The sequence below is a fragment of the Spermophilus citellus genome, assembly GCF_964194105.1.
Source record: "Spermophilus citellus genome assembly, chromosome: 7".
NCBI classification, from domain to species: Eukaryota; Metazoa; Chordata; class Mammalia; order Rodentia; family Sciuridae; genus Spermophilus; species Spermophilus citellus.
Genome location: NC_138188.1, coordinates 112,022,143 through 112,093,823, shown reverse-complemented (window position 1 = coordinate 112,093,823; position 71,681 = coordinate 112,022,143). Strand labels below are relative to the sequence as shown.

Genomic DNA, 71,681 nt, shown 5'->3' with positions numbered 1-71,681 from the left:
GCCCTAGCTCCATCCCCAAGGCACTAGGTGGATTAAAGCTATAGGCTCCCTTTCCATCCTTGTCTCCTTTCTACCTGTCCTACCTCAAGTTTGATGTCTTTTTTTTGTTGTTGTTGCTCAACAACTGAGCTAATTCCCAGACCTTTATTAATATTTACTTTGAGACAGGGTCTCAAAATTACTGAGGCTAGCCTTGAACTTGTGATCTTCCTGCATTTACTTTTTTTTAAAGCATTTTTTAAAATTTATTTTTTAGTTGTAGTCGGACACAATATATTTATTTATTTATTTATTTATGGTGCTGAGGATCGAACCCAGGGCCTCACAGGAGCTAGGCGAGCTCTCTACCACTGAGCCACAATCCCAGCCCCTTCCTACATTTACTTCTTTGGAATCAATTTGCCAAGTTTTCCTCTTTAACCTCCTCAAGCTATACTAAATTCTAGATGAACACAGAGGGGGAAAAAAAGTCCATCTTTTACAATGTTGTTTTTCTATCTAACCTGATACATCTTCTTTAAGTCATCTTTCATGTCTTTCAGTAACAATAGTTTTCTCGATAATTACTCTACATCTTTTGTTCTCTAGATACCTTTATTTTGTTGTTATTGTGATATGTATGTTTTTTTTTTTTTTACTATTGTAAAACTATTGCAACTTTTTTATTTTTATTTTTTGCAGTTCTGAGAATCCAACCTAAGGCCTTGCACATGCTAAGCAAGCGCCCTACTGATAGGTCACACACAGATGTGAGCAGAGGGAACTTGAGATTAAGGGGATAATTCTATAAAGTGGGCCTACTATGCTGATCCCTACATGATTTCTTTTTAAAAGCAATTTATCTGTGGGCCTATCCTGTTTTAAGTCAATACAATATGAAACATTCCTCAGCAAACAACCTGTTATCTGCAATAGAAATGCAGACCTGAATGGCTTTTCCCTGATGAATACAAGAACAACACAGGTTACCCTGAAGAAAGGAACTTTTGTGACCTTTAAGCAGACCAGACTTCAAGACTCAGACAGATAGGATAATTAAAAGCAAAGCCTCCCCACCATCCATAAAATCTGTAAGAACAAGTTCCAGTGGGGACCAAGCTGACTCAGCCTTGGATCTTTAGCATGTTAATATAATGATAAAATCTTCCCTCCATGGGGTAAGACCAAGAGCAGTTTGGACTTGAAAGTCTGATGCAATCCTGCTGTCAGAAGTCGAGAAGTCAACCTGGGCAGGACTCTCTGGAAACTTCCCTGGGACCCCCAGTAAAACAGAAGGCCAAGAGGTAGACATTGTCCCTCTCCTCTCTGGGGGGACCCACTTTGTCCCTTGAAAGACTCTCCTTTTCCTATCTCTTCTAATAAACTCATGCCTGTTACTATGTGCAACTCACCTGAAACCTTCTGGCATTTCTGCAAGAATCAGTAACTGAGAATATACGCAGTCTTTTAGGCTCCGTGAAAGGCCTTGCTCTGCAACACCCTCACTGAGCTCCATCCTCAGCCCCTACCACTATATATAGTTCCTGAACAGAAAGGCTATTAATTTTCTCCCCAAATGTGTCTTGTATGCAACCAACTTGCTGAACTCTATTATTCTTTTGATCATTTTATGTAATCATCCCAACTAATCTAGGTTAATAATGAGTATGCCTGCAGCAGTAGCAGTTTAAAGTTTTTAAAATTAATTCTTCATTTCTTTTCTTGCCTTTTGGCCTCACCATTGCATTGTCTGGATGCAGTGTCCATGGTACCCTGGTGGACATGACTTTGGTCACTGCCTTCCAGCTTCATGCCTCCCAACATGGTGAAGCTCTGTTATTTTGTGTAGGGGCACATTCCCTGAGGCAGCCTCACATCTTCTCACGCTGCCAGTTCTGCCTTTTCTTCTACTTTGGTCAGGGCTGGAAGACTAGGTTGGTCAACTTGGTGGTCTTCTGTTTCCAGCTCACCCCTCCTCCTATGGTACATACCCTCGTGACCTTTCCTTTCCTTGTCTCTTCTCTAATTGACCTACCAGGATCTCATCCTGTGCCCTGTGTCCTTCAACACACTAGATCTAACCTGGAGATTGGAGAGGAAATAGAGTGTTGTGACAGGTAAGACAAATTCCTCCTGCCCTGGAGGCTGGCTTCAGACTCTGGGATAGAGAGCAAGAAGAGCTTCTAGGAACCCAGGCCACATGTGGCCCGCGGGCCAGTCTGTGGAGTCTTAGGATAAACTCTTCCTACAACTGACCTTGTTTTCATGAGAACATACCAAACTACTCACACCAAATTCTAAAATTCTATGAAGTGAGAAAGCCAATCACTTTTTACAGGTGTTGGAATCACAAGTCCCTTTGAGGACTAGAAACCTTTAGTCCATCTCAGGAAGTCACCAGCTCCAAGGCACTATTAGACAGGGTAACCCAAAGATGCTCTGGCTTGCCAGGGCTTCCAAACAAAGAAATGCATGGTTTCCTGACCTTAAGCCCACACACATCACCCCCCGTAAATCTGAGGTGACTTGAGAGCAGGGAGGACACCACTAAGGACAAATTCAGGAGACAACTCCCCAGCCTCAGCCCTTCAGACTCTCTTTGTTTCAACACTCTCTGACGGTCCACTTGGGCTTTTGACTTGGGCTAGGCTTACCTCCTGTTCACAGTGTGTGTCTCTGACTACATCAGAGTCTTCTCAAGTGATTTGCTCTTTTGCAGGACCTGGAGCCCCACATGAGCTGCCCCAACAGTGTGGTCCTTCCTCCAGGCTGGCCTGCAATGCTGGCTACTGAGGTCTGGACCAGGCAGCTCGATGCCCATGTGAGGAGTGAAAAGGAGGTTATTTGAGTGATTGGGAAGCAGAGAAGGGAGGGGAAGGGATGTCAGTAGCTAAAGGAAACACCTCTAAAGAAAATGGCTAATGACAAAGCTGACAGACAATAATGAAAGACAAAGGGGTGATGCTAAAAAACAATCATACTCCCTTTGATTTAATTGAGAATTTCTTTCCCTCTTTTCCCCAATTAACCAAACATCACAGTCTGGGGATGCCTGGAAAGGCCCCATCATTTAAAACATCTCTTCTAAGGACCAGGAATTCTGCCATTTGAAATCTTTTCCTTGGGTCATGAAGACTTTTTGATCTTTGAGATTCTTTAAAGTGTTGATATGCATCCAGTGCCCTCTTGAACAAAGACCAAGAAACTTGGATAAAACTTCCATATTCTCATGTCCTGCTGCTCACCGGCCTCCTGCCCCATCCCCAGTACCCAAGACTCACTTGGCTCCCTTGGACCACACCTATTTCCTGATCCTCTGGGCCTTTTCACACCTAAGGAACATAATTTTGCTATTTCCTATGTCTAGGTCACTTATTTTAACCTGTCTAAATTCTACCTCCACACCACCTAGGAATTATTTCTACCAAAAATATTTAATTTGAATCCATTCATGAGGAAATTATCAGACAAATCCAAATTTGGGGATATTTTACAAAACAATGGTTTGAACTCAGTAAACTATCAATGTCATGGAAGACCCTCCTATACACCCTGGAGGAGTCAGGGTACTGTTTAGATGATAGAAAACTGAAGAGGCATAGTAATTAAGTGCAGTCCTGATCTTTGATTCCCTGTAAAGGGCATTATTTCCTATGTCTAGGTCACTTATTTTAACCTGTCTAAATTCTACCTCCACACCACCTAGGAATTATTTCTACCAAAAATATTTAATTTGAATCCATTCATGAGGAAATTATCAGACAAATCCAAATTTGGGGATATTTTACAAAACAATGGTTTGAACTCAGTAAACTATCAATGTCATGGAAGACCCTCCTATACACCCTGGAGGAGTCAGGGTACTGTTTAGATGATAGAAAACTGAAGAGGCATAGTAATTAAGTGCAGTCCTGATCTTTGATTCCCTGTAAAGGGCATTATGTGAACAATTGAAGGAATTTGAATAACATTAATTAAATAATATTGTTATAAAAATTAAATTTCTTGAATATGACAATAGCATCTAATAGTATCATGGTTATGTAGGAGAACTGCCTTGAGAGATATGTGCAGAAACAAATACTTGGAAATGATGAGTCATGTTTACAGCTAATTATCTTTGTTTTTTCCCCCAGTACTGGGGATCAATCCAGGGGTATTTTACCACTGAGGTACATCCCCAGCCCTTTTTATTTTTATTCTGAAACAGGGACCCGCTAAGTTTCCCAGGCTGGCCTTGAACTTGTGATCCTCTTGCCTCAGCCTCCTGAGTTGCTAGGATTACAAGTGTGCACCAACACACCTAGTGTCTCCAACTACTTCCAACTGATTTGGCAATATATACATACATATATATTTACATACATACATATATACAAACATGTGTATTTACTGTATATATGTATGTACATATATATTCAGGAGAGAAAGCAAGTATGACAAATTTATAAATTGGTAAATCTTGACTATGGATGTTTGAATGTTCATTATATGCTTCCTTCATTTTTTCTGCAAGTTGAAACTTTTTTTTTTTTCTGTTCATTGCTAGGAAATCAGATCCAGGGTCCTGCATGTGCTAGGCAGCTGCTTTACCACTGACCTATGTCCTCAGCCCCCAATATTTTCCAAATAAAAAGTTGGAAGAAAAATATTCTGCCTATCCTGAATCTGAGATGCAAGGCAGTCATTAGGTCCATTAAATCTGCTCCTTGGCCCCAACCTGAAGGAATAGTTCTCTCTTCCATCCTTCCAGGGCCCCATCTTGCCTAACTTGTATCACCTGATCCAAGCTGCCTTGGAAAACAGTGAGCTGCTGTTATGTAGCCCCTCCTCGGGCTGTGAGCACCTGGAAGGCAGGAACTACAGAGACCTCAGGGGTTGGAACTACAGAGACCTCAGGGGTTGGAGAGGGGAAAAGTCTTGCCACGTCCCAGCTTGGCCTGAGATCAATCCTCCTGCCTCTGACCTGTGCTCCAGGTCCAGGGTCAGAGCATTTTCTGCCACTGTTAGGTCCTGACTTACAAAAAAAAAAAAAAAAAAAAAAAAAAAAAGGGCGGGGGTGGGGGGAGGGACAATTCCAGAGGAGAGGAATCTGTTTCAATGTGGTGTTATCAGGGTCCAATCAGGAAGCAGACTCCTCTGAGTGGGTGCATTAATCAGGGTTCTGCAGACAGAATATCTCCATGGATTCCTATCCAGCCAGCTATCTATTATCTATCTATCTATCTATCTATCTATCTATCTATCTATCTATCTATCCATCTATCCCCAGCACCACAGGTTTTAAGGAGTTGGCTGTTGTAACTGTGGAGGTTTGGCAAGTTTAAACTCTACAGGAGAGGCTGACAGGCTGAAGACTCACATAAGAGCTTCAGCTTGAGTCTGAAGACAGCCCACTGGCCAATTTCTCTTTCTAGAGACTTCAGTCTTTTTATACTAAGGCTTTTTTTTTTCTTTCTTTCTTTTTCTTTTTGTTTTTTTGTTACCTGGGATTAAACCTATGGGTGCTTAACCACTGAGCCACATCCCCAGCCCTTTTATCTATTTTTTAATTTGAGACAGATTCTGGTTAAGTTCTTTAGGGCCTTGCTAAATTGCTGAGGCTGGCTTTAAACTCACGATCCTCCTGCTTCAGCCTCCCACGCTGCTGAGATTACAGGCATGTATCACCATGCCTGGCTTATATTAAGGCCTTTGGTTGACTGGACAAGGCTCACCTACATTGTGTAGGACAATCTGCTTTATTCAAAGTGCATTTATTTAAATACTACTCTCCTCCAAAAAGGACCCCTTCACAGGAACATCCAGAATGGATACCTGTAGCTTGGTAAAAAATAACCATCACAAGTCCATGCCTCATCAATTTGGTATACATGTATATAGGTATACATGTCTCCTTAAATTATCAATGTGTAATCTTCAAATAAAAATAAGAAGGTTCTACTTGGGCTGGGGATGCAGCTCAGTGATACTAGCATGTTGATGCCTTAGGTTCAATCCCTAGTACTGCAAAATCATCATCATCATCATCATCATCATCATCATCATCATCAATTTAAAAATATCCGCCTAACATGATACAACTATATGGACTACAACTTTTCTCCAGGAGATACAAAGTCTTTAGGTGCTGTTTAAACTCTTCTCCTTGACATTCTGTAACTTATAATCATACTATGATGGAAAGTTAAGGATACTTAAATAATACAAGATGAAGTCAATACATCTTATGTTATATGGTAAAAGAGAAAGAAACAGAAGAAAATAAAGATATTTGCTGTATATATACAAACATTCATAACAAGATAAGGAAGAAATATCCACGACAACCACAGCCCTTGCTGCTGTGACTGGTCACATGGTTGTAGCTGGTATTTACTACCTGCTACTACCCATTCTGTACTCCCTTTGTCCTCAGCAAGCATTTCAGCTGTTGTGGTTCTTTACCTGATGAGGTGACCCAAACCATTCCTGAAGAGACTGGTCTGGATTATTATAATCCTGACTAAATTGGGTTCTTGTAATTTTCCACTGACTTTAATTACAGGGCATGGTAGATGCTAAAAGATGCCCTAAGAACTCTCCTTTGTTTTAGCCACACTCTTCCTTTCTTCCACTATAATATTCAAGGATGTAGTTTTGACCCTGTACCAAGCCTCTTGGCTATTTTGATTTTTTTTTTTTCAGGTCCTGATTCCAGGTCATCCTCAGGGAACTCTAGATTTTTCTCATTATGTTCAGGCCAGTTCCCATCTTAAGTTCTGCCCCATGTACCTGGTGGGTTCAGCCCAAGACAGGGTCAGGAGAGCTGCCCTTTTTTTTTTTTTTTTTTTTAATCTACCCCTAAGCATCAACATCTATCTTTGACACTGTTTGTCAGAGGATCAAAGTTACAGTTTAAGTTTAAAACAAACAGTAACATAGCTGAACTTTGACTGTTCAATGAGAAATACACACAAACAGCCAGAACTCTTAATATTGTATTTTATCATTAGGTAGCTTTGCTTATCACATGTGGGAGAGAATTTCTCTTCCCAGTTAAAGGCAAGCATTGCAAGAATACACACAAAGCCTGAAAGAGATTTCCAGGGGTGTCTCTTGTACACCATTAACTGAGGACTAAGAGGACCCCAGGGTATCCGACTAGTCGACTGCCTGAAGAGGACCCTGCATGCTGATACTGCCAAAGGAAACTTGCTGTACCAGCTGACGCAGGTGAGAGAAGGCTGACCCTGATAGTTGTCAGCAAAAGGAAAAGCTTTGAGCCTTGGGTAGGACCTAGGAGAGGGGAGCTTCCTGGGGAGGAGAGAGTAGGTTTTTGGAAAGAGGCCCTGGCAACCCCTAAACAGAAAGGCAACAGCTTTGCAATTTGATTTCCTTTTTGAAAAAAACTAAGGTTCTGTCCTAGTAGCAATAAGCAGAAACAAAAATAGCATGCATTCATTGGGAGGAAAATTGGGAAAAAATGAAATAAAATAACCATATGAATTCATGCCTTGTTTTAAAAACTAGTCTACTGTAATATATTAAATATTCTTTGAAAAAAAAATAGAACTTGAAAATTAGTAAATTAGATCAGAATTTAAGCATGGTAAATGTCATCTCATATTTTTGTCATTCAGTTTATATGGTTAATTAGAACCTATAACTACTTCCATAACTAGTAGAGAGGGTATAAGAAATTAGCAATGGTAATTTCTTATGATAATTGTAATCATTGAAAGAAATTTCCATGTGACAAAGCAATTCCAGCTTCTGTTGGATTGTCAAAGAAACAATGCCCTATTATTTATAAATAATTCTGAATTCCAAATAGCCTTAAAAACCGGGTTTTTAGGGCTGGGAATATAGATCAGTGGTAAAGCCTGTGCTTAGCATGCATGAGACCCTGGGTTCATTCCAGCATCATAAAAAAAAAAGACTAAGCTGTGAAAATATATTTCTTTGAATAAATATACATTTCTTCAAAAAAAGAACTTTGGAACAACTGGTGATGTACTTCAAGTGAACTCTTTGGAGTAGGACAGACTTGGGCAGGATCTGTGTTTGTTGCCTGCTAGTCGTGTTGCTGTGGACAAGTTGTTTGGGATCTTTAGGACTTGGCTTCCTTAACTGTAAAATGGAAATCTTAGGTTGCTTTCAGGGTTAGGTGCAATAATACATAGAAGACACTTGATATGTGGCTGGTACAGCAGTGATCAGCCATTGTTTGCCAAGTTGTATTACTGAAAACAGGGCCTCCTCACTGGTCTATCACTGGATTCCAAGAACATAGCACAATGCCTGGAATGTAATAAAGGCCTAGTCAATGCACACTGAAGGAAGGAAGAAAATTTATACGTTGTTGTAACTTAGGGAAGAGGTAGGATCAGTTGTTTTTCTCATCTCCTCAACTCCTCATACTTTTTCCTCTTCAAAGATACCAATGACCTTAAAAGAACTTTGCTTACATTTCTAGACTACTCACCCCGCACACCCACACAAATACACAAGCCATTGTGGCAACTGGGTGTAGTGGCACACACCTGTAATCTCATGACTCTGGAAGGTTGGAATAGGAGGATGGCAATTTAGAGGCCAGCCTCTGCAATTTAGTGAGATGGTGCCTAAAAAAAAAAAAAAGGTTGGGGTGGGGGTGGGGGTACTGGGGATAACAAAAACCAGTGTGACATAAACAAAAATTCACCTTCATGAAACACATTATTCAAGAGACAGAAATGGGTGGGAAGTGGGGATGTGTGTGCCTGATCCTGTCCCTTTTCCCTTCATGCTCTGCACTTGTTTTTCTTGCCAATTCACTGCAGGGAAAAGGCAGCCCCTTCAGTTCTCATTCATCTGCAGAATTCAGTATTACAGTCACGTTAAGATCAACTGTCAAGGTCTTTTTCCAACACACAAGCTTTTGCTTTAGAAACAGCACAGAATAATACACTGGCTTCTTTCCTCCACTATCAATTAGAGAAAAAGCTACTTGATATTTGTAAATATCAGTAGATTAAGGGTATTGTTTCTAGCAAAAAAAAAAAAAAAAAAGAAAAGGTGTTTTTTTTTTAAGAAAATTTATTTGCATCAAAACAAACAGAAACCCTGTGGTATTATGGTTCTCTATCTTCCACAGAACACCTCTTGGGCTCTTTGAGGGTTTGGAGGTGAATGGCTGAGTTCAGGATTTAACCTGCACTGACAGCATTCCATACTCAACCTAAAGGTAGAAAAGAAGGGGACCTATAGGGGGATGGGGCAGGACCAGATGGAAGGAGAGCTAATGATTGACTGACTTGAGCTGGTATTTGAGAAGGATATGAGGTAGGTGGCAATGACAAACTGATCCAGAGGTGGGAGTAAATACCTTCGACCCCTCTGGACCAGGGCTATCTGGAGATGCTCTCTTATTGAGATTTTCAGGATGCTCCCCTTCTGTGAAGCCTGTCCTGAGCTCCTGTCAGAATTCAGAGTGCACCTCTATGTGCCTCTCTTTAGGAAACTTGCTGGACTTCTCATGGGTCAATTAGCTTTCACACATGGCTCATTTCACTCTCTGGCAACAGAGACTGTTTCATTCCTTCCTCCCCTTTGGTAATTTGCAACAGCGCCCTCTGAGTGTGGAGATGAAATGTGCAGAATGCTGAAGAGCCTGTCCTGAGGGCTCCTATCTGGGTAGAGGAGCTGTGTACAGTTCAAAGGAGACAGAACCTTGGCACATGCTGGGTATGGTTAAAATAAGGAGATGATGAAAGCATGGTTCTACAAATCACATGGTTTGTTTCGCAGGAGATTTTTTTTCCCCCACAATGCTTAAAAAGGAGAATAACAAGAGCAAATCTCAAAGGGAATACACTTGATAGACAAAGTACATTAACCACATAGTGATTTCTGATTTCATTTAGAATCCAATTATAAAAGTCCAGTTGCTCAATCAGATGGTGACAGGCCTCTGTGGACATACATCTAATCAGTTTGAGGTACCTTCTTAAAAGAGGTTCTCAGGAGAGACTGTGAAGACATGCCAGAGCCCTCCCCAAGAGGGTGGCCCAGGTATTGGTGGGTAAAATTTCTAAGAATAGCTTGAAGGTTGGATAGAGGGTAGCTCTGCCCTAGGCATCTCTCTCAAATTGTGCCAAACTCTTGCAGGTTTTATCTGGTTTAGAATCTCATGGTTGAGGTCAATAACTCATATATGTGGTCTGATAAGGTGTGACAGAACATTCTCACAAGGACGGGGATTACACTCCATGGAAAACCTAAGTCATTCATGTAGGTAATTATGTAAGTGTTGGGAATCATTTCAAAGCTACATAATGAATCACAAGGCATAGAAACAGAAGACTGGGAAGTGTCAAATAAGGAAGGAGGTATCCAGAACAACAATCCAATGGTACATTATTTGAGTGATCTAGTTGGTTAATACTAAGGGCCCCCTGGGCACTATCATTTTAAGAAGTTTATAGAATTTACCTCAGAATTGCTAGGCAGAGTCAGGCATGGTGGTGTATGCTTGTAATCCCAATGACTTGGGAGGCTGAAGCAGGAGGATTGCAAGTTCAAGGCCAGCCTTAGCAATTGAGCAAGACCCTCTGCAACTTAGAGAGACCCTGCCTCAAAATAAACAACAACAACAACAAAAGGACTGTGGATGTAGCTCTGGGTTTAATTCCAGCACGCATGGGTGTGGGCGTGCGCGCGCACACACACACACACACACACACACACAAAATGTTGGGCAGAAGAATGGAATAGAGTGGAGTATTTCTCCACCACCCATCCGCCATTGGTCAAAGATCATCCAGGAAGTGTTAGCTTCCTTGCACTTCCAGGTTTACTCAGGTGTCAAATGGGCAATGGGCTGTTGCAAGGGTCCCTGGCTGCAGTGATACAGAAGCCCTGAAACAGGGAAATATGAGGTAAAACTGAAGCAAACCACTTAAGTTGTCTAATATAACCTCAGGCAGGTCAAATGTCCTTTGTCTCCCATTAACAGAACTATATTTTCACTTAATTCTCAATCCAAAGTTAGGATTTAATGGTTTTCCTAGGTGAAAAGGATTAATGCTTCCTTTAACTGCTCTTCTTCATGCACAATCCTCAAAGTGTAACCTGGTGAGTCAGTACAGATATTTGCTCTTATCATTGTGGCACCGGGTAAAGAGTGACTATTCTGAAACACATCACTAAAGCAAGTACTCTTAGCCTGTCTGTACAGAGAATCAACTGCTTCCTCCTTTCAAGACTCTCCTAGTGTTGGAGGCTCTTTGTGCCAGGAGCTGGGCTTAGAGGAGGAAGGCAGCCTCCGCCTTCAAGAAGCTCCTGAGACAGAGCTGACATAATTTGAAGGCCCCCCGACCGCCTCCCACACCACCGCCAGGCGCCCCGCCCGGTTGTTCCTCCCTCTAGTTTTCATCTGCCCTGTCCCTCTCCATTCCGCCTGTAATTTACCTAAACATAGCTTTGCCATCAATCTGCCCTTACTTCGCTTCTCAGCCTTTTTCCTGGAAACAGATGTCTTGAGGTACTGGGTTGGAAGGCGAACTTGATCTGTGACCGATTGCACTCCCATGTCCCATTGTTGAAGCGCTGGGAAGCTTCGCTATATTCTTATTTTAAGACCCTTAAAAACAAATCTTTAAATAAATTGCACCGATCAAGAGAAATTTAAAAGCCAACCAACTACCAACCCTGATAAGCCCTAAAGACAGCATACGAAGGATAAGGAAGGAGTTTCCTCCTCATCAGGGTTTCCTCGTTTTCTGGAGTTGCACCTTCTTCCCGCCGGCAGCCGTGGGGCTGAAACCTTCCAGCACCCTCCACCTTTCCCCATCTCCCTCTCCGGTCCTGGAAGGAGGTGCTGGTGATTTACACCCGGCTTAGGGTCGAGATGGAGGGAGTGGTAGTAGGTCAACCTCGGGCTGGGTGCCTAGCAATTCCGATCACCCCAAACTGGAGCAGGGCCAGGCCCAGCGACCGAGAATGAAGGAGGCGGCGCAGGAGCGCTCCCCGCCCCTGCGTTGCCCGCCGTCGGGCCCCGCCCGGCGCAGCCCTAACGCACGCACCCAGTGGGTAGACGTACCCTGGTGCCAGAGCTGGAGGCCACAGGAGGGGCCCTGTAGACCGGATTTGAGAAGGAAACGGCGGCAGCGCCCTCACTCGGTTCTCCAGGCCAGGAACTTGAAGTTAAGGCTAGCCCACCAGCCGAGCCCTCCGCAGCCGAGCCCCCTGTCCATTTGGTTTGGGGTAAGAGGAAGGTCTGCATCTCTGTAGCGATGTGCCAGCGCCCTCTGCTCAATTTGGTTTGGCCTTGGGCGGCCACTGAGCCGGTCCGCGGGATGAGGGTGGGGAAGGGACATCTCGTCCTACAGGCCTGCCCTGCGGCCGCGGCGTAACGAGAGTGGGAAGTTGGGCCCGTCTATGCAGACGCATCTCACCCGTCACCTTCCTGGTTTCTCTGTCCGCACCTCAGGGAGCAAGGTCGGGCCTTTATTATTTGGAATATTGTGCCCAGGGCTGAACACGCGGCCCTGCGACCCCCAGGTGAAACCCTCCGGCCTCAAGGTTCCCAGTCGGCGTATTTTACAGAAGGGAACTTGAGTCTTTAAAAGGGAAGGCACTGGCCCAAGGTCACACCATAGTCAAAGGCCCTGCCAGGATCGAAGCCAGTAGTCCTGCCTTGCATCCTCGAATTCTAGACGCTGCTCCCTTCCTGACCCATCTCCCGGATTGCCCGGTGCCAGGGTCCTTCACTAGACTCTGTTCTCGGGGTTTTGGAGAGTGCCTCCTCCCGCTCGCCGCACTCTCTGGAAGGATGCTGAACAGCGGTCAGACCGCGGGTCCAGCTGCTTGAGCTCAAGCCTGGCCAGCGGTTGCTGGAAGCCGGATGGGCTGCAGGACTGAGAAAGAAGAGGGACCGGGAAGGTGGAGGCGCTGCGGAGGCAGGTTGGGGATCCCGGGGTGATCTGCCCGGGCTGGGCCGGCAGCCTCCGCGGCGCTGCGGTGAGCGGACAGTGGGGCTTTCTCTGGGTGGTGCCTCCCCAACCAATGGGAGCGTGGCTCTGGCCGAGCCCCCTGGGCTCCCCGCCCTCTGGCCGGCAGGAAGGGACCGCGGCGCTGGGATTGGCTGAGCTCCCCATGGCGCCGAGCGAGGAGGCGCCTGCGCAGGTCGGGTGCCCGGTTTTCAGTGAGTGCTGGAGCGCTCGGGAGACCGCGTGAGTCAGGGCTTCCGAATGGGTTCCCGGGAAAGGACCCAGTTGTCTTTGCCTTCCAGCGCGCAGCCGCCTCGGGCTGCATCCTGCGCGGGGAGGCGGCTTTGAACCCTGCGCGTGTTTTTCCAGACAGTCAGCCAAAGCCTGCCCATAGTCAGCTGGTGCAGAGTCACTGTCTAACTGCCGGTACTCCTTTGAGGGGTTGCAGAGACGTACGTTTCATTCCCGGCCTGCAGGGTCTCTCCGGTCCGGAACCTCTGTGATACGGCAGATGCCCTTCTTTCTATAAGGCCCATCCTATAAGGGCCACGAATACCCCTGGCAGGCTAGGAAGCTGAATTTTGAAATTTGTGTAGGTTTGATAGTCTCCCAATACACATTTACAGAGCATCCATTTTGAGGAGCCATAAGTCAGTAAGTCAACACGTGGCTCCAGTCTCAGTTCAGGGGTAGACTCGTGGTTGAATGGGGGCTTGTGAGTGGTTATGAACAGCAATACCTCTAATATACCCTGACACGGTGAGTGCTGTTAAAGGGGTGCAGAGAGAAGGGAGGGGTTGATTTAGTGGTTTAGAAAGGCAGCTTGGAGGAGGTGCTATTTGTATGGATTAGGTCTTGGTCAGATGAAGGAAAAGTCAGATTTGGTATAAGGATGAGCAAGACATTGAAACTGGAGATATGATTTAGAGGGGCCAGGTGAGAAGGAAGAGGCTCAACTTGTGTGCTCTTTTTTGAAGTACGGTAAGCACTTAGGAAAAGAAAGCTCCTTAATCTTTTTTTTTTTTTTTTTTTTTTTTTTTTTGTCATTTTTTACATGTAGGCCAAAAGTGTTGGTAGAGTTTTCTTTCATATCCCACATCCAATCTCAGTAATTGGGAGTATGCTCTTCAAATTAATGCCACACTGGCCCATTCACATCACCTCCATGGTTCCCATCTGAGCCCACAATCTTTTTTATCCATCTCCAGTGAGCACTTGTTAACCTTTCATTGGTGTTGTATAGAATTCAAGCTGTGTGGCTGTTATGTCATGGCCCTAGATTACTGCCAGAGCAGTAATCTAGTAGTAACTGGTCTCCCTGTTACTGCTTTTGTCCATCCTCAATTTACTTTTAACCCAATAAGAGTTATTTATTAAAATGTAAGTCTGATCATGGCACTCCTGCTTAAGACTTTCTTTGTTCATTTAAATAGTATGTGCCTACTGTGCCTAGGTGTTGGGGATAAAACAGTGAACAAAATAGTCAAAATTCTCATTCTCAAAGAGCTTATGTTTTAATGGGACAGAAAGATACAGCAAATAAAGTAGATATTATATGTAGAATGTTATAATGTGTTAAGTGCCAAGAATAGGGAAAATGAAAGAGAGGAAGGGGAATAGAAAATGTCAGGATGAAGACTGGGGCTGTAACTCAGTGGCAGAGTGCTTGCCTTGCATGTGTGAGGCACTGGGTTTGATCCTCAGCACCACATAAAAATAAATAAAATAGAGGCATAGTGTCCATGTACAACTACAAAAAAAAAAAAATTTGAAAAAGAAAATGTAAAGATGAAGTAAAGAGGGGATTGTTGGAATGGGCAGGGGATGTCTTACTTAGTAAAGGACTAAGTGAGTAAGGAATAAAGGACTAAAGTGAGAGAATGGACCCTATGAATGTCCCCAAAGAATGTTCCAGGTAGAGGGAACAGTAAGGGCAATGACCCTGAAGTTAGAGATTGCTTGGAAAGTTCCAAGGATAGTAAGAAGGTCGCTGTAACTGAATGAGATATGAGGTCAGAGGCTCATCATCTGATGGACTTAGATCACTTAGGGCTTTGTAGGCAATCTGTATTTTGTCACTTTGACAAAAGTTTGGTGCAGGAGTAACATAGTATGATGTATATTTAAAGGATTATGCAGGATATGTTGAGTGACCTGGGTGGAGACTTTGGTGGAAGTAAATTGAAATGCTAGTTGAAATGCTATTGTAATAGTCTGGGCAAGAATTGTTGAAAGTTTACACTGCTGCTACTAAGTGGTAGCAGAGGATCCTAGATATATTGAAAAGGTGGGGTCTAGGATATGCTGGTAGCCAAGCTGCAGAGTGTGCAAGAAGAGAGAAGTCAAGAACAAGGAGAATTTAGAGGAACAGGTCTGCAAGGTGGTAGCACAAACTCTGTTTGGACAGGTTAAATTTGAGATACCTATTAAACCTTCAAGGGGACAGTTGTATACTTAAGTCTGGAGTTTTGGGAGAGGATGGATTGGAGAAAACATTTGGGATTGGCAGCAGGTAAACTGTATTAAAAGGTATATATGAGCTCTTATCACTCTTTACCCAGAATGGGAATGGAGGCCTGGTCTCATTTGACTTTGGTAGGCTAGCTATCCTCCTAAGTGTGGAGTATGTGCTTGATCTTTCAGTTGTAAACATGGCAAACTTGACAGCTCTGGTAATTCCATCTTTTGGTGAAAGAAGTGAAGTGGGAGAGGTATATATCCTTTTTTCATTATTAGCTCTGTAGTGTGGTACTCTCAGAATATGGGGCAAGATTAAGAATTAATTATAATACTTGGCAGAAAGAAACCATCTTCAATGAGTTTAGCCAATATTGTTTTGGTTGCAAGTAACAGAAGCTTCAAGCTTGCTTTAAAAACATAGGGAATAAAGACAGAGCATGCATTTTAGAATTGGAGGACAGAACAGCAGCTATTGTTATAGTTTAAAAAAATTTTTTTTAATTTGTTCTTTTTTATTTGTACATGAAAGGAGAAATGTATTTTGATATATACATACATAAAGTGTAACTTTCCATTCTTGCGGAGTTACACTGGTTGTGTATTCATATATGAACATAGGGAAGTTTTGTTCGACTCATTCTTCTGTCTTTCCTATCCCCATCCTCCATCCCCTACCCCTTCCTTTCATTCCCCTCTGCTAATCCAATGAATTTCTATTCTCTCCCAACCCCCACCGCACCTTATTGTATGTTCACACCCGCATATCAGAGAGAATATTCAGCTGCAGGGTTTCTGTTCTCACGACTAAAAGGCTCAGGGGTCACTCTAGTTAAACTGGGCTAACTGGGCTGCACGAAATAACCACACAAGAGACACAAATACCTTTTTCTTTGGGGTTGCTGTGACGGCTTCTTTGACCTTAAGGGTCTGTAGAGAGAGAGAGAGAGAGAGAGAGAGAACACACACACACACACACACACACACACACACAGGCTGACCCCTTTTATTGAGGAGAAGCTATTCAAATGAGGCAAGGGGTCAGGTTTCAGGGGGCTGAGTATCTTCATGATGTCCACTGTCAGCAGGTTGACTGACACCTGGGTAGGCCACACCCAAGAGAAGGGGACACACTCAAGGCACTTCCATGGAAGATTCTATCCTGAACACCGACCACATTTCTGTGACTGAGCGCCTCAGTACCCAGCCGGGGAGTGTGACTCAGTCATGTGTAAGGTTGGCCTCCCACATTCAGCCTTTGGATTTTTAGGATTGGCTTATTTCACTTAGAATGATAGTCCCCGGTTTCATCCATTTACCAGTAAATGCCATAATTTCATTCTTCTTTATGGTTGACTAATACTCCGTTGTGTATATGTACCGCATTTTCTTTATCCATTCATCTGTTGAAGGGTACCTAAGTTGGTTCCATAGCTTGTTATTGTAAATTGAATTGAGCTGCTAGAAACATTGATGTGGCCGTGTCACGATAGTATCCTGATTTTAAGTTCTTTGGGTATATGCCAAAGAGTGGTCAAATGCTGGTTTCATTCCAGGTTTTCTGAGGAATCTCCATAGTGCTTTCCAGAGTGGTTGCACCAATTTGCAGTCCCATCAGCAATGTATGAGTGTGCCTTTTCCTCCACATCCTTGTCAACATTGATTGTTACTTGTATTCTTGATAACTGTCATTCTGACTGGAGTGAGATGAAAGTGTAGTTTTAATTTGCATCTAATTGCTAGAGGGTTCTTTTTCTTGTTCTCTTCACCTCCATCTCTGCTTCTTTCTACACACACGTGTTCTCTCTCTCTCTCTCTCTCTCTCTCTCTCTCTCTCTCTCTCTCTCTCTCTCATTCTGTCTCCCTCCTGGCCTCTCCCTGGCTAGTGAGGTAGTGTAGCTGCCTCTTCCAGCCCACAGAGACTGATTTGCATCTTTCACAGTGACAGGGGACAGAGTGATGGGTTCACCTTGAGTTTAGTATCTCTTGATGGCCAAGGTCCTCCATGGTCAAGGGGCGAGTCTCACTGCCCAACTATAGCTGCAGAGGCTGATGCTATGGATGAAGGGCAGAACTGAGGGGAAGGGGATTAAATAAGCAGAACAGATGCCAACTGCAGTGACTAGTATAGACAGTGTGATATGAGAAGTGGCTGTTACTCAAATCTAATCTGCAACCTGAGTGTCTTTCAGACTAATCAAGGTATGCCTTTGCAGAACTGGGCTATACACTTAAACATTTAGTTTTTACTGAAGTCACCATGAAATAAGCTACATGATTGTCACCTCAACCTTTATGATAAAATGGTGGTGAGAAAACTGAATACTGTATTTGAAAGGAAAGTGAGGAACCCGGAGACGGGAGCTAGAAATGAAAGATGGAGAGCGGGGTTGGGTTGGTATGAGGGAGTGGTGAGCCTTTCTCAGAAACGCCCTTGGGCTGGAAAGTGAAATTTTTCTTAAAATGGTGGCTGTCACTTAAGATGGCCATCCAGATGCTAAGTAAGGACCTTACAGTAACATTTGATGTTTCTATATAATTCTTTTAGATTTTTCTTCCAGAATGATTATCTCTCAAAGGAATGGTATGCATTTTTTTTGTTTTGATGTGGTAGTGGTACTGGAGCTCAGACCCAGGATTGCTCTACCACTGAGCTATGTGTCCAGTCCTTTTTATTTTTTATTTTGACACAGAGTTTCCGCTAAATTGCTGAGGCTGGCCTTGAACTTTTGATCCTCCTGCCTCAGCCTCCTAAGTGGCTGGGATTATAGGCATGCGCCACTGCACCTGGTGGTATGTGTCTTTTGAATGATGGCTTTAAAACTTATCAGGTTCCCTTTTGCTTTACCTCAAAGAAACTCTCATTAGCTGTGCAGTTAGCATGCTGAACTGAGCCGGAGCTTTTAAGCAACACCGTACTAAATAACCAGAAGGGAAATGCCCAAAGGCTGATATACATCTATCTGGTTGGGATCTCTGAACTCAATCAGATGCCTAGTTTCCAGGCAGTTAACAAAGGTGATGTGGCAGTTTAAGATGTAGGTACAAACCGAACTGAGTTCAAGCATAATGGAGCTGCCTTATTATGTTGCCTCTTACAACACTAGGCTGGGCTGGGGGTGCAGCTCAGTGGCAGAGCACATGCTTAGCACATGCAAGGTCCTGAGTTCTATCCCAGCACCAAAACTTAATTAATTAATTAATTAAAATAATAGGCTCAAGCAACTAATAAAAATGAAAAAATAAATAAAACACTAGACTGGCCAAACAAGAGCCAAGTAGAACATGCTGGAGGCAGCTGTCATTGTCGGACTTCCAATCTGACATTGAAGTTCATCGTCTTAAGCTCATCCCTGCGTGGGATGTTTCCCTGCCTACACCCAGCTTGCCCTCCTCTGTGGGACAGGGCCTTCGTCTCCCACTTGGTGGTGCCAAGGGCCCATCTAGGCTTCCTGTTCTCCTCTCTGCCAAAGGCTTGCCTCCTGTGTCCTGGTTTCCTGCAGATGTCCTGTCTCTCTGTCTCCGTTAGGGAGATCCTCCACTGACCCACAGGAAAGCAGCCAGCTGTGTCCTCTGCCAGAATGTGACATAGTGAGCCCAGTGCCAAGACAAGAGCACACACATACTTATAGCTGCTTATAGCTGCCTCCCCTTGCAGCTAGATCACATGTACCCCCTCCACGGAGGCTAACTGCATTCTTTTCCAGTGCAAGGGGACAGAATGAAGGGCTCATCCTGGGTTTTCCTTGGGTTAGGCATTGACCTTGAAGAGGGGATGCCCTTGAAAGGTGACAGTTCCTAGCACTGGAAACATTTTTCTGAGATTACAGATTTTCTGAGATTACATTTATTCTGTGACAGTATTTTATGAATGTGGTCCTTGGAGCTAAATCTTTCATCCAGTCTGTATGGAGCAACTACTTACATGAGTTTCAAGGCTAAGGATATTGTCCCCCACTCCTATGGGGACTGTGCCTTTCTCCTTGTACCCACCTCCACATTTCTGTTGTGTTTCCAAACCAAAAGACAAGTAGGTAGCTTTTCAAGTTTGAGAACTTATTATTCTTTAACAAAGACTAAAGCCCAGCACAAAACATCAAGATGACAAACAACAATGGCTGAGTCCTTGGGTATAACAGTGGCTATAGCAGCATGGCTATAGCAAGGTGTTTCAGAAACTTAAAAAAGAAGAGGTTGGGGTGTGGAAGCTCTGTGGTAGAGCATGTGCTCAGCATGTGCAAAGCCCTGAGTTCAGCATGTGCATACCCCATACCTCCCCCCTCCCACACACACAAAGGAAGAAAAAGAAAAGAAAAAAAAAATCTAAATTTCTACCATTCCTCATATAAGAGACTACTTTGCAAATAGTGTGTTACTCAAGAGACTGAGTTTTTATGCTCTTCAGGAAAACAAAATTGAAAGCAGTCCTCTACCTGGATATTATATTGAGGTATTTTTTGCCACAGGCATTGAGCCAAACGGATGGAAAGGACTCTAATTATAGACAACTGTATTTGACATCACCCTGAGGTGGTAACCCCAACTTTTGGTTCTGGTGGGAGGCGATAGGGATGTATATGCTTAACCAGCTGGTCAGTATGTGGCACCTAGGTAAAGAATTGGAGCAAGCCAGGTGTGGTGGTGAATGCCTATACTCAGGAGGCCAAGGCAGGAGGATCACAAGTTCAAGGCCAGGCTAGGCAACTTAGCAAGACTCTGTCTCAAAATAAAAAGTGGGTCATGGTGGGGATGTAGCTCAGTAGTAGAGCACTTGCCTAGTATGTGCAAAGCCCTGGGTTTAATCCCCAGCATCAAAAACAAACAAAAAAGTCAGAGCCAACCCAGGCCTGGGCTTCCCACAAAGGACCAGTGTCATGTCTATTCTGCCCCTGCCTGCAAGGTACTTACCATGAGAACTTCAGTTTGGGTCAAAGGCTGAATTTCTAACCCAAGAGTGCCCTGGAAGACTCTCCCCAGAGGCTCCCAAGTGTCTCCTTTGTTCCCTGCTTGTTTGGGGCACTAAGGATTCAGTGGTGAGCAAGATGGGCAAGGCTCCTGTCTCACTGAGCTTATGATCTAGTAGGGGAAGCTAAAGTTAAATAAGCAAGATAATTTTTGGATTAAAACAGATGCTACAAAGAGTGATCTTGCAGAAAGCCATGTGTGTGTTTCACAGGTGGATAATTTGGTGGGGGTCTTAGTCTGTTTTCTGTGGTATCACAAAATACATAAGACTGAGTAATTTATGAAGAAAAGGTCCACTTTGGCTTAGAGTTGTGGAGGCTGGGAAGTCCAAGGTATTTGCTCAGTTTCTGAGAAGGGCTTTGTGCTCCTTTGTAGCCTGGCAGAAAAAGCAGAGGTCATTCAGGCATGTGTTGAAGAGTAAAAACATGAGGGGTTTAGAACAACCAACTCTTTTTTTTTTAAATTAATTAATTAATTTATTTATTTATTTTTATTGGTTGTTCACAACATTACAAAGCTCTTGACATATCATACTTCATACATTAGATTGAAGTGGGTTATGAACCCCCAATTTTACCCCAAATGCAGATTGCAGAATCACGTCGGTTACACATCCACAATTTTGCATAATGCCCTATTAGTAATTGTTGTATTCTGCTACCTTTCCTATCCCCTACTATCCCCCCTCCCCTCCCCTCCCTTCTTCTCTCCCTATCCCATCTACTGTAATTCATTTCTCTCCTTGTTTATTTTCCCATTCCCCTCACAACCTCTTATATGTAATTTTGTATAGCTATGAGGGTCTCCCTTCATTTCCATGCAATTTTCCTCTTCTCTCCCTTTCCCTCCCATCTCATGTCACTGATTAATGTTACTCTTTTCTTCCTACTCTTCCTCCCTGCTCTGTTCATATTTGCTCTCATTATATCAAAGAAGACATTTGGTATTTGTTTTTTAGGGATTGGCTAGCTTCACTAAGCATAATCTGCTCTAGTGCCGTCCATTTCCCTGCAAATTCTATGATTTTGTCATTTTTTATTGCTGCATAGTACTCCATTGTGTATAGATGCCACATTTTTTTTATCCATTCATCTATTGAGGGGCATCTGGGTTGGTTCCACAGTCTAGCAATTGTGAATTGTGCTGCTATGAACATCGATGTGGCAGTATCCCTGTAGCATGCTCTTTTAAGGTCTTCAGGGAATAGTCCGAGAAGGGCAATAGCAGGGTCAAATGGTGGTTCCATTCCCATCTTTCCCAGGAATCTCCAAACTGCTTTCCAAATTGGCCGCACCAATTTGCAGTCCCACCAGCAATGTACAAGTGTACCCTTTTCTCCACATCCTCGCCAGCACTTGTTGTTGTTTGACTTCATAGTGGCTGCCAATCTTACTGGAGTGAAATGGTATCTTAGGGTGGTTTTGATTTGCATTTCTCTGACTGCTAGAGATGGTGAGCATTTTTTCATGTACTTGTTGATTGATTGTATATCCTCCTCTGAGAAGTGTCTGTTCAGGTCCTTGGCCCATTTGTTGATTGGGTTATTTGTTATCTTATTGTCTAATTTTTTGAGTTCTTTATATACTCTGGATATTAGGGCTCTATCTGAAGTGTGAGGAGTAAAAATTTGTTCCCAGGATGTAGGCTCCCTATTTACCTCTCTTATTGTTTCTCTTGCTGAGAAAAAACTTTTAAGTTTAATTAAGTTCCATTTGTTGATTCTTGTTGTTAACTCTTGTACTATGGGTGTCCTATTAAGGAATTTGGAGCCCGACCCCACAATATGTAGATCGGAGCCAACTTTTTCTTCTATCAGACGCAGAGTCTCTGGTTTGATATCAAGCTCCTTGATCCATTTTGAGTTAACTTTTGTGCATGGCGAGAGAAAGGGATTCAGTTTCATTCTATTGCATATGGATTTCCAGTTTTCCCAACACCATTTGTTGAAGATGCTATCCTTCCTCCATTGCATGCTTTTAGCCCCTTTATCAAATATAAGATAGTTGTAACTTTGTGGATTAGTCTCTGTGTCCTCTATTCTATACCATTGGTCCACCCGCCTGTTTTGGTACCAGTACCATGCTGTTTTTGTCACTATTGCTCTGTAATATAGTTTGAAATCTGGTATTGCTATACCACCAGATTCACAATTCCTGTTTAGAATTGCTTTTGCTATTCTGGGTCTTTTATTTTTCCATATGAATTTCATGATTGCTTTATCAATTTCTACAAGAAATGCCGTTGGGATTTTGATTGGCATTGCATTAAACCTATAGAGAACTTTTGGTAATATCGCCATTTTGATGATGTTAGTTCTGCCTATCCATGAACAGGGTATATTTTTCCATCTTCTAAGATCTTCATCTACTTCTCTCTTTAGGGTTCTGTAGTTTTCCTTGTATAAATCTTTCACCTCTTTTGTTAGGTTGATTCCCACGTATTTTATTTTTTTTGAGGATATTGTGAATGGAGTGTTTTTCCTCATTTCCGTTTCAGAAGTTTTGTCGCTGATATACAGAAATGCTTTTGATTTATGCGTGTTGATTTTATATCCTGCCACTTTGCTGACTTCATTTATTAGTTCTAGTAGTTTCTTTGTAGACCCTTTTGGGTCTTCTAGGTATAGAATCATGTCTTCCTCAAATAGTGATAATTTAAGTTCTTCTTTTCCAATTTTTATGCCTTTAATTTCTTTTGTCTGTCTAATTGCTCTGGCCAGTGTTTCGAGAACTATATTGAATAGAAGTGGAGATAGAGGGCATCCCTGTCCCGGATTTTAGAGGGAATGCCTTCAACTTTTGTCCATTCAGAATGATGCTAGCCTGAGGCTTAGCATAGATAGCTTTTACAATGTCAAGGTAAGTTCCTGTTATCCCTAGTTTTTCTAATGTTTTGAACATAAAGGGATGCTGTACTTTGTCAAATGCTTTCTCTGCATCTATCGAGATGATCATATGGTTCTTATCTTTAAGTCTATTGATGTGGTGAATAACATTTATTGATTTCCGTATGTTGAACCATCCTTGCATCCCAGGGATGAATCCTACTTGATCATGGTGCACAATTTTTTTGATGTGTTTTTGTATTCGATTCGCCAGAATTTTATTGAGGATTTTTGCATCTAGGTTCATTAGAGATATTAGTCTGTAGTTTTCTTTCTTTGAGGTGTCTTTGTCTGGTTTCGGAATCAGGGTGATGTTGGCCTCATAGAATGAATTTGGAAGAGCTCCCTCTTTTTCTATTTCCTGAAATAACTTGAAAAGTATTGGTATTAATTCTTCTTTAAAGGTTTTGTAAAACTCCGCTGTATACCCATCTGGTCCTGGGCTTTTCTTGGTTGGTAGTCTTTTGATGGCTTCTTCAATTTCATCCATTGATATTGGTCTGTTCAAATTGTGTGTATCCTCCTGACTCAGTCTGGGCAAATCATATGACTTGAGAAATTTATCGATGTCTTCACTATCTTCTATTTTGTTGGAATATAGGTTTTCAAAATAATTTCTAATTGTCTTCTGTATTTCTGTAGCATCTGTTGTGATATTGCCTTTTTCATCCCGTATGTTAGTAATTTGAGTTCTCTCTCTTCTTCTCTTCATTAGCATGGCTAAAGGTCTGTCGATCTTATTTATTTTTTCAAAGAACCAACTTTTAGTTTTGTTAATTTTTTCAATAGTTTCTTTTGTTTCAATTTCATTGATTTCCGCTCTGATTTTAATTATTTCTCGCCTTCTGCTACATTTGCTGTTGTTTTGCTCTTCCTTTTCTAGGGCTTTGAGATGAAGTGTGAGCTCATTTATTTGTTGTTTTTTTCTTTTTTTGAGGAATGACCACCAGGCGATGAATTTTCCTCTTAAAACTGCTTTCATTGTGTCCCATAGATTCCGATATGTTGTGTCTGTATTTTCATTTATCTCTAAGAATTTTTTGATTTCCTCCCTTATGTCTTCTGTAACCCATTGATCATTCAGTAACATATTGTTCATTTTCCATGTGATGTAGGATTTTTCCTTCCTTCTTTTATCATTGATTTCCAGTTTCATTCCATTATGATCAGATAAAATGCATGGTATTATCTCCACCCCTTTATATTTACTGAGGGTTGCCCTATGGCATAATATATGGTCTATTTTTGAGAAGGATCCATGTGCTGCTGAGAAAAAACTATATCCATTTGATGATGGTTGATATATTCTATATATGTCAGTTAAGTCTAGGTTATTGATTGTGATATTGAGGTCTATAGTTTCTTTATTCAACTTTTGTTTGGAAGATCTGTCCAATGGTGAGAGAGGTGTGTTGAAGTCACCCATAATTATTGTGTTGTGGTCTATTTGATTCTTGAACTTGAGGAGAATTTGTTTTATGAATGTCGCAGCACCATTATTTGGTGCATAAATATTGATAATTGTTATGTCTTGTTGGTGAATGGTTCCTTTTAACAGTATATAATGACCTTCTTTATCCCTTTTGATTAACTTGGTCTTGAAGTCGATTTTATTCGATATGAGGATGGCCACCCCTGCTTGCTTACGAGAACTGTGTGCGTGGTATATTTTTTCCCATCCTTTCACCTTCAGCCTGTGTATGTCTTTTCCAATCAGATGTGTCTCCTGGAGGCAGCATATTGTTGGATTTGTTTTTTTAATCCATGATACCAGCCTATGTCACTTTATTGGAGAGTTTAAGCCATTAACATTCAGAGTTACTATTGATATATGGTTTGAACTTCCATCCATGTTTGATTGTTTATCCTTTTTTAAAAAAAAATTTATTTTGTTTCTCCGTGATTATCTTTCCCCTCACCCTCTGTCTTTACTGAGGCACTTCCCACTGATGGTTTTGGTTATTGTTTTTCATTTCTTCCTCGTGTAGTGTTTTGCTCAAAATGCTTTGCAATGCTGGTTTTTCTGGCTGCAAATTCTTTTAACTTTTGTTTATCATGAAAGATCTTTATTTCGTTGTCATACCTGAAGCTTAATTTTGCTGGATACAGAATTCTTGGTTGGCATCCATTGTCTTTCAGTGTTTGAAGTACATTGTTCCATGACCCTCTTGCTTTCAATGTCTGTGATGAAAAATCCGTTGTTAACCTTATTGGTTTACCCCTGAATGTAATCTGTCTCCTTTCTCTTGTAGCTTTTAATATTTTCTCTTTGCTCTGTATATTGGATATCTTCATAACAATGTGTCTTGGCGTTGGTCTACTGTGATTTTGTGTGCTCAGTGTCCTGTATGCATCTTCAATTTGTATATCTGTTTCCTTTTTTATCTCTGGAAAGTTTTCTGTAATTATTTCATTCAGCAGGTTTCTCATTCCCTTGGTTTGAATCTCTGTACGTTCTTCTATCCTGATGACTCGTAAGTTTGGTTTTTTTATGTTATCCCATAACTCTTGGATGTTTTTCTCGTGATTTTTTACCAGCCTTTCTGAGTTGGCTAGACTCTTTTCAAGATGGTATATTTTGTCTTCATTATCTGACGTTCTGGCTTCTACTTTCTCCACTCTGTTAGTGATACTCTCAATTGAGTTTTTAATTTGGTTTATCGTTTCCTTCATTTCTAGAATTATTGTTTGATTATTTTTTATAATCTCTATCTCCTGATAAAGATGCTTAACTTCTTCTTTTAGCTGTTTATGTAATTCATTCTCAATGTGTTCTTTTGCTGCTTGAATTTGCTGTCTTGTATCCTCTTTAAGGTTCCATTCCATCTGTCTAAGGTGTTCCTTGAGTTCTTTATATGACCATTTTTCTGATGACTCTAGGTCCTCCTGAATATTTAGGCTGTCCTGCATTGTTTGTACTCCTTTTCTTCCTTGCTTCTTGAAGCTGCTCATGTTGCTTCTTGTTCTGTTTGACTGCTGAGTTACTGTTTACTCCTATAAATTTATTTGATGCTTGGGAGGAAAGGTATTAGAAGGGAAGGGAAGAAGTCACTGAAGAGAATGAGAGTAAGCAGGTAGAATTCAAGGAAGGGGGGATAAGAAAAATGAAAAGACAAAAGAATAAAGAAATAGGAACTAGAAAAAGAAAAAAATTTAAAAAAATAATAATAATAATTAAAAAAATTAAAATTAAAATTAGAAGAGAAAAAAGAAAAAGAAAGAAAAAAAATAAAAAAAAATAAAAAAAAGAGAATTGAACAACAGCAGGGGAGGTAGAGAGGGAAGATGGGAGGGGAGGGGAGGGGAGGGGGGATAGTAGGGGATAGGAAAGGTAGCAGAATACAACAGTCACTAATATGGCATTATGTAAAAATGTGAATATGTAACAGATGTGATTCTGCAATCTGTATTTGGGGTGAAAATGGGAGTTCAAAACACAATTTGAGTCAAATGTATGAAAGATGATATATCATGAGCTATGTAATGCTTTAAATAATCAATAAAAAAAGAAACAAAACAAAAAAATAAATAAATAAAAAACAAAAAAACCAATGAGATAGAAAAATGAAGATGAAAGAAAAACCCAAATCAAAAAAAAAAAAAAAACTAATAAATGCCGTCTTAGAGTTTGATTAACTTCTCTTCCAGTAGGTGGCGCTGTGCCCACCAGGTCATGTTTCTCCTGTCAATACGCGGGAACCAATCACTGTGCAGCAGCTCCTCCCAGACTGGGCAAGTCTCCAATCCTGAGTGCCTAGGGCCTCCTCTTGTGTCTAGTCACTTCCCACTTTTCCTCTAGCCAGGCCCCTGTCACCACAACACTGGCTACACGCCAGGTCTGCTGTTCCCGGGAGCCCTGTTTTCATGAACGACTGGGCTCACTCTTCCAGTTTGCCATTCCCTCAGACCTTAAGTTTGTAGAGCTTGGGGCTGAGAATCCTCAGCGAATTTTACTTGCACTCCGGTAGCCACTCCCCCGTAGCTGGTGCAAGAGACCTCAGCAGTCAGCCCTGGTGGGAGCGGTAGTCCCGCGCCGCGAGTCCTGAACCACCTCTGATTCCCTCAGGCTGGCTGTAGCACTCACGGGAGAACTGGGAGGGGCCCTTAAGGTTTCCCCAATGTGTGGAGAGGGAAGGCTAGGAGGATTACACACCTGTAGCAGCAGGTTTCAATGAAGTTATCTCCTCCGCCGCAGTCTGGTGACGTCAGTTCTCTGCCATAATGGTGTCTCTTGCAAATGGCGACAGTTCGTTTCCCTTTGCCGGGCGACCAATGCAACGGGTGGGTCCTTACTGTCTCTCTCAAGCCCCGTTTGGAACCTGTGGCCACTACTTATGAAGGCTCGGTAGGCATTTACCTCCGTATGATGAGAAGGGCTAATCAGTTGTTTCAGCCGGATGGATTAATGCTGATTCACAGCTGTTTGTCTCATCTTTTCAGACGCGGCGGCGCGGGGCTCGGAGCATGGAGCGGCTTACTCACTTCCCGCAGCCATCTTCCTCTTCTCGCTATTTCGGGATGATGGCGGGGTGCTCACTCCGCTCCCTCCGGTGTGTCTCAGCCTTGGGCTCCCACGCCTCGCTCCGCCGCGGCCTCCACAGCCAGCGCCGCCCCGCCACTCTCTCCGCCCCCAGCGTTCCCGGCTTCTCGAACAACCAACTCTTACAGTAACTTACAGCAACAGAGACTAATGCTGTTCCAAGAGAACTCACTCAGAGAGGCATTAATCCCTCTGAACGACCTGATCACCTCTTAAAGGACCCATCTCCCAGCACCACCACAATGGCAATCAAGTTTCAAAGGGGGAAAACAAAGCAAAACCAAGTTTCAACATGAGTTTTGAAGGGGACAAACCATATTTAAGCAGGAAGTCAAAGATAGCCACACTGAAGCCATTTAGCCTTATCAGCCATTTAGAAAGAGTCTATGCAGGAAAGAGCTGGCACAGGTGAGTGTTGGCTGCAGTATGGTGAGCAAAGCAGAGGGAGGCTGGGCAAGGTTAGGAAAGGAGCTAGAGGTCAGCACCAACATGTATGGGAAGGAGGCTCTGAGCAAGGGAGGAACACAGTCACTCTGGTGTTAAAAATATATCTCTGGCTGCAGTGCTCAGAGTGGAGTGTGGTGAGTAGTGGCAGGAGGAGAAGCAAGAGTCCACTGCACAGTTTAGGAGAGATCAACCAAGGAGACCCCAGCTTGTTTTCCTTTCCTAAGGATTAAACACATCGAACACCTTCACCTGCCTCCTACAGGGAGCTTGCTGTGGTGGTTAGTTAACTTATTACTGACTACTATGGTTTGGTATGGTCTGAATGTGAACCCTAGGGTTCATGTGTTGAAATTTAATCCCCATTGTGAGATATTAATAGGGTGAACATTTAATCCATCCATGCTGTTTAGAGGTAGAGCTATGGGAAGCAATTAGGATTAAACAAGTTCATCATGATTGAATCGCGGTGGCTTTATAAGAAGCGAGAGAAGAGAAAGACCAGAACACACACACACACACACACACACACACACACACACACACTCACACACATCTATTGCCATGTGATGTTCTGACCTATCTTGTGACTGACAGCAAGAAGGCATTACCAGATGTGGCCACATGTCCTTGGACTGGATCCATGAGCCAAAATAAACCTCTTTTATTTATAAGTCACCCAATCTCAGATATTTCATTATAGTAACAGAAAAAGAACTGATGTACTGACCTGTTGCCCTAGGTTATCAGTTAGGTTTGGGCTGGACTGGGGAGGCGCTGCTTCCTAGGCAGTGCCTTATTATAAGTAAGTATAGTATAACAAACTACAGCCAGTCATACAGAAGTGAGGCTAGAACTTATTGACCTTGAAAAGAGCAACAGCTCCTTCAGGCCCTGGTTGCCTTGTTAACCTCTCTCCCAAGCTCCCCTTCCCTCTCCTTTGGCAGAAGGAACCAGTGGTAAACTGAACAGGAAGGCAACTAGTGTGCCTCTTGATCAACAGTTAATAATGCACAACTAGTCAAGGTGCTAAGTAGCCTTAAAGTGACACTAAATGATATGACTTTGTTGCAATAGTTTGATTTAACATTGAATGGAAGAGATGGGGAAGTTTGTATATGTGTGTGTTTTGTGGTTTGGGTTTTTTGTTTGTTTCTGTTTTTCTGTATTACTGGGGATTGAACCCAGGGCCTGGTGCATGCCAGGCACACACTGTACTACTGACGTACACCCTAGCCCTTTTCATTTGATTTTGAGACAGGGTCTTGCTAAGTTGCCCAGGCTGGCCTCAAATTTGTGAACCTCTTGCCTCAAATTTGTGAACCTCTTGCCTCAAATTTGTGATCCTCTTGCCTCAGATTCCCAGTAGCTGGGATTGCAGGTTTGCACTACTGTTCCCAGTGTGTATATGTTTTAATATAAAGAGTCTGTCATTTTGTAGCTTCAGACTCCGTGCTATAATGAATTTCTGATGATTTAGACTCAGAGCCAGATCCCCATATTAGCTGGGGTGGGGAGGGAGGTGGAGAGCTAAGGTCAATGGTAAGTGGTGTGGGGCTGCAAAAGCTGCAGTAGAGGCACATGGGCACATTGGAAGTGAAGCCTGATGTCCCGGTCACCACAGATGGATGTTTTACTAAGTGTCAGAAACCTGGACAAGGGAACAGGCTTCATTGAGTCGGCATCCCCAAGGCACTAGTCCCTGACTCTACCAGTGGTTGCTACATAGCCTGATTTGAGGGTCACTGGCTGGCCCAACCTCTTCAAGTTACAAGTGGGTGATTACTCATTCAGGGCTTCCCAGTGGGTTGGTGGCATAGCCAGGGCCAGACCCCAGGTTTCCAGACCCCCTGGCTCCTGACATGCCATCACCTGAGGCTGTAGCTTGAGAGGGAGGTGGAGGAGGGGCCTGCCTGGTACCAGGACTGGGCCTGGGTCAGATAGACCCAGCCCTGTTTGACTTTAACAACCCGGAAATAAAATAAAACAGCCTTTCCTGCTTAAACCCCCGAATGCAGTGAGGTGATGCTGAAGGTGTGTCTTGTGTTTCAGAACCACAGGAAGGAAGCAGACCATTGTATCACTTGTTGCCACCATGTTGGCCGCCCGCCTCTCCAGGACCCTGTCACAGCTCCCAGGAAAGACTCTAAGTGTCTATGATGGAGAACATGGAACAAGGTAAGCAACGAAGGGTGGAGTGACCTTGAGGGTCTCGCTTTCCCCACCTGGGTGATGCTGGTGGTGATGAGTCCCGCTCTCAGCGATGTCTCCATGCCAGCTCCCAGCAAAGGAAACCAAGAGGTGTCCTCAGAGGGAGCCCTTCCCAGGCTCACAGGGCAAAGAATAGCTCTCATAATGCTCTCTAAAGCCATTTTTCTTTGAAATAACCTTAGAATTATACAAAAGTTGCAAAAAATATTATAAAAGCTCCCAAATTCCCTTCACATCACTTTCCCAAAGGAAATAAACCATATTACAATGATCAAAATGAGGAAATTGCCATTGATACAATACTATTAACCCAGTTACAGAATGTTTTCAAATTTTACCAGAAAGGGCCAACTGATAGATCTTTCTGTGGTCTCAGAATACAACCCAGAATCCCATATTGCATTAAATGTCATGTCTCATTGGTCTCTTCCTATTGTGGCAGTTCCTTGGTCTTTTTCGTTCAGGACCTAAGCATTCTAGAAGACTATCAGTCTGTAGAATCTCTCTGTCTGGGTTTGCATATTACCTTGTGTTTAGAGTCAGATATGCATGGTTAGCAAGGAGCCTGCAGAAGGAGGTGTACCTTTCTCAGCACATCACATTGGAGGCACACAGTATTCATGTGGCTCATTTCTTTTGTCTTTTTAAAAATTTTACACATAAAGTCAGTTTGTTAAAATGTCCAGAGACTTCACTGAACTGTTGGTGTGATTTAAAAGAAGTATTAAATAAGTGAAGGGTTTTTTGTTGTTGTTGCTTTTGTTTTTGAGGCATGTTGCCCTGGATGATCTTGAACTCCAAGGCTCAAATGATCCTCCTGTCATGGGCTCCTGATTGCTCAGATTGTAGGCATGTGCCACCATTCCCTGCTGAATCTTCTTAGAGAACTTCTGGAATTGCCTTCTTCCAGGGAATTCAGTGGGCTCAGCTGCATTTTCCTCTTTTGCAGCCTGAAAAAGGAAAAAATAAGTGATACCTTTCTGTTATATTTGAGGAAAGTGAGACTGGATGTCAGGTTAAATTCAAGTTCCAGTAGCTAGAAAGCTGAGTGTCTTTAGAAGCACATATATAGAGAAGCTTTCTGCAGAATCTTTTTTTGTGTGTGTGTGTGTGTGTGTGTATGGTGCTAAGGATTGAATCTAGGGCCTCAGGCATGCTAGGCAAGCAGTCTCCCACTGAGCCATATCCCCAGCACATCTTGCAGCATTTTCTTAAAAAGCATTTGCCTGAGATCCAGAGCAGAGATTCAGCTTGGAGATGGGCTTCAGCTATCAGAGGTCACTCTGAACAGGGAACCATTGAATTTGAGAGAGCACAGAACCTTGTTCCTTTAAAGGACTTTTTCAAAAGATGATTTTCTGCATTATTATTATTATTTTGTTTTTTGGTATCCAGAATTGAATCCAGGGGGGCTTAACCATTGAGCCACATCCCCAGCCCTTTTAATTTTTTATTTTTTTTTTACAATATCTTTATTTTGTTTATTTATTTTTATGTGGTGCTGAGGATCAAACCCAGTGCCTCACACACGTGCAAGGCAGCCGCTCTGCCACTGAGCTACAGCCCCAGCCTTATTTTTTATTTTTGCCAAGTTACTTAGGGCCTCACTTGTGATCCTTCTCCCTTAGCCTCCCAAGTCACTGGGATTACAGGAATGTGCCACTGTGTCCAACTTCAATTTTTTTTTTCCAAGTGATTCATAAAAAAAAAATGGCAAAATCTGTCTCACAGGTTGTTTTTAGAGATTTATGGTAATTGTTTTATATAGAAGATAAAATAATCCCAAAGGACATTAAACTACTTTTACAAAGGTTTTGATCTCATAGGAAAGTTAATTAAGCTTCTTGTTCATTTGAAGGGAGAGAAAAGCTGTCACAGGGTCATTCTGAATCTTCTGGGTGGATTGAAAAGTAGCCTAGTTAGGTCAAGGGCCATGGGGTGGGTGGCCAGGGACAGAGCTGAGTCAGAATACATTAAATATCCTCAGGCTGGGCTGGGGATGTGGCTCAAGCGGTAGCGCGCTCGCCTGGCATGCGTGCGGCCCGGGTTCGATCCTCAGCACCACATACCAACAAAGATGTTGTGTCCGCCGAGAACTAAAAAATAAATATTAAAAATTCTCTCTCTCTCTCTCCTCTCTCACTCTCTCTTTAAAAAATAAATAAATAAATAAATATCCTCAGGCATTAGCAGAGACCAGGAGGGAGACTCAGGTGCAGAAAGAGGCTGGCACAGTGGGTGATGACAGTATCAAGGAAAAAAACCGGAAAAACTGGCCTGATCGTCTGCTTCAATCTCAGTTGGAAAGGGCTCATACTCCAGACCCTACCTGTAGGTGAATCTTCCTGCTCTGATAGCATTTTCATAGTGACCTTACAAAGTTTGCATGCATTTGAATGTGTCGAGCAATGGGGAAGTCAGTACCTACCCCAGCAGGCCTCCCATATTTGGACAGCTCTGTGTACAGTCCTTCATATTGGAGGAGCCCAGGGGACAGATATAACACCAAGGGCACACCCCTAATGTCCCAATCTTCAGCCACACCCCACTCAGCTACACTTACCATCTAGTAAAGCAGTCCTTTCAAATTATTAATCCATCAACTGGATTAATCCAATGATTAGGTTACAGTTCTCATAATCTAATCACTTCACCTGTGAACATTGACACAGGAGCTTTTGAGGGATGCCTCATATCCACATTACAACAGGTGGCTTACCCATACATTCTCCACCCGTACTCTACTTTCTGGATCTTGTTACATGCACCAGTGCTTAGCTCTGTCAGTCCAGGTGTGACACATAGTACTCCAGGGGTACTTGCCCCAGAGAGAGTGGAAAAGGACTCTTCTAGCCTCATCCTGGGTTCCTTCCTGTCCAGCCTGGGCTCACATGGCTTCTTGTGGCAGCCACATCATACTTGTGATTCATGACTGAATTTTTTCATGGATGCTGCTGTAAGACCACATTCCTCCTAAGCTGTCCTTGTACCACTGTCTGTTTCTTCTGAACTCCATCTTGTTGGGTTTAGTCTGTCAAATTCACTCAGTGGCTATTCTCAACAAAAATCTGGATTACTGGTTATTATTACTAATTTGTGATGGGAGCAATGAAAAAGATAGAAACACGGACTGGTAAGATAGGGAAAAAAGCCGGAACAATAGCCAGGCACAGTAGTGCACACCTGTTATCCCTACTCGGGAGGTTGAGACAGGAGGATAGCAAGTTTGAGATTAGCCTCAGCAACTTAGTGAGACCCTGTCTCACAACAGAAAATCAAAAGATTGGGGATGTAGCCCAGTGATAAAATGCCCTGGGGTTCAGTCCCCAGAATGAATGGATAGATAGATTTTTTTAAAAAGAAGTCTAAGCTAATGCCCTGGTCAGCAGGAGATGGAGGTGGGGGCACCTCTTAAATGCAGCCAGGCAAGCCCCTGGATATCAGGGCTCAGAGGGGCAGCAGGATCCTCCATAGACCCTTGAGGAAGCACTAGATGCACTTCTTCCACCCCTCTCATTCTGGTTTAGGCAGAAATAAGGAAGCGTTTGTTCTCAGAATCTAATGACACCCCTCCCACCCCCAGCCCTGTCCCCAGATTATCAAAAAGGGCACTGACTGTCTGGAAATGTAATTTATCTCACCTTCTGGCCTAGTATAGCTGTCAGTGCTTGTCCAGCAGAGGGGACCCTCCAGGGAAATACACAATCTTCTCCCACGGGCTTTGGGCTAAAACCTTGGGGCCCTCTCGGCCCTGGTAGGCCAGTGTATCAGTTAAGACTGCAGCACACTAACAGTAGTAGTAGAAGCACTCAGAAATCTAGGACTGGTATGACTATTGAGGACCCAGGTTACTTATTTTTTCCCCTAGGGAAAAAAGTGGTTTTTGCCCTTTTAAGGAACTAGGCTTTTGCTTTTTCAATTATTTTTGTGGTACTGTGGATTGAACTCAGGGCTTCACACAGACTCAGGTTCTCTACCACTGAGCTACCTCCTCATCCCTTTTTATTGTTTTATTTTGAGACAGAGTCTTGCCAAGTTAGCCAGTTGCTATGTTGAACTTGTAATCTCCCACCTTAGCTTCCAGAGAAGCTGGGTTATAGGCATGCACCACTAGGCCTGGATTATATTTTTAATTTTTGTGGTGCTGTGGCTCAAACCCAGAACCTCAAGTGTGCTAAGTCTGCAATTCACCACTGAGCTACACCCAGAGCCAAAGTAGTTTTTGACTTCTGGTTGCAGGTTAGTCTCACTTAGAGCACTGTGGGGAGAAGAATGCTTGTGTGCCTCACCCCTGGGGATTCTGACTTAACTTGTCAGAAGGGCAGGCATGGGAATAGTTTAAAAAGCTTCCTTGTAATTTCTTTTTTCTTTTTTTTTTTTTTTTTTTTTTGGTGATGCTGGGGATTGAACCCAGGACCTCACGGGTACAAAGCATAAGCTCTACCACTGATCTATATCTTCCCTGTTAGTTTTGAAAATTGTCTTATGGAGAACCTAAACATATACAAAAGTAGGAAATTGTATACTGATCCTTTATGTACATATCACCTGGGCTTCCATAACTACACTGCCAGTGCTCTCTGAGTCACATCCGCAGCCCTGACTTGAATGGCACATTTTTATAAATTTTTAAAAAATGGACTATTTTGAATAGGTACGATATCACATGACACAAAGTTCAATGGCACAAAATGGTAGGCAGAAAAAACAAATCTTTCTCCCATCTCTTCTCCCCTATTGCCAGCTACTCACTTGCCCCTACTTCCTTCACTTATTATTATTAGTTTAATATTAATTTTAAAACTAACAGAGGGGCTGAGGGTGTGGCTCAGTGGTAAAGCATGTGCTTAGTGTGCTCGAGGCCATGGGTTTCATCCCCAACACTGCATATAATAAAAAATAAACTAAAGGAATTTTCACTTCTAGAAAGATAGAGTAGATGTACTTTTCTCTATTCCTCCTGCTTAGTACAGCTAAAAACCTTGGATGTTATATGAAATGAGCATAAAAAGGCTCTAAAAGATGGAAAGAAGGCAGACCAGCTAGGGTCCTTAGGATCCAGGGAATGAAATAGTCATTTTCTAGGTTTTCTTTCTATTTCACATATGCCAGACATCGAGCTGAAGCAGCTGGCAGCCCTGAAACACCAATGAGCTCAGACACAAAAAGACCCAACAAAAGCTTGCTCTCTCTCTAGCCAAGGAACCAGCCTAGCAAGACACAGAACTGTTAGTCAATGATGGCTCTATTCCAGTCAAACACAGAAAAAGCTGTGGCCTCACCCGTTTCTCTCCAGCAAAGGTCAGTGAGGAGCCTAGACTTCCACCTCACCAGGCTGTGGAGAGGGACCCCAACCCCCAACTAGGGGCAGCATCAGAGAAAACCAAGGAGGGACCAGGACCACCAAGCCCACTCAGCAGGAATAGGCACCTCTGTTTTGCTCTTCAGGAGGGGGAGTGTCGGAGGAGACCTTGTGGAGGGTAGGACGTTCTCCATCACTCTCAGTGATGAGACACACTCTCCTGTAAACTCTGGAAGCAGAAACAGGACACTGTGACTCTACCTGGCCAGGGAGGTATCAGTGGAGGCCTGGTTGGGGAGCCAGAACTCTCACCTCCACCCAGAAGTAACTCCCAGCTCATTCTATGCAACTGGTATATCCTGATTCCAAAACCAAACACAGTACCAATAAAAAGATTAAAGAAGGCTACAGACCCAAATTCCTCATGAATATAGGTGTAAAAAAAATCCTTAAAATATGAGCAAATAGAATTCAGCATTGTTTAGAAAGAATTATAAACCATGAGCAAATGTGTTTGTTCCAGGGATGTCAGAACAGCTCATTATTTGAAAATCAAATTAGTGAACTAAAGAAGAAAAATGGCCTGATCCTATCTATCAATGAAGCAAAAGCAAAATTATCAATCACTTATGATGCAAATGCTCAGAAAAATAAACAGGAACTCCCTGACTACAGTAAAAAGCATTTACAATAGACCTGCAGCTAAGATCCACACTTTGCCCTGAGGTGGAGACGTTTATTCACACCACTTGTCCAACAGAGTGTTCAAGTTCCAGCCAGGGCAATAAGACAAAAAACAGAAATAAAGTCATACAGATCAGAAAAGAAGAAATAAAAATGTCCCTATTTGCACATTACATAATTATTTACATAGGAAATCCCAAGGAATCTACCCGCCCCCCCCCCCCCACACACACACAAAGGCAAACAAACTCTCAGAACTAATAAGTGAGTTTGGTGAGGTTTTAACATACAAGATAACACAAAAATCAATTGTATTTGTGCCAGGTGCAGTGGCTCACACCTCTAATCCCAAAGGCAAACAAACTCTCAGAACTAATAAGTGAGTTTGGTGAGGTTTTAACATACAAGATAACACAAAAATCAATTGTATTTGTGCCAGGTGCAGTGGCTCACACCTCTAATCCCAGTGGCTTGGGAGGCTGAGGCAGGAGGATTGCCAGTTCAAAGTCAGACTCAGCAAAAACAAGATGCTAAGTAACTCAGTGACAGCCTATCTCTAAATAAAATACAAAATAGGGCTGGGGATGTGGCTCAGTAATTGAATGCTCCTGAGTTCAATCCCTGGTACCTGCCTCCAAAAAAGAAATCAGTTGTATTTGTATATACTAGCAACAAACATGTGGATACCAAAATTTAAAACAATACCATTTATGATTACTCAAAAAAAGCAGGGGTGGGGGCAATGTGTGTTTGCAGTTTGAAGCTCAGTGGTATAGCACTTGCCTATGTGTGAAGCCCTGGCTTAAATCCCCAGCATTGCAAACAACAGAGAGAAGTACTTAGGTATAAATAAAACAAAAACATTCCCAGAGTTTGCTAAAAACTACACAACACTGATGAAAGAAGTCAAAGACTTAAATAAATGGAGTATTCAGAGGCATCTTCAACAAAGTGAGGATGTCAGTTCTGTCCAACTGATTATACAGGTTTAGCACCATTTCTATCAAAATCCCAGTCACATTTTTTTTTGTAGATAAAAACAAGATTATTCTATCACTGATATGGAAAGCAAAAAAAATGGAATTCTAGAACAACTTTCAAAAAGGCAAATAAGGTAGGAGCACAGAACAGATAATCCAGAAGTAGACCCACACAAATATATTCAACTGGTTTTTGACAAAAGTTCAAAAGTGATTCAATGGAGGAAAGATAACATTTTTCAAAACATGATGCAGGGGCAACTGGAAATTCATAGGCAAAAACTATCCTTTGACCTAAGTCTCATGAGAATAAACTCAAAATTGTTCATGGACTAAAATGCAAAACATAAAACTATAAAAGTTTTAGGAAAAAACATGGAAGAAAATCTTCGGGTTCTAGAAATAGGTCAAGTGCTGCAAGACCCATAAAAGGAAAAGTTAATCAATCAGACTACCAAAATGAAATAGTAGGCAGGTGCAATGGCACAGGCCAGTAATCCCAGTGACTTGGGAGGCTGAGGCAGGAAGATTGCAAGTTCAAGGCCAGTCTCAACAAGTTAGTGACATCCTGTCTCAAAATAAAAAAGGACTGGGGGTTTAGCTCAGTGGTAAAAAGTACCCCAGAGTTCAATCCCTAGTACCACAAAAAATAAAAAAATAAAAAATTTTTAAAAAGGAAAAAGAAAAAGGAAGAGAAACAGTTTTTTCCTGTATTTGATCCTGTTATCCTCATAACAGGATCAAATAACAAGTTACAGACTAGAAGAAAACATTTGTATATCACATATGTAACCAAGGTATCTAGAACATCTTAAGGATTCTCAAGATTCAATAGCAAAAGGCTAAATAATCCATTTAAAATATAGACAGAACACATGAAGAGAGGGCATGCAGGTGGTGCTGTGGTCTTAGTGTTTGTATTCCACCTAGATTCATATGTTCAAACTCTTATCCCCCAGCTGTTGGTATTAGGAGTCAGGGCCTTTGGAGGTGACTAGATCATGGACGTGGAACCCTTGGCATGGCATTAGTGTCCTTCTAAAAGAGGTCTAAGACCTCCCCTTCTGCCATGTGAAGTTATAGTGAAAAAGTCATCAGTGTATCTAGGAAATGGCCTCTTACAAGATATAGTCTGCTGATACTTTGATCTTGTTCTTTCTGACCACCAGAACTGTGAAAAATGTTTGCTACTTTATAAGCCACTTTGTTGTTTGAGCAGCCCAAACTGATATTTTGTTTCAGTTGCCCAAACTAAGACAGATGGCAAATGAACACAGAGATGTTCCACATCATTAGCTATTAAAGAAATGCAAATTAAAACCGCAGTGAAATCATCATTACACAGGTTTCAGCATGGCTAAAACAAAAATTAGCGGCACTATTGAATGCTGGCAAGGATATGGGTTACTACATTTCTACTGGGAATGTCGTATGTGCGCTCCAGCCACTCTGTAGCTATAAACAATTGAGCAGTTTCTTTAAAAACTGAACATACAACTATCACATGACTGAACAATTGTACTCCTGGGCATTTATCCAAGAGAAATAAAAAATGTAATGTTTGTACAAAAACCTGTCTTAGAATGTTCATAGCAATTTTACTCATAATAACTCCAAACTGGAAACAACCCAGAAGTCCTTCAGTAGGTAAATAGTCAAACAAATGCCCAAGCCACAGAGCACTACTTAGCAATAAAAAGAGAAAGCTCCATATATACAACAATCTGCGTGGATCTCCAGAGAATTAGTTGAATGAAAAAAGCCAAACCCCAAAGATGACTTACTGTTTTCTGCTGTTAGTATAACATTCTTAAAATGACAAAATTATAGAGAACAGATTAGTGGTTGAGGAGGGTAGGGTGGGAAGGAGTAGGAGTGGCTCTAATAGGGTCATAGGAACCATGTAGTGGTGTTGGAATTGTTCTGTATTTTTACTGTTTCAATGTCAATATCTTGGTTGTGATATTGTTGTATGATTAGTTGTTTGGTTTGTAATATTAGGGATTGAATCCAGAGGCACTCTACCACTGAGTTATATTTCCAGCCCTTTTAAAATTTTTTTTTATTTTGAGACAGGGTCTCACCAAGTTGTGCAGGCTGGTCTCAAACTTGCAATCCTCCTGCCTCAGCCTTTTGAGTCACTGGGATTACAGGGGTGCACTATGACACCCTGACTTTTAGTATAGTTTTGCAAGATGTTATCATTAAGGGAAATTGGGCAAAAGGTGCCTAACATCTTCCTGTTTTCTCTCTTTTTTTCTTCCTTTCTTTCTTTTTATTACATAAAATAATTTTTTATTTCTTCATAATTATACATGACAGTGGAATGTATTTTGATATACTATATGTACATGGAGTATAATTTCCCATTCTTGTGGTTGTATACAATGTGGAGTTACACCCTGTATTATTTCTTAACTGCATATGAATTTACAATTATTTTAAAATAAAATGGTTAATTAAAATAACTATGAAGAAGCAGCATTAAATTCAGCAGACACTGAATTTGTAGAAGGCTTTAACAAAGATATATCTCTGAAAGAACATTTCACACTTGAATTGGTCTGAAACACTGCCTGTCTGTGTCACCTTGAAAAACAGGAAGTAGAACTTTATTGGAGTGGGACACCAGACAGTCAGGTTTTGGCAGGGCCTCCCAGCAAAAGTGCTTCCGGGTTGGCTTTATTCTCAGGATGACTTTTCCTGTACAGTAGTTGCAGTGGCTACTGCAAATGCTGGCTCACTCTCTACCAGCCTAGCCACCTGGTGGAAACAGGGCTTCTCCCTCAGCTTTACTAGCAAGTTGTCCCCAGAGCCTGGAGTGGGGGACATGGGGCTTTAGGCTAGGCTGGCTGAGCATGTCCTAGTTACTTCTTCTGCAGGAATGAGGTCTAGGGTGGGAGCTTAGCCTCATGCTCATGACTTTTTTTTTCCTTGCAGACGCACACTGTTGTTTTGCTCTACCTCCTTCACCTGTATCAGGCGCCGGGCTTACGCCAGTGAGGTGGACCCGGTGAGTGGAAGTCCAATTCCCTGGGAACCAGCCAGATGGTCAGAGCCCTTCCTTCTGGACCCCAGCCCCTGAGCCATCCTCACAGTAGGGTCTTAGTATGTTAGGATACTGTGAACCACTTTCTCATTTATCCTTACCCTTAAGCCCCACATCAGTAGTGAGACCAAAACTCCCAGACCTGCAAGGAGCTGTGATGAGGTACTCCCGCCCCTCTCAGCCAGGGAGATATCATGGAGACCTGCTGGGGAGCCAGAACTCCCCCCGACCCAGCAGGTTGGGGCTTAAGAGGTAGACTCTGAAATCTCTCTGCCCTGGTTTCCATTCTAGCTAACTACATAGGTCATTGAAAACATGTCTTTTTTCTCACTGGTAACAGGGTGCAGTAATCATGCTTTCTATGTGGGTAATTGTGAGATAAGAAGGACACTGAGCCTTTCACACAGTCAGTATTGCACTTGAGAAGCAGAGCTCTGATGATGAAGATGATGACAATGATGATAATAGTGATTGTAACTGAGGGAACTGAGATCCTGAAACCAGAGGTCATTTCCCCAAGCAGCCTTGATAGTTGGCGGCAGAGTCTGGGTGGAACCTGGTCTCCTGATTCTGACTCCAGGCTTTTGCAGTACATGTTGTAGTTTACTGTTTCTCCAGATAGCCCAGCCAAGAGTGGAGGGCCAGGCCTGGGCTACTCAGCACTAACTGTTACGATCCAGAGGGTAGGGGACCTGGTCACTCTGCCTTGGGACCCTGCATTCCTAATTTGGGGTCTGACCTTCTAAAATAGGTTGGCAGCAAAGCTGTCCTGATCACAGGCTGCGACTCTGGATTTGGGTTCTCCTTGGCCAAGCATCTGCATTCGAAAGGCTTCCTTGTATTTGCTGGCTGTTTGTTAAAGGTAAGAGAAGACCATTTTCTTTACCTTTATCCTTTATATGTAGTTACTCTTTGTAGCTTTTTTTTTTTAAATTGCTTTTCTAATCACTGGTTCATCTTTTCCTTAAAATAACCTGTACCTTTCCCTTCTGGCTTCTCATTGTTCTTCATAGCTTTTCCATCCATCCATTCAGCCAGCCAGCCAGCCATCTCTCCATCCATCCATCCATCCATCCATCCATCCATCCATCCATTCCTTCATTTATTTATTTGCCAAGTGTTAATGATGTGCCTGACACTTTGCTAGGTGCAGTAAAAGAATAAGACGTGGTCTCTGCCCCAAGGAACTCACTGTCTGGTGGTGAGAGGACACCATGCATAGTCACAGCTGAAGAATTAGAATGAAGAGCATTCTCAGGGACGTGCAAGAATGTTCAAGAGAGTACAGAGAAGGAAGGGACTGATTCTGGCAAGATAGAGGAGGTGACATTTGTCCTGGGCTGTGGAGAATAAATAATGCTTTCATCAGTGGAAACTGGGAAGAATGACCTGTCAGACAGAAGGACTAACCCAAGCAAAGTCTTGGAACCATGAAGCTCCTTTGGGACATCAAGAGAGATTTAGGGTGTATAAAGGGAAGCACTGGGACATGAGGCTACAAAAGTAATTAAGGGACTGTTCCCCTGATGTAGAGATTAGTTTAACTATCGTTACAATCTAGTTTTGTTTTTTTGAGCACTATAGTTATATATAATAGTTGGTTTCATTTTAGACAAAAATCATACATTCATGGAATTTGATTTAGTCCATTTCAGTCCCCATTTCCCCTGCAATCCAGTTTTTTTTTTGGGGGGGGGGGGTACTGGGGATTGAACCAGGGATACTTAACACTGAGCCACATCCCCAGCCCTTTTTATATTTTATTTTGAGACAGGGTCTCACTAAGTTGCTTAGATCCTTGCTAAGTTGCTGTGGCTACCTTTGAACTGGCGATCCTCCTGACTCAGCCTCCTGTGCAATCTAGTTTTAAAGCATGCCCTTCATTTAGTATTTTCCCTCTTGACCATTTATAGTTAAATCCACATCTACCTCAAGCCCTCAGGTTACCATTATTATCTCTTTAGATTTGTTTTTTCTGGACATTTTACATACACACAATTATATAATCCATAGTCTTACACCAGGCTTCTTTTACTTAGCATAATATTTTTGAGATTCGTCCATGTCATAACATGTATCAGTAGTTCATTCCTTTTCATTGCTGAAAAATACTCTACCATATGGATATGCTGCACTTTTAAAACTTCCATTCAGTAGTTGATGAATATTTGGATTAAGATATTTAGATTTTTGGTCATTTTGAACAATGTTTCTATGAACACTCACATATGTGTCTCTGTGTAGACATGTGTTTGTACCTGGTTCCTTTTACACACCACAATCTGGGGATTAGGTGTGCTCATTGCTAAGAAGCACAGGGCATTGCTGCTCCTTGTTCTTCTCAGTGGACAGAGCTCAAAGATGTCATATCTAATCATATACATATATACAAACTATGTCTATTTACATAGGTTTCTCTAGAGTGTTTTTGGTTACTGATTGAAGGTATACAAAGTAATATGTTTAAAAGTTAGTTGGATTGATTTTTGGTTTTTCTTTATCTTTGTATTATTAATTTAAAACACAGTATGGTTCACTTTTTCATTTGTATTTTGTTTTCCCCCATTCTTGTTGGCTTAATTCAGTTTTTTTAAAAATATTTTTTAGTTGTAATTGAACACAATAACTTTATTTTATTTATTTGTTTTTATGTGGTGCTGAAGATCGAACCCAGTGCCTCACATGTGCTAGGTGAGCACTGTATCGCTGAGCCACAACCCCAGCCCCGACTTAATTCAATTTTTGAATATGTGAAACATTAACCATAAAGTCAAAACTATACAAAAAATACAAAAACAAAAACAAACAAACAAAAAAAAAAAAACCCAGGTAACTAGAGTAGTTACTTGTCTCATTATCTTTTCTACCCCATTCTTTCATTACCCTCTTCTTACACAAATTGGAATGTTTGCATAGTGCCTAGATCTTTTGTGCTCTTTTTTTTTTTTAACCTAACAATACATATTGGAAGTCCCACTGTGTGACTTCACAGAGCTCTTCTTCACTTTTTTAGGGTCTTCACAGTACTGCATTATGTGGATGGATTATAATTTACTCCACTAGTCTCTTATGGAGGCACACTTAGGTTGTTTTCTCTATTTTGCAATTACAAATAATGCCACAATGAATAACCTTGTACATATGTAGTTTTATATTGTTGGGAGTTTATCTTTAGGGTAAACTTCTAGGAATGAGATTGCCCTTAGGTTAGAAGGTAAATAAAATATGCTGTCATTTTTAAAAGATATTTCCAAAATTTGTAGGGCTTATATAATTTTATATTACTATCAGTACTGTAAGTCAGTGCCTATTTACACACAATGTTACCAACAGCTTACATTTGTGCTTTAGATTTTTGCCAATCTGACAAATGAGAACTGTATTTCAGTATCGTTTTGATATGTATATCTTTTTTGAGTGCCCCACTCCTGTTCTTCAAGGGCAGAATGTAGACACTGTACATATATATCACCTGTGCTCTTATTCTGTTGGACAGAAATTAGTCACACAACCTTACCTGGCTGTGAGAGAGGCTGTTGAATGGAGTAGGTATTCTAAGATAATATGTACCCTGCTTAAAAAGTCACGGTTTGCCTGCTATAGAAAGGAAGAATGGGTGTTTGGGATAACTTGTTGTCTCTGCTCAGTGGGTGAGACATTTTCTATTTTGAAAACTAGAAATCCAGATGTTAGTCAGCTTTCTGTCACTATAATAAAAAACCAGAGGTAATCAACTTATAAAGGGAAAAGATTCTTTTTGGCTCACAGTTTTGGAAGTTCCAGTCCACGATTGGTGGAACCTATTGTTTTGGGGCTGTGAGGCAGCACATCATGGTGGGAGTATGTGGTGGAGCAGAACTGGTCACCTCATGTCTAGGAAGCACAGCTAAAGGGGAAGGGAATCATAATTTCCTTCAAAGGCATGACATCTCACTAGGTCCTGCCCTCTAAAAGTTCTACCACTTCTCAACATTGTTACCCTGAGACCAAGCCTTCAACACATAGGCCTTTGGGGAATGTTCAAGATTTAAACTATAGCACCAGGGAATGATTTGTGTGTGTTTATGCACATGCACGCATTCATACATGCCAGGATTGAATCTAGGGCCAAGAATATGCTAGGCGGCAAGTACTCTACCACTGAGCTATATCTCCAGCCCAAAGAATTTTTCATTCTAGCTTTAATATTTTTATAAAGATAATCTCTCATGCTGGACACACATCTATAATCCCAGCAACTCAGAAGGCTGATACAGGAAGATCAAAAGTTTGAGGCTTGCCTTGACAATTTATTGAGATCCTGTCTCAAAATAAATAAATAAATATAAAGGGCTGGGCATGTAGATCAGTGGTAGAGCACTCCTGGGTCCAATCCCTAGTACCACAAAAAACAATAAAATATTATCTCTGTTCAATGTAAATATTCAATAAAATAAATAAGAACAAATAATAAAGCAATTCACATTGCCATCCTTTGAACATTGTTTCAGATCAGTGGTTTGTCTTTTGAATCTTTACTAATTTTGAATTATAAACATAATACAATATATTCATAACAAATTCAAACAATATGGAAAGGAATGACATAAAAGAATAAGTCTTCCCAATCTGTTGCCCCAAGGTAACTTAAGTGAACATCATCTGTGACTTTTGCTATTAAAAACAAAGCCTCAGCTGGGGATAGAGCTCTGTGGTAGAGCACTTGCCTATCATGTGCGAGGCCAAGGGTTCAATCTCCAGAACCATCACCACCACAAGAAAGTGTGAGTAGCCTTTCATGTATATCTTTACATGTTTTTGTTGACAATGCTTTTTTTTTTTTTTTTTTTTTTTGGTACCAGGGATTGAAGCCAGGGGCTCTTAACCACATTCCCAGCCCTTTTTTATACTTTTATTTTGAAACAGGGTCTTGCTAAGTGCTTAGGGACTCACTAGTTGCTGAGGCTGGATTTGAACCTGTAATCTCTTGCCTCAGCCTCCTGAGCCACTGGGATTACAGGCTTTTTTTATTGGCAATTCTTAGGAAAAAAATTTGTAGATGTAAAAGAACTAGTTGGGAAGGCTTTAGATTGACTCCTCCAATGGGCTCTCCCCGTGTTTCCTCCCTCAGTGCATTGAAGAACCTGCTTGAGATGATGAGTGTGGCATGCTTGGACCTGGATTCTCTGCACAATGTGGACCTGCCTCTGCAGTCCTGGCAGGAGCTGTGATGCCACAAAATCATTTGGTGCCTTTAAAGTCCCTTGTCCTCTGTTTAGCACCGGTGCCATCGTGCTGGTTTGTCTAGTGACACAGGATCACAGCTTGACTCCACAGCACAGGGCAAAGGCTGCTATGTGCTGCTGTGTGCTGCAGAAGGAGGACCTTCAAGGGGATTGAGCAAACACTGACCCAGAGATTGAGCAAACACTTCCCTTCCCTGGCCCTCAATTTCCTAATGATCTTAAGCCTTTCATGATCTTAGGCCCTTCCATTCCTGTAGCTATGATTCTATGATTTGGTGATGGTACCCACAAGTAACACACAAGATTATTGCTAGGTTGGGTCTGTTGAAGTCTACCTACCTTATGACTACTTCTACCTGGCATCTCACAAGTTATGCAAATCAGAGTGGCTAAGGACATAGCTTAGTGGTAGAGCTTGTGCTTGGCATGCTTGAGGCTCTGGGTTTCATCTCCAACGCTATGTGTGTGTGTGTGTGTGTGTGTGTGTGTGTGTGTGAGAGAGAGAGAGAGAGAGAGATCCTTGATCATTTCAGCATACACACACACACACACACACACACACACACACTATACACCACTGTAGCCTATACATACTACATCCTGTTTCTCCATTCCCCTTTAGGGTTGTTTATACTTGATATTTTCACATATTTATACACACACACATCCCATTTTCTTTCAATCCACCTGCATTAGGTTTTGCCCTATCTTCTCTTTATTTATTCAACAAATTGTTGTTGAGCACTTACAATGAGCAGAGAATTTTCTCTGTTGGACATACTGCATACAATTCAGGGAAAAGTTTGTGCCCTTGTGGAGTTGACATTCTATGTCAGGAATGTAGACAAGGAATGAGGTAAATAGTAAGTTGCTTTTCTGTGGGATGACCAGAACTATGGAGAAAAATAAAGCAGGAAGAAGGCAGAGCATGAGTGTGGTAGAGGGACACAAGACCTCACCAAGAAGGTGCCTTGGCACTCCCTTGCCAGAAGGGATGAGGGAGCAAAGGCTGCATATATCTAGGGGACAGCTAATCCCCAGGCCCCAGAGGAAGGGAGCCCGGTGTATTTGAGGCCACTGTGGCTGGTGCAGAGAGGAGACAGGAACAGCAGAGGTGAGGGGGTGCAGGGAGCAGATCTTCTATACACATCAAGGCTTGATGAGAGGCAGTATTTCATCACCATCTGGAAAGACAAGTCCTATGAAGTGAGTGGAGATGGCATGTCCAGGTACCACCATTGTTTGAGGTGCCTTGGTACCCAATGCCCACATGGAGGAAGGAGAGATGAGCTGGGAAAAGAAGGCAGAACCCAGCCAGGAGGGCCCCACATGTCTCTGACCCAGACCTTATCAAGGATGCCTGTGGCCTCCATTTTGCTAAATGCAATGACATTTTCTCTGACCACATTCACCCAGCAGCAGCTTTGGACCAGATTAGCCACTCTTGCTTATAACACTTTGCTTCTAGACTTTATGTCCTCTGGGTTCTTCTCATTTTCTTCGTTGGATCCTCCTGCCCATCTTGGAAATGTTTCAGTGCCTGGCCAGCTCCTCTCTCTGCAGGTTCCAATACATGTGGTAAGATGCTCACCTATGACATATGCCACATGTCCTTATACCCTGCCTGCAGTGTGAGACTGCCTGATCCTGTGTGCTGAGGGACTGACTCTGCTCTACCAGGATGAACCCCTCACTCAGTGGTTTGAGAGGCTAGAGAGTGGGAAGGCTTGTGAGCTGTCCCCACTCTGATCTCAAGTGAAGGGCAGTGGGCTTCAAGAGAACTTCCAGGAAAGCTACCACTTGTGCCCTGGAGTCTAGAGTGTGATGCTGATGTTCACCAAAATAAGTCTAAAGGCCTGGGAATGAGGCTGGAGTGGCTCATCTGTGAGCAGAGCCCACAGCTGCATAAGGAAAGGGCTATCCTTCTGCCCTGCAGGACACAGCTGTCTGGGCCTGGTGGACAATGGGAGATCTGACTGGAGTTATCTTTAGGGCACTTGCCCAGGAAGACCGTTGGGAAGGTCTGTCCTGAGGCCCAGGGATGAGGAAGAAGATGCCCAGCTGGAAGAGGCATTCTCTTGACCATAGGATGATAGTCAGAGGTCTCCAGAGTTAGTTAGGATCTCTGCAGAATCCTCAGAAGTGCCCCAGGGAGGAAGAGCCAGCTCTTGGGTGTCTGCCAGGTCAGGGCAGCAACAGTAGATCATTGCCGGCCCCTGTGCCTAACCTTGGGAGGGTTAGAGAGAAGAGAATAGGAGAGGAGGAGCTAGAAAGTGGGGAGAAAGAGGGAGAAAGAACCTCTGGCCTCCCATACTCTTTCTGGCCTAGTGAGGGGTTAGCTTCGAGTAGGATACAAGTTGGGAGTTTGGGTGTCCACACAGGTTGGGCTGGACTGGAGTTATTTGATTTGTGGACTGAGCCGGACTCCACCAAAACAAAGTGCCTGCCTGTATCTGTGAATGAGTAGAAAAACTCTTAAGACTTACCTGAAATTTCATCCTGGGGTGGAAGAAAATAGCTGACAGGTGAGGCTGAAGGGATAGAGAGGAAGAAGTGGATTGATCAGTAAACCAAGTACACCAGCACCACGTGGCAGGACCAGAGCTTGTTTCTGGACATCAAGACACAGTCCAGCAGACTCTGGAGGCCTGTTGAGGAGAACCAGGGAGTTCCGTGGCTGGGCAGTGAGACCTTGGCTTGAGTACAGGTGAGTCCTTAAGCGGACGGGCTGCCATCATCTGCAGCCAGAAGCAGCAGGTGGCTTGGGAGGCTAGGGCAAGCTCTCGCAGTCTCTGGCCCTTTGGCATGTCTGACAGGATTAGCAGTAGGCTGCTCAGGAGCAGGTGAGGGTTCCTGGGGAGGGTGGGGAGGTAGTCCACATGCTGAACCCGAAGTGGTGAGCAGTGGGATTAACCCTTTATTTCCTCTCAGAGAAAGCCCTTTATAGGCAAGCGGCCAGATTGAATTAGGCTGACTTGGACTTAGGGTCTTCCCCTGGGGACTGCAGGGACATCGTCATGATGTTGGTTTGAGGTATGAGGAGAGATCTGGTGTAGGGGTCAAGAAGGGCTGAGCAATGGCAACAGGTTTAACAAAGTCCCCAGAGGAGGAAGGCAACTCAGATACCTCTCATGCATCAAGGTTGACGCTCTCCATAGATGCTAGCAACCCCTTGTCAGAAGACCTCATGGGCTCTGCTCTGAGGGGCGTCTGTGGGGCCACCACATGGGTGACTATGCTAAGCAGGATTTATGTTTTCCTGGTGCCTGTATGCCATCCATTGAAAAGAGGTGTCTGTGGACACTGCTCCTGGCTCCCTGGTCTTGGAGATGTCATTCCGGAAGTCCTTTTCTGGTAGAGCCCGGTGAGAGAGTGACAGCACAAGGGCTTCTGCCCTAAAGATCAGATACCTGTCATCTTGGGGGCAAGGAGATTGACTCATCCGGGGGATTTTGGCCTGAGCCTTAGGCCTACCAAGCCTCCAGCTTGGCTGCTCTGTGTAGAGGGGACTGGGTGTAACGGGTCTTCCAGGCTCCAGGCCTGGGCAGAGACTCATGAGTCCTGACACTTTGCTTTTTCACTAGGGAGGCTTGAGATGAAAACCAAGCTGTGAGATGACGATAGTTTAGGGCTGGAAGAGATGATGTCAGAGGGAGATCAACCTGACCCCCACACCATCGTCTTCTCTCTCCAGCCTCATTGCCTAAACTCCTCCCTGGCAGTCCATGCCATCTCCAGACTGAGAAACTCACCCCTCATTTTGAATTGAACTTAATTCTTGGCCCTGGTTATGTTCCCTGGGAATGCATAGAGCAGGGCATCTTTAATCACGTCCCCCTAATTCAGAGTAATCGTCTCCAGCACCTTTGGCTCCACGATATGGTTCCTCCACTATTTTCTCCTCCCTCCTTTTGAAATTGCATGATATGGATTCCCCAGCCCAGGGTAGGGCCTGCCTGGTACAAACCACTTACAAGATTCAGTCTGAGGAGAACTTTCCAACCCTGACGTGCTGACCATCCTGGCCTTCCTGCTGTGCCATGGTCTGGGATGTTTGCTTCAGTGCCCCAGCAAGCCCTGGGCCAGGGAACAGGCACTTCTCCTCTTACTTCATTCTCTGGCAGCTACTCTGGTCCTCCTGTCAGGGCATCATTATTCCATGCACCACTCAGAAAAATCACTGCCAATTAAGTTATGATTGGTGAAGATTAGTTTTTACATCAAGTATAGGTCATCCCTATTCTGAAAAAAAGCATGCCCGCGCATAGGATGAAATGTGGTCACACAAGCCACCTTGTGACGTGAGGGCTAATGGGAGAAGGCATATCAGGTGTTTAGTGTGGTGTTTGGCACCATACACACTCAGCAAATGATTCTACTTTTATTAAAACCCTGTAGGTGGTGCATACCTGTAATACCAGTGGTTTGGGAGGCTGAGGCAGGAGGATTGCAAATTCAAAGCCAGCCTTAGCAACTTAGTGAGACCCTGTGTCAAAATAAAATGTAAAAAAGGTCTGGGGATGTAGCTCAGTGGTTAAGCACCCCCAGGTTCACTTCCTAGTACTAAAAGAAAGAAAACCTCTGTAGCAGCTGCCCAGTGCTCCCATGAAGACCCTGTCCACCTCTCCAGCCCTCCAACCCCCACTTCCTTCTGTCTCTGCACTGACTGCAACAGATGGCTCACGGTGGGGTCCTCTTATCTCTTCCTGAAGGGCTCCATTCCCATGAGCCCCCTCTTGTTCATGTCCTCAGATGTTGTTGCCTTTGGAAGGTGTCCCTACTGCCCTCCCTCTGTGCTTCTGCCCACCTCCAACAGGATCCCTACAGCCAGCACATCTGTCAGCCTGCTCATCTGTCTCCTTCCCCAGAACGTGACTCCAAGGACAGGGACACAGTTAATTTATCTTCATGTCTCTCGCTTCTCGCAGTGCCAGAATACGACAGAGGCCTGAGAAATGTTTGCCAAATGAGTGACAGTTTTTCTCATGCTTAATAAAACTTGAATTTGTGTAGTGCTTTATAGTTTAGCAGGTTGCTTTAAGATTTCTTTCCTTATTTTATTAATCTAATCACTGTTCTTATTTTACAGCCAGAAAAACTGAGTCTCTATTAGGGACACACCTGAGGGCACAGAGCCTGGTTACTGACTAAACTGGAATTGGAACCTGGCTCTGGCCTCTTACCACGTGGGGCTTAATGGGCCCTTCTGGTCAAAGACAGCAAACTGGCAGCCTCTGTCATACATGGCTTGGGGACATGCTTAGGCCCACATAATTTTTTCCCTCCAAGGTGAATAATTTGTCCAAACATTAAAAAATTAGACATAATACCAATTACTAGCTTAAAAATCTGAGCATCTGGCAACTCTGGGCTTTCATACTCAAAAGAGTAGCAACTGGCATGTGCTCTACTGCTAGGGTCCAATACCCACCCAAGTCTCTGAACTGTCAGCGTGGCCATGGAGCAAGGTTTTTGTCCTGCTCACAGTACCCCTGTAGCACTTAGCTTGATGCTTAGAAGTCACCAGTGGTGGGGGGCAGGTGATGAACTACCTGCTGGTGGGCCAGCTTGGCCACACCTCCGGAGAATACCACGTGTTGTTGTCAGTAAACCCGAGGCTTTGGCAGGGACCCCGGTCAGCCCCTGCCTTGGCAGTGTCCTCATTCTAAGTCTGCTCCAGGGTAGGAAGGTGGGAGGTGAATGCAGCCTTTCTCTCTTCCCTAGGACAAGGGGGATGCTGGTGTGAAGGAGCTGGACAGCTTGAACAGTGACCGGCTGAGAACCATCCAGCTCAACGTCTGCAACAATGAGGAGGTGGAGAGAGCAGTGGAGACCGTCCACTCAAGCCTGAAGGATCCTGAGAAAGGTAGGGGCCATTCAGAGGGGGCATGTCCTAAATGTCCTCCTCCATTTGCTGGTATCCTGCCCAAAGTCTCCTTTATTTATTGTTTAAACTCTTCCTCCTGCTCAGAGTAGGAAGTGGATCAAGTTCAACACACCTGTGCAATAGGGCAGTGTGAAACCTGCCAGAAGGCGATTTGGGGAATATAGGAGAGCTGGATGGGTATGCACTGGTTTGGGCCAGTTCAGTCAGTTCTCATTGGATGCCCATTCTAGGCCAGGTTCTGGGCTGTGTACTCAGGATGACCCAGGCACAGTCTGTCCCTGAGGACATATAGGACATTGTAGAGGGACAATGTTATGACATCAGGGAGCCGCACACTGAGAGGTAGGATAGCACAGGAAACCAGGATGCATCCAGTCTTGGGAGTTGGGTGGGAATGGGTCAGTGTAACAGAGGGTGGAGAAGGCCAGCCCAGGAGCAGGAAGCATGGACAATGGTGGGCAGCGGCCCAGGATGCTGGGCCCTGGTGAGTGGTCTGGTCCCAGGGTAGAGTCTGGTGGAGGTGATGACAGCAAATGAGGCTGGGGAAGGAGGTCAGCAGGGCCTTGGGTGCTAGGCCAGCAGAGTATGGCTGCCTCCTTAGGACCCTCAGGAGCTATCAAAGGGGTTGTCTGGAGGAGATGGTCTGGAGGGGTCTGTTTGTGAAACTCACTCTAATGTCACATTGGCAACGTGGAGGGTGGTTTGAAGGGGCATGTGGTTCAGAAGTCCTAGGCAGGGTGGTGGGCATTGGAAAAGGGGAGGGATCAGGCTCAGGAGTGCTGAGAAGGCAAAACTGGAGGGGCCTGATGACTTGGGCATGGGACAAGGGAGACGCAAGAGGTCTCTGTCCTACATTCCTGGTGTCCTCAGTTGCAGGAGCAGGTTGAAGTGCGGGAAGACACTGAAGTGCCCATGGGACACTTGGGGGAGTGTCCAGGAGGACTTCTGGGGACTGTGAATATTTAGGGGCCAGGTTTGTTTGAGAGGTTAGATAGAGTGCCCCAAAGCTAAAGGAACAGAAAGTTTGGGGGATCCAATAACCAACAGGGTCAAATACTGCAGAAGGTCCCTGTAGCATAAGCACCCAGATGTCCCCAAGTGTTTTCCATTTAAGCCACATGGAAGACCTTGATGGGAAGAGCTCTGCTGACCAACTCCAAGGGGCACCATGCATACAGACCAGGGCAGCAATGGCTGGGATACCATTCAGCTGGCAGCTCAGGGCATCTGTGGAAGAGCAGAAGAGTGAGTCCGTGCAGTTGACCTTTGTGTTCTCACAGCCCAGGCAGAAATAGGGTGCCTCATCTAGCTCTCTGCTTTTCTGCACAGTGGGCTGGAGGCAGCTCTCCTAAGCAGTGACTCCATTCCCCTGATGGGGAGGATGGAAGGGGAATGGCCAGCGCCTGTGCTGTGCCTTCTGTGCTGAGCATGGGTGGGTCAGGTGGAAATGCTGTCACCTCTGAGAATCCCACCTGTGCTGTGTGGCTGTCTGTGGACAAGCTGTTGCTTTCCAGGTATTTTGTCACTGATGTCCCCTCAGCAGGCCCAGTGCCACCCCCACCCCCACAACATCCTTTTTTTTGAGCACTGTTCTCTGAGGAGACGCCTGTGAGTTACTGAACATCTGTTTAATAATTAACAGGCAGAGCCTGCGCTCCTGTCCCATTAAGAAAAGGCAGGATGGGTCCCACTGGGATGATTACCAGCCCGAGTGCAGAGCCTGCCTCACCCCAGCAGTGGTAAATCTGCTCCGCCCTCTCTGCCCCCCCCCAGGAGGTGGGAAATTGCCCCCATAAACCATCAGGCAAGAAAACAGCTGCAGTCAGCGCCATAAAGCCACAGCGGTTGCAGCCTGTGGGGCTTGTGGTGATTTAAATTGCTCATGGAAAGGAATTGTCAGGGGGGACCTGGTACAGAATGGCCAGGACACTGGGGCAGAGCCACCTCCATTCCCTGTACTGGGTTGGCCAGTTAGACTAGCCCAGCAAGGCAGGGTCCCCCACGCCCCTAGCCACACAATGGGAGGTGCTGTCCTCTGCCCTGGCATCTAGGCTTAAACCCAGCACCCAACACACAGACTTTTCCCTCCTGCCTTTTCCACATGAGGCATTCTGGGGAGGGCTTAATAAACCACTCATCACAGCCTTCCTTAACCCATACTGAAATTTTTGGAAAAGGATCTGAAATCTTTTAGGTCCAAAAGAAAAAATAAATCTGTCAGATATGTGGTTGCATGCCTCCTTCTTTCTCTCCCCTCTTTCTCTTCCTCCCCCTCATTTCTACTCCCCTTCCTCCCTTCTGGCTCTGGTTGGCTTTTTCCTGGTAAGGCAGCACCCATCCCCACTCCTCGGGCAGTGCTGGCTCTGAACTCCAGATGGCGCTCTCCCAGAGTTTTCCACCAGTTCTGGCCACCTCTGATTCACATCCTACCCAGAGAGGAACTTCTCAGAAGAGGTGTCCTTCCCCACCCCTGGATATTGGGGCACATTTTGATGGCAAGTTTGTTGTCTGTCACTCTGGCTCCATGGAACAGTTGCTACCAAAGCCTGGGGAACCAGCCTTGGGGGTTAAGATGAATGGAATTGTCTTGATTAGGGTGGTCCAGCCATCTGCCACCAGCCCCTTTTTTCCCTGGCAAGACTCTAAGGGACTGGACATCTGGAACCTCTGACCACCCTCCCTACCCTCATCCTAAGGGAAAGCTGGGCCAAAGGATCAGAGGGCAGCCTGTGGGTGTGGTTTGATCTTGGCATCATTACTTACTAGTCAATCAGTAAACATTTACTGAGTACTTGCTGTATACTCGGTAGTGTGCTGAGGAGCAGAAGGCAGCGTGCTGGCAGGATGAACTTGTGGTTGGACACCAGCCAAGTGGCTTCAGGACAAAACCTCTCAAGGGCTGTTATGGCTTTGGGGGTATTATGCTGTGGGCAGGGAGGGCCCTATCCCCCATCCTCATTCTGGAAGTGAGTGGGAAACTGTATTTACCCTGGGCTTTGCCTCTTTTTTATTTTTTTAAATTTTTTTAAATCGTTGATAGAATTTTATTATTTTTTATTTATTTATATGTGGTTCTGAGAATCGAACCCAGTGCCTCACACATACCAGGCAAGTGCCCTGGGCTTTGCCTCTTAATTGAAGTGTGACTTGGGTGTGAACCATCACCTGGGTGGGTCTCGCCTCCATCTGTGAAGCAGGATGCACTGTGAGCTGCCCCACACTCATGCCCAGATCCGATCACTGCAGGAACACAGATAGAACCTCAACAAAAGCTGTTCTCAGGTTGAGGAGTGGGGAGCCGGACATGTTCAGATCTAGAGAGGCAGAATACACGGGAGGGTGGCTGGGAAAGGCCTTGTATACTGAGTTGCAGGAACTCAACTGGGAACCTTAGGAGGAGGAAGTGACTAATGGGAGGAAGATGGCCTGGCTGAGGGGTCATGGGTAGAGATGAAGGACAGAGACCAAAACAGGGAGACCTGGGAGGAGCCTTCTCTATAGTACAAGAGTTACTACAGGTGGAAACAAGAAAATAGAACTGATTCTAATGAACACAGCAAAGAAAAACAGCATCGGCATGGGGTTAAGTATAAGGGTTGTGTCCCCAGACTGTCCTGAATCCAAATCCCATCTTTCCCACCCGCTAGCTGGGTAACACTGAGCAAGTTGCTTCACCCCCCCTAGGCCTCAGTTGCCTCCTCCAGATATGAGAATTGTATCTACTTTATAGGTCAGTTATAAGGATCAGGTGAGTTAATGAGCTGATCAGGTGAGATTAGCAAAGTGCTTACTTAGTTCAGGGCTGTTATTCTGATACTAACATCTACCACGCGGCCTGTGCAGTGGTTTCATTAATGAGGTTCTAGGCATAAAGTTAGTTAGAAGAGATCGAAATAAAACACACAGACAGTACCTTATTTATATTGCTAGGTCCGAGACGGCTCACCTCTCTGGTTCCCACCTCTAGCCGCCCAGCAGGGCAGCGAGGATTACTCAGGGCTAGCAGGAGAGAGAGAGAGTGAACACACCTGGGAGTAGCCCTTTATTGGGGAACAAGAGATTCAGGGGAGAATTCCATCCAATGAAGGTTGAGGGGGGGCTGCACTCCAAGGTCAGGGTCAGTGATTGGGTCCCCGGGGTCAGTGGTCAGGCACACCCCCACACGGATGGGCTCTCTCATCAGGAAAGGGTCGGGAAAGCTTTGACAGAGCCAAAGCGCCTCAGGCCCTTAACGGGAGTCACCCAATCACGTGTTAGAATGGCTTCCCACACTAACAGTCCTCAGGGACTCCTTAGGTGGGGGAGAAGTGAAGAAGTAGTCAAAGATGAAAGTGAAGCCATTAACAAAGGGGAGGAGCAGGCTTGGCAGCTTGGGAGTTTGATGTGTTGGTGGTGGCTAGGGTGAGATGGGGATCTGTGGGACCTAGCAGCTGGGGTTGCGGGGAGAGGGCTGACTCCTGAAGGGATGTGGGAACCATGGACATGGAGATGATGTGGGAACTATTCCAGAAAAACAGCTGTCACCCAGACCAGCAGGAATGCTGTGAGTTTATTTAGAGCATTGTCTGAGAGATACCAGGTCAACTACTACCCCTTGTCAAGTCAGCAGAGCTATAATCAAGGAGTAGCATGCTTTCACAGGTCAAGTTTAATTAAGCTTCTTTGGATAGTAGTGTCAGATATAATTGTTTTATTTTCAGGTGGAAAAAGTCAGGTGATATTGTCCCACATGAATCAAACACAAAATCCCTGGAAAATTCCACAAAGTACAGAAGTCTACCTCATAATTCAGGAGAAGTAGGCCAGGGACTGGACATTGCAGGACACCTCTTTTTGGGGTATCAGGGAGGATGCTAGAGATGCTAGGGTGTCATTAATGCCAAAGGAACAAGTGAGCATTCAGGAGCCATTAGGATTACTCATGTCCTAGATAGGTGGAGGAAACTGAAGACTAGGGGTCAGGGTCCTCAGCACCTGGCCCCTGGAGACTAGAAAGGGAGACCCAGAAAGGGTCAACTGGGCTGGGGCTGGGAACCCAGAGTGGTGTCAGAGGGGATGCAGAGGGCAGAGTGTTCATAGAAGCCTGGCCGTGGAGGGAAGAAGGGCAGACTGTAGGGTTAAAGAAGGTTGTTTAGGATATAGAGACATGGTATTATAGATAGTCATTCACCCAACACACATTTATTGAGCACTTTATGTGTACAGTTTTAAAGGGAAGGAGCAGGGAACAAGGAAAAAGCTGAAGCTGTGTAAGACTAATGGTTTCCAGCATGGCAGTAGGAAGAGGAATAGGCCCAAGTGTTGGCCACAATCGCAGGGAGAGGCTTCCTGTTCTTCCTGGGGCCTGGGAAGAGGCAGGGGTGGGGACAGGGAGAAGGTGGGAGCTGTGGGTTGCAGAAATGATTTTTATGTCAGTAGGTAGGCTTCAAGGTCAGGAGGTCAAGGTCGAGGTCAAGGTCACGAAGGGTGCTGAGAGGGGAGGCCCCAGTGGCAGGCAGCCATGGAGAGTGGAATAGCTCCTCACAGAGGCTTTGTTAACTAGTAATTTCCTTTCCTTAATAAATGTCCTTAATTCTCCATAATTGAAGGAGAAGGCACCAGAGGTCAGTAGATGAAGCTTTAATTTGGGGACTATGGAAGGAAAACAGCTAGAGAGTAATTACTCTGACATTTACACAAGCTTATTTCCCTAATGAACTGAGAAAGCCAGGCCAGGCCCAGTTCCCACAGGGGACAGGGGAGCTCAGTGCTGAAACTGTGCCTTGGGAAAAACTCAGGACTTTTAGCTGGACAGTGAACCCCAGGAGACAAGCTCTGAGAATTTCCACAACAGAGAGTCTGGGCCTGACTCTGTCCTAAGGCCCCAGCCTATGCAGCCCTTATGCCCCCAAAACTAAACCCCAAGAAGGTCCTCAAAACAAGGCTCTCTAATGCCTGTAGCCCCCCCGGCTCTGCCTCAGCTTCCTGATTAAACTTACATCTGTCCCTTCTCCTCAAGACCTCAGTGTCCCTAGCTGATTAGTTAGGAGACTAAATAAACTACAAGAACTCTCTAGGACCAGTATTCTCTAAGTTCACAAAAGTCAGCCGTCTTTTGTTAGACTTGCAGGAATCAACCCAAGTACACCATGACAGTGTGTATGCTCTTAGCCCCAGGGTGTCGCTCATGCTAAGGAAACGGTCTCTGCTAGCAAAGAGCACAGGGAAACACAGGGGATATTAGTGAACTGAGTCATGGGGCCTTGACATCTAACAACCAACAGTGTCATGGTTCAGAGGAGGAAGATGAGAATGGAGTCATTGTTAGGAGGGTCTCAAGAGCACTGGGCCTGACCCAGCATGGCTTGGCTGAGCCCCTAACTTATTGTGTCTTGAAGGTTGGGCCCCTTGATGGTTCTCCAGAGGGCGCTTGGTCTGGAAAATTTTCAAGTTTCCTTGGCTTCTGGAAAGAGGGAAGATATAAATGAGAGCTCAGAGGCAAGAAGGAAAAAATAGGTTCAGGGTGTGATGATGAAATGAGTGGCATAGAGTGGAGGTGAGGTGAGGCACAGGTGAGGGAGCCCTGGCAGGGCTGAGTTATAATGGCCTCCGAGGATTGATTCAGGCAGAGGTGACCAGAGGCCTGGATGCTCCAGACTGAAGGTCATTCCAGACATCCAGGACTTCAGATTGGTCTAACTCCTGTCCTTCTTGGGTGACTCTAGAAGTTTCCTGAGAGCTTTGGGAAAGAGGCCAGGAAGATGGGGAAAAGAGACAACAGTTGGGGGCAGAGTGGACTGAAGGTAATGGTTGATGTCTGAGGCTTTTCCTACATAGTGACCAAGTTCTGTCCTTTCCTGTCCAGGGATGTGGGGGCTGGTTAACAATGCGGGCATTTCGACATTTGGGGAGGTGGAGTTCACCAGCATGGAGACCTACAAGGAGGTGGCGGAAGTAAACCTCTGGGGCACGGTGCGGACAACGAAATCCTTCCTTCCCCTCCTTCGAAGAGCCAAAGGTGAGTAGAAGATAGCCCCTGCCTGACCCTGGACCTGCCATAATGAAAGACCTATCCTGCCAGAGGCAATGTCCATACTAGCAAGGCTGAGCTCCTGACTCCTGGGGCCACGCTGGGCCCACAGATGGTGGCAGGCAGGGATATGTGGCTTTCAGGAAGTAGAGCAGATGATAGGTCAGCAGTCTATGTATCCAGGTATAGCAGGATCCGGCCATTTTTGGACTCTGTGCGCAGGCTGCATATAGACGTCATTGTATCATAGCATGCAGTTAAATAAATGTTAGTGTATCCATTCTGTGGGTTGTTACACCAAAGCAAAAAATGAGACAGATGTAGTATTAAATTTAAAAATAGTAACAATCAAGATTAGAAATTTGGAAAATAGACAAAATATCCAAACCATATTGGATAGCTGAATATAAGCAAACTACACAAGAGTCCCAGGTTCTGATTTTCTCCCTGGCATAGCAAACAATTGAGGTAAGACCCACAGATCTATCCCAAAGCCCCAGCAACAGCAGGAATGAACACAGGGGTAGCCATAGGTTTTAAAAGGAAACCCAAACTCTTCCATGACTTAGAGCTTAAGAGGTTTCCGCAAGGTGCCCAGGACAGACTGTGTAAGCCTTTTTGGGTGTGCTCTCAGGGCTGAGAGGGGATGTGGAAGGTCCCTGTCACCCCAAGGCTGGGCCTGTGGCAGAGACTTTTCAAAGTCACCACTTTTCTAGTGCCCAAGACTCTGCCTTCATGTCATCAGCATGGGAATCCCTGCCCATGCCCCAGCCTGCTTCTCTTTGACTATCTTGGGCTCTATCCAGTGAGGAGTTGGAGAATGGAGCACCCCAGCACCCTCTCTGAGCCCCAGGGCTTTCCGTATCAGTGCCAGCCTCGGCTCTAGGTGATCTACCATCTACATTCCTGCATTCATCTTTCGTGTTGCCGCAGGTCAACACATACTTAGCAAGTCACTTATCTGCACATCTTACTGGGTGAGCTGAATTTTAAGCTCCGTGAGGGTAAGGAGGAAGCTTTAGGCTGCCCAGCATCAGCCCTTGCCTGAAGAGAGCACACAGATCCACATGGGCACCACCAAGGTATGGTCACCAGGCTGAGCTCAGTCTGATTTCGAGTTAGTTGTGTGTTGTCCATTATGCTGTGCCCTCCTGGTATGCAGGCCTGCTTCTCGCTCATTTCTCCTTCCCTGTCCTGCCTGGCCCAGCTGGGCTGCCAGGGAAGATCAGGGATGCTCACATTGATGGGTGGCCCAAGCTGGCCCTGGCTACCAAAATAAAAGGTCCCCTGACCCTGGGTGGTTCAGAAGCAATTCCAGTCAGGCCTCTGCATCGCAGGGCAGTGCCACCTGAGCAGGTGTTTGTTGTCTCTCTCTGTAGGCCGTGTCGTCAACATCAGCAGCATGCTGGGCCGCATGGCCAACCCCGCCCGCTCCCCATACTGCATCACCAAGTTTGGGGTGGAGGCTTTCTCTGACTGCCTGCGCTATGAGATGTACCCGCTGGGTGTGAAGGTCAGTGTGGTGGAACCTGGCAACTTCATCGCTGCCACCAGCCTCTATAGCCCCGAGCGCATCCAGGCCATTGCCAAGAAGATGTGGGACGAGCTCCCTGAGGTTGTCCGCAAGGACTACGGCAGGAAGTACTTCGATGAGAAGATCGCCAAGATGGAGACTTACTGCAACAGCGGCTCCACAGACACATCCTCCGTCATTGATGCTGTCACACACGCCCTGACAGCCACCTCCCCCTACACCCGCTACCACCCCATGGACTACTATTGGTGGCTGCGAATGCAGATCATGACCCACTTGCCTGGTGCTGTCTCTGACAGGATTTATATACACTGAAGAGTGACCTTTTGGGGAGCCCTAGAGGGAGGGAAGAGAATGGGGGAGGGAACTCATATAGTCACCTTTTGATTAACCACTTGTGGATTATCTCATGTCCTAGGAGGCCCCATTTTAGCATTAACCAGAGGGGATAACTCAGCCTGACATGTTAATGTGGTGAGTAGCTCAGGCCTTCACAAATGGGATGGGGTGGCGGGCCCTAACTAAGCCTCAGGGCAAACATGGTGTATCTGTCTAAAGTTTATTTCATACAAAGATTTTTGGAGAAATGTCTTTATATTAAAAACAGATTTATTCTAGAATAGAATCCAGGTTCCTTTACATTTTAAGCCAAAAACATCAGTTCAAAAAAATTTGATCTTTAAACCTGCCTCATGAGTAAAGAAGGACGGATTTTTTTTCTTCTGTACAAATAATCTGTAGCTCTGAGAGAACACATGAATTAACCCTTTTATTGCTTAGGAGTGGCCCATGTTTTGTTTTTCTGCCACAGATGTACAAACCCTTCCCATTTGCATTCCGGAGCCACTTTGGATCCCTTTATCCAGGAATCCTCTGGCACCTCTGTCTTCACCTGAGCTTTGCATACCAAGTGCCCACTGTATACCTCTTTGCACATCCATGGTGCTATATGACCAGCGGGCAGCCAGTGATTGACAGTAGGCTGTATGGCAGGGGTGTGGATCATTCTGGAGATTTTCATTTGAGATTTCTCCATTGTCTTTGAGGACTTGGTCTAGACTTGTGTGGAAGTGCTCCATAGTTGAGGGAAGTTTGTTGGTAACCTTGGTTTCACCTGCAGTGGGACTGGTACTGACTGGGGTTGCAGATGGAGCATCAGTGCCAAGGCCAGTACTGTGGCACCTTCTTCCAGTGGCGGTCTGGGTGCCTGTCTGTCTGTGTGGTACACACACACACAATCACACACACATGTGTATTCACACATGTTCATTGATGGCTTGTTTTTCCGCTATGGCCATATTTATACTTCTCAAGTTTGTGTTTGAAGCCTACCATCCCTACAATTGAGCAGGACCTGGATGTTTGGACCCAAACAGGGACCACCATCTTCCAGGTGACTGCAAGCCTCTGGGAGGTCCTGAGTGCCAACTTTGAAAATCAAATTAAACTAGCATTTCCGCCTCTCCCAGGAAGAGCTAGGCCTGCCGCTAGAGGGAGCCCAACTCCTCTGCAGCTAAGCCCCAACTCTGAACTTCCATGAAAGCCTGAGGTCTCTCAAAGGGTGTGTGATTCCCACCTGGGAGATTGCCTGGGGGGAAAAAAAAGCAAGGCCCCTTTAGAAACAGTATTCCTGCCCTCTTAGCAGCTGCCTGGCTTGACCCTGGAGCATGGTGCCAGGAGAAAGCAGGGGTCTCCTAGCAGCTGGAACAGGCCATGGGCACAGAGAGTGCCAAGGCAGGGTGGCTCACAAAGAGCAGATTCAGCTGGCCTGGTGGGCCTTTGTCCCCTTGTCTTCAACAGGGATGCTCTGTCTTAGCTCCTGACTGCAGGGTGAGATAGAGAGGGCCTAGGGGGCAGGAGGGAGGCAGGGCCTCCAGAGCCCAGAGTGGACTCTTGATAACCATTGTATTTACATATCAATGAGATGCTTTTTTTGTACCACCATGCTGGCCTCCAGCAGAGGCTTTCAAAATCACACTGTACATATTGGGAGGATTTGTTTTCATGCTTAATAAAGGAAAATGGATTGATGCCTGGAGTTACACATGTGCATTCACTCCTGGGAACTAGAGGGAGGTAGGGATGGCCACATGCTTTGAGTCCTGATCAGCAGTAAACAGAACTCTGGAGAAGCCACGTCTGTCTGTCAGGGTCTTCAGTCATAAACAGGATTGCTGGGTTGGCTCACAGCCTGTTCTGGTTTTTAATTTGTATCCCAGTGATTAAAAAGTCCAGGGTACCTTCCTTCCAATCTCAGTGCTAATTAAAATTTCCTGTTTTCCGTTCACCTTCTGGCAGCTTAGAACCTGGCAGGATCTAGTTTTGACCTTTACAAGAGATAAGTGGGGAGGGCAGAACAGGTTATTCCCATTTCATAAGTGACATAACTGAGACCCAAAGAGGGAAAGTGACTCACCTATCATCACAGTGGGTTGGGACAAAACGAGGTCAAAACAAGTCTTCTGAGTGGTGCTGTTCACCGTCATTGCACACAGTGGCATGCACAGATGGGAGAGCTGAACTGGTTAGGGTCTCTGAGCAACTAGAACCTCGGGGCTTGTGTGCCTACAGAGGGCTACCACTTCTTATTGGGGTGGGGACTTCCCACAAGATGCCACTGGCTCTCACTGTCCAGTCCTGCTGGGAACAAATGATGTCCTCAGGCCCTGCCTTTGGTAGAAACTGCATCTCCAATATCCTCGCCTTAGAAAGGTCACCTGCTCAGTGAGGCCTGGGGACCCATGCCCTGAGTCCTGCAGCTCCGTGCCAGGGCCTCGTGAAGTATATGCCCATCTCTGAAGTAGGAGGTACTAGTCAGCAGCTATCCTATACTAGGCCCTGTGCCACGTTCCGGACTGAATTGCATGTCCCCTCTCCCAGATTCATATGTTGAAGCCCTAGCCCCACATGTGACTATTTGGAGTTAGGCCTTTTCAGAAGTAGTTAAGGACAAATAAAGTTGGAAGGGTAGAGTCCTAATCCAATAGGACCATCAATAGGAAGAATTGGGGCCTAATAAGAAAAAGAAGACAGACTCTCTCTCCAAGCCTTTCAGACTTTCCAGAGTGTGTGAAAATAAATTTGTGTTTAAGGCCAGTCCTTGGCATTTTGTTATAACTGCTCATGCTAACTGATGCAGCCAGGAACCAAGTATTCATTCATTATCTTATTTTTCCTCCTTAGGACCTGTGAAGAAAGAGGACCTAGCAGCCCCTGCTGGTCCTTGCCCCTGCTAATCTTGTCTGCCACCCTCTGTAGTGTGACTTTGAGCCTCAGTTAGTGGTGCAGGAACGAGGAGAGGATATTGCAGACAAAGTCTGGAGCTGTGGGGTGGGGCTTCAGGCTAGTCTCAGCCTGTACACAGGACCTCTGCTGGGACCTAGGGTCTGTGCTGCAGCCATCATGGACCCTCCTCTGTTGGCTAGCGGCTGAAAATAACTTTTTGCAAGATGTTCCGGACAGTGCCTTATAACTGAGTGCATGTGAGGTTGTATGAGCAGGTGACAGACTGGCCTGATCCTGCCTATCACGAGCTGCTGGGCCACACCTTTGCCACCCATGGAAGACAGTCTGCCAAAGACTCCCGACTTGTGAAGTCTATTCACTTTCTGTATTTCAAACAGCCCAGTCTGGTACAGGTACCATGTGAGGCTCCCAGGCTTGGGCAGCTAGATAGCAACCAGGCTCATGTGTGCAGTGCTGGGCGCGTCACCCAGTCAGTTCGCTGCCTCTTCTCACCTGATGCTCACAGTGCCCTGGCAAGCAGGCAGGGTGGGATCACAGGCTCATTTCACAGATAAGAGAACAGGCTTTCCCAAGTCTCTCAGCACAGGAGTGATAGAGCCCGTGGCCAAGCCAGATCTGTCTAACCTCCAGCCCAGAGCTAGTGATGCATGAAAAGCCAGGCAGATGGTACCAGGATCTAAAATAAGGAGGGGAAAAAATACCTCAATTATGTAACAGAGGAATCTTTAAGCCTATGCACAGTAACAACCACAGAGTACGACCACGCGGGCCAGCTCCTTCTTCCCTGCCCCCTTTGGGTCCTGAGTGCAGCTTCCTGGGAGACCGTGTGCCAGAGGAGCCCACCAAGACAATCTGCCTTGGCTGATCTAAAACTGTTCTCAAAGGGGTTTCTGAAGGCAGCCCTAGGAATACCAAAAGCCCTATCTGGGAGCTGCCCTCAAAGGGCTCAAGGGCCACATGAGCAGAGCCTGAGACCTGCAGTGGTTGGTTCTTTTCAAAGAGCTGCATAGCTCTCTGGGGCGCTGATGGAGGCGAAATAGCCCAGGGCATGAGGGGCTTCTCCAGTGTGTGCAGGCACCCAGGAACAATGATTTGTGAATGGTGATTTCAGAAGCACAGAGTGAGGAACTGTTGGTCCCAGAACTAGGGACTAGGGCCAGGGTCAAGGGCCAAGAGAGGTGGCTGTGACCCTCACAACCTCAGAGAATCAAAAGGGACCCGGCCATCATCAAGCCTGACTCCCAGCCTCCTGGATGAGGAGCCTGCGGGGCCGGGGCTTGAGGCCCTCCAGTGACAAGTGGCTCATTACTTCCTGAGAAAGCATTTCCTTGATTCAGAAAAATGTATCCAAAGACCAAGGCCAAATCTACTCAACTAACTTAACCCCTTTGACACCTGGCTCTGACTCAGACCTCCAGAGAACAATGTAAATCTTCTCAAATAGCTCTCTGAATATTTGGAAATGACTATCATGCTCAAGAACCTTATTTGACAAGCTTTCCATACACCCTACTACCCAAACAGAAGATATCAGCTATAGTTATTCCACCCTCCTCCTGTGTTCTTGATGGCACAGGATGTTCTTGTCCTGTTAGCAGCCAAGACCTTTGAGACAGGTTTTAATGCCGACAACTCCTCACATGCATGTAACCAATTAAATGGATGCATTGGCACAAATCTTTCATTCCATTATAAGTAGTTTAGGATTTAGGCAGGATCATTATTCCTATTTTACAGATAAGGAAACTGAGCCTCAGGAAGATGAAATGATTAACCTGAGATTACAGCGCCAGAAAAAGGGAAAACCAAGACATAAACCTGTCCTTTTGGTTTCTATCTCTAGGGCCCCAGTAATGGTTTGGATGTGAGGTGTCCCCCAAAAGTTCCTGTTCAGAGGTGAAATGATTGAATTATGAGAGCTGAAACCTAATCAGTTCATCCTAGTTTGAGTGGACTGATGGGGTGGTGACTGTAGGCAGTGTGAAGCATGGTTGGAGGAGGTAGGTCTCTAGATGCTGCCTTAGAAGGATTCAACTTCCCTGTTTCCTGGCCATCATGAGCAGAGCATGAGCTGGTGCTCCTCCACCATGTCCTTCTGCCAACACGTCTGCCTCACTTGGGCCCAGAGCAATGGAGTCAGCGTACTGTGGACTAAACCTCTGAAGCATGAGCCCAAATAAACTTTTCCTCCGCTGAATTGTTCTTGTCAGTTACTTTGATCATAGCAAAGCAGAGCTGACTAACATAGATAGACCCCTTCCAGTACCCCTGGGTTGCCTCAGTCTCCCCAAGAGCTGGGTTGGACTCAGCTCCGTGAAGGAGCATTGGGGTGAGAAGATGAAGAACAACTCCCTTCTCAGTACTGCAGAGCATCCTGTGAAAGAGAGGCCCAGGGCTGGAGTTGTGGCTCTGTGGTTAGAGTGCTTGCCTAGCTCATGTGAGGCACTGGGTTCAGTCCCCAGCACCACATTAAAAAATAAACAAAATAAAGGTACTGTGTCCATCTACAACTAAACATATTTAAAAAGAGAGAGAGAGAGAGAGAGAGAGAGAGAGAGAGAGAGGCCCAGCCTTTCCTGTCTCTCAAGGCACAAGTGTCGGCAGCATCTGTGGGATCGCCCAGTGGCCTCAACCCTGATGGAGGACCTTAGAGTGGGAACAGCAGGGGAAAGAAGCATTCCTAGGACTGAGCTGGGGACCACCTGCCTCCCCAGCTACAGAGCTGTGTTGGAGAGGGGTGTGAACAGGACAAAGCTTGGGAGACGTCGGGGCCCAGAAATACCTTGTGCTGCTCTCAGCGAGACTTAATTACTCTCTCACATGTCAGGCTACTCTCACTTATCAAATTATAGGTGAACTTAATTACAGCTCAGAGTCACCACACTGGGCTCTTCAGAAATAGCAGCAAGCGGACTGCGCAGCTTTAGCTGTAGCCATGTCCATTTTTGGATGAATTTCCCATTGTTTCCAGGGTTTCCAAGGGCAGCTGGACTCCGATATTAGGCAACAAGGGTGGGCATGGGCTGCACTGAGCACTCTCCTGTACTGACCACCACCTTGCTGGCCACTCAGCCAGGGAGGGCTGTGCTGAGCCAAAGGCTGAGTATTCTATATATTGGGTGGGTCACCGTGCTGAGGTCTCTCCCCTGCTTACTGCCGCAGTCTGGCTGGGCACAATTCAGGAGCCACTTGTCAAAAGAAACTAACTTTATTTTTAGAACTACAAATGCCAAACAAAACAGCTCCTCAGGAAAAAACCCTCAGAGCCCAACTGCCACCACCTGCTCCCCACAAGCCTCTCACCCCCACACAAACCTCACCACCTCCCACAATCCTCCTGTTGTTGAGGCCTATTGGCTGGGTCGTGTGGGCGGAGCCAAAGAAGTCCCCCAATGAGCAGCTCCGTGGAGGAGCCAATCAGCTAGATGTTGCTGGGGCCGCTGTGAGCCACTCATCAGCTGGCAGTCTGAAGGGCAGGGAAACAGCCCAATGAACATCACCGCAGAGGAGCCAATCAGCTAGATGTTGCTGGGGCTGCTGTGAGCCAATCATCAGCCGGCAGCTGGAAGTTTGCTGGCAGCTGGAAGTTTGCTGGGGCCCCTTTGGCTGTGGCTCTCAATAGCTTACCTTGTGTTGTGCACTAAAGTCTTGGTTCATTCGGTCTGACCAAAGGTGCACAAAAAGTGGTGCAGGACTTGCCAAAAGTCACAAAGAGCAAGCACGGTGCTGGATGAGAAAACAGGCCTCATGGAGACACAAGGTCACCTTCAAGAAAACAGGGTAAAGAGCAGCAGGCCCCTTGGGACTGGTGAAAGTTCAATGACATCAGGAAGGGCATTGTAAACTTCCCTGCAGGCAGGTAGGATTGACAGACTCTTGTTCCTGCGGAAGAAACTGACGAGAGGCACAGGGTGAGTTTAGAGGCTTTGATGGGAACAGAGAAGCAATGGCTAAAGGGAATGCAGATGCCATTAATGAGCTTATATCCAGAGGTGCAGCCCACTCGTCACAGCCCTGCCCCCTACCCTGCACCTTGGATTATTTGAGTCTCTGTTTTGTGCCAGGCCTTGGGTTGGGCTTAGGGCAGGGGTGCAATAGCAGGCTATGCACTGGCTTCCCAGAGCTCACCCTCAAGCCCAGTGTAACCCAGGGTAAAGTGCCATGATTTTGAGGAGGAAGTGAAAGTCTTTATTCTATCAACTATGAGTGGAAAATGTAGTTATTATCAATCTACACACTGCCTTCTCTGTCTTCTTCCCTGCTTAGCCTCAGACCACAAGCTTGATATTTTATGATGTAAAAGGAGAGGGTATGACCCAACACCCAACAGGGAGCTTTCTTTCTTTCTCTCTCTCTCTCTTGTTTTTTTTTTTTTTGGTCCTGGGAATTGGACCCAGGGACAATTTACCACTGAGACACTTTCCCAGTTCTTTTTATATTTATTTTGAAACAGGGTCTCCCTCAGCAGACTGGCTTGGAACTTGGGATCCTTCTGCCTCAGCCTCCTTAGTCACTAGAATTACAGGGCTCGGCACGGGTCATTCTTTACTTGGGATTTCCATGACTGTCTCCAAGGAATAGCAAGAAGTGAGTGTCCCTGGAAGCCTAAATGTCAACAGCATGACATGGGCAAGCAAATAGTGCTGAGGACTGCTGGCACAGTGACCAGGCAGGGGACTCCATGACATGCTGAGCACATGGTGTAGAAGCTGCAGGCAGATCAGACCAGATGGAGACTCAGTCTGAGCCCAGACATGGGAGAATGGATGCCACCTCGAGGGCCGTGACTAACTGGAGTTTTCATCCTTGTCTGTGTAATAAAATGCACAATGAGATAAATATGCACAATAAAATACAGTAGAGCATATAAAAGGGGCCAGTTTGCTCTTGGTTTTCTGCACAAAGAAAAGGGTGTACTTGAAAGTGCCCAAGCAGGTAGCCCACAGGAAAGGGAGCCCACTGGTGATGCCGTGTTAGAAATGGAAGGGACCTCAGAGACCCTGCAGCTGAAACAGGTTTTGTTGGAAGCTTTGTTCTGGGCGAGGCTGGTTAGAAAGATGTTTGGGAGCCGGATAGACCTGACCTTGATCCTGTTCTACAACTTCCCGTTTGTGTAATGCTGTCGAGTTATCTGGTCTCTATAACTCTGAGCCCCAGGTTTTTATGTCTCTGACGGGGATTTCTTGTATCTTGCTGATTAGGTGAGTGTACATTGGTGCAGGGGAGGGGCTGCAGAGGTGCCCCTGCCAGTGGGGTCAGGGCCTAAACAATTAACCCTTCCTATGGCCACTCCACCCCATCCTTCCTGAAAACTGCATAAACCTCAGGTGTGCCAGAGGCAGAAACAGAAACCTGGGGAACCCTCAAAATTGAACCACAGCATCCAGAGCCCTTTCTACTCATTGGTCAAGGGTGGGGTGGGAGGTGTTTAATTTCCTTTTCTACGTGCCCCATCTGACAGCTGAATGCAGAGCACACTACAACCTTGTGTCACCTCCTTGCTAGAAATCTCTGAAGGGGACACTGAATGGACTAGGAAACTGTTGTCCAGAAGGGATTACGCCTACAAGCCCCAGTAAGCCCAACCCAGGCACAGAAGGGGATATTTTCTGAAGTGCAAACCCTCAAAACTGTCTAGGGGGATCATTCCATTTCCTTGGCTTATGGAAGGAAATGGCCCAGTTTCTCTGCCCCCAGTTGTCTGTGCTTGGCACCACTTGGTTCTGTCTTACCAGGCCCTGGCTCCCTGTCTTTTCTCCTTGAGCATTCAGGGTTGAGAAGGGAGTGGGAAGTTGTCTAGAATCAGGCGGCAGGAGATCTATGGTGAGATTTGATTCCCAGCCTCCAGGGGTTCCCAGTCCTGTGGGGTGGGGGCATGGGGGATGGAGTAGGTGCACTGCACCACTTTTAGGAACCGTCACTCAGAACAATCTGGGCTATAAAAAATGTACAACCAGGGTTTGTGGGAACCTAGGGGAGGGAGAAGGAAATTCCGACTGGGTAGATTAGAGGTGCTTCCTAAAGGAGGAGCTTCACAAACTAGGGGTGTTTCAACAGGTAGAAACAGGAGGCAGGGCACTTGGCATGGGGAAGGCCCAGCAGCTGTAGCTCAGGAGGACAGAATCATTAAAGGGAAAGTGCCATCATTTGGGTAGATTTGAAGAAGCATTTGGAAATAGGGGGCTGGGGAAAGGAGTGGGTAAGATCTCCAAGGGCCCTATTCCCTTCAAGTGGGACCTCAAAGGCCATTTAGATCCTTAGACTCTACATGAGTCTCCTGGAAAACTGGCTAAAAAGCAGAGCTAGTAAGCCTGGAATGGAGCCCAATGGTCTTGCTTCCAAGAGGTAATGCCAAAACACAGCTGGGAAAGGGATGGCCAGAGAAGAGGGGATGCCCTGACCTGAGTTAGTGACAGTCCTGGGGCTAGAACCCAGGTATGCTCCACCCTGGTCTATACCTTTGCCCTGCAGGCATGTGGGGAGCTGGAGCATCTTTGACTGTGGCTTTGCCTATCCCTCTGGTAGCTATCAGCAGCAAAGCACAAAAAGGCCTAGGGATTTGTTTAGAAGCCCAGAAGCCCCAGGGCAGGAAGAGCTGATGAACTTTCCTTTTTTTTTAGTTGGACACAATATCTTTATTTTACTTATTTATTTTTCTGTAGTGCTGAGGATTGAACCCAGCGCCTCACATGTGCTAGGCGAGCATTCTACCACTGAGCCACAACCCCAGCCCTCCCCCCCCCCGCCTTTTGTTTTTAAAGAACTTTGTGGGGTGAAAGAAAGGCCAACAGGCAGGGAGACAGATGTGCTGTGAGCCAGCAGAGGCCAGGTGCATTATCATTAGCAGGAAAAGAAGAAAGCCCCCAGTGAAGATTTGTCCTTCAATTACATACTTGGATTGTGGCAGTGGCTGGAGATCTTGCTTCCCCTCAATCTGAAGGTGTGTGTCCTGCTGTGGGCAATTCCTTCAGGCTGTGCTAGCCTGCCTGCTTGCTGTGCCCTCTGACCCCTTGGCGTCACCCATAGCTTTGCTCAGTGTCCCTTCCTTGGCCAGGAGGGGGCAGTCAGCAGCCTCTCCAGTACCCTTCCTGTCTAGCACTAAGCCTGAGAAGCATCTGGGAGGTGGTTAAACAGGATAGGGCTTTCTAGATCCATGGCCCGATGCCTAAGTTCCAGTTCTAGTTTTCAGTTGTGGACTGAGCCACTAGGTCTGGCAGAAAAGAAGCAGCATGCTCCTATCCCTGCTTTTTTTTTTTTGCTCAAGTACCTGGTTCCTAGGCACCTAGTTGCTCTAAATAAGCCAGAGGCTTACAGGTGGGGACTGCTACATGTTCTTAATATGCATTCTCCTCTTCTATAGGAATGTATCCTCCAATGTTTCACAGGGCACATGGCTGCCATAATAAAGACTACATTTCCCAGGTTCCCATGTGGCTCAGGGTAGTCATGTGACTATGTTCCAATCCAATGGGATGTAAACTGAAATGACACAGAAGCTTCCTGAACCCTTCCTTAAGATATTGTTTATAAGCACCCTTTGGCTCCTTCATTCTTTCATCCTTCTGCTTGGAACTTGCTGCCAACTTGGACCACTTATTATTTATTATATTCAAAGCTATTTATGGCATGGCAACAAGATAGTGTGTGGATTCCAGACAGAGGGGAACCACTTTCCACCATTTCAGATTTTACATTTTAGAAGAAATAAACTTATATCTTTTCTGCATTACTCCTTTTTCGGGATTCTTTCTTTGCAAGCAAACCAAATCCTACCTAAAGTAGGTCCCTAACCCAGCTAGACAGAGAATGGGGAAGCCATTGCCTTCACATGGGGCAGGAAGACAGCTGCAGTAATAGGTAATGAGCATTTGTCAAGCACTTCCTATATGCCAGGTCCTAGGTTAAGCACATTATATGCATAATTCCATTTGATTCTCTCATTAATACTATGAGGCAAATTTTATAATTCCAATTTTACACCTAATTCAACTGAAACTTGCCCAGTCAATTAGAAAGTGACAGGATTCAAAATCAGACCCTCTAACTGGCAGTGAAGGCCCTCTAACTGTTCCCTGGGCAATGAAGAGGGTCCCTTTCAAGCTGTCTGCAGCTTTCTGGACCTTATGTGGGCCACTGGGGGTCACAGATCTTCTTAGATTGGAAAGAAGGATTCACAAGATTGTGACTGCTTTGAAACTGACCACAAAATAGGTGAGGCAGGGAGCAACCCAGACTATAGTCTTACTCCCCAGACAAAATCTTGGCCTTGAAATGTGTCAGAGGACTAGTTCCTCTCCTTAAAAGAAGGTCTCCCCTCAAGAACATCCTCCAG

At 44.9% G+C, this 71,681-nt stretch overlaps 1 protein-coding gene across 2 annotated transcripts; it reads left to right on the top strand.

Annotated features, from left to right (window-relative positions):
• Nucleotides 1-12,003: 12,003 nt before the first annotated feature.
• On the top strand, nucleotides 12,004-62,134 carry BDH1 (3-hydroxybutyrate dehydrogenase 1). Of its 2 annotated transcripts, none has more exons than XM_081302835.1 (7): nucleotides 12,004-12,218; nucleotides 30,275-30,400; nucleotides 40,340-40,412; nucleotides 41,200-41,310; nucleotides 51,398-51,539; nucleotides 58,405-58,557; nucleotides 59,949-62,134. In XM_081302835.1, exons 2-7 carry the CDS (start codon nucleotides 30,318-30,320, stop codon nucleotides 60,416-60,418), a joined length of 1,032 nt encoding a protein of 343 aa, XP_081158961.1. In that variant the 5' UTR covers nucleotides 12,004-12,218; nucleotides 30,275-30,317; the 3' UTR covers nucleotides 60,419-62,134. The 2 variants fall into 2 exon arrangements, with proteins under 2 accessions (XP_081158961.1, XP_081158962.1); XM_081302836.1 differs by having other exon boundaries at nucleotides 12,054-12,207.
• Nucleotides 62,135-71,681: the final 9,547 nt, after the last annotated feature.

What these genes read in the sequence shown, in the direction of transcription:
- BDH1 (XM_081302835.1), top strand. Translation starts at nt 30,318, where the DNA reads ATGTTGGCCGCCCGCCTCTCCAGGACCCTGTCACAGCTCCCAGGAAAG. An exon ending in GATGGAGAACATGGAACAAG is followed by an intron (nt 30,401 to 40,339) that starts GTAAGCAACGAA and finishes TTTTCCTTGCAG; the next exon opens with ACGCACACTGTTGTTTTGCT. An exon ending in TTGCTGGCTGTTTGTTAAAG is followed by an intron (nt 41,311 to 51,397) that starts GTAAGAGAAGAC and finishes TCTCTTCCCTAG; the next exon opens with GACAAGGGGGATGCTGGTGT.